The 72,089-nt window shown below is 44.7% G+C and overlaps 2 protein-coding genes and 1 long non-coding RNA gene across 4 annotated transcripts in view; 2 read left to right on the forward strand and 1 right to left on the reverse strand.

Annotated features, from left to right (window-relative positions):
• Positions 1-15,386: 15,386 nt before the first annotated feature.
• Positions 15,387-43,642, reverse strand: LOC134354329 (protein PFC0760c-like). The gene is made up of 6 exons (XM_063063261.1): positions 42,726-43,642; positions 26,058-26,128; positions 24,408-24,476; positions 18,431-18,485; positions 18,277-18,313; positions 15,387-16,593 (listed from the first exon to the last, which is right to left on the reverse strand). Exons 1-6 carry the CDS (start codon positions 43,417-43,419, stop codon positions 16,557-16,559), a joined length of 963 nt encoding a protein of 320 aa, XP_062919331.1. The 5' UTR covers positions 43,420-43,642; the 3' UTR covers positions 15,387-16,556.
• A 284-nt stretch (positions 43,643-43,926) lies between these two features.
• LOC134354330 (uncharacterized) lies at positions 43,927-48,070 on the forward strand. Of its 2 annotated transcripts, none has more exons than XR_010019772.1 (3): positions 43,927-44,087; positions 45,499-45,667; positions 46,026-48,070. It is a non-coding gene; the product is annotated as an uncharacterized LOC134354330 (long non-coding RNA). The 2 variants fall into 2 exon arrangements; XR_010019773.1 differs by having other exon boundaries at positions 45,551-45,667.
• Positions 48,071-64,723: 16,653 nt separating this feature from the next.
• LOC134353876 (transient receptor potential cation channel subfamily M member 4-like) overlaps positions 64,724-72,089 on the forward strand; it is a 137,404-nt gene continuing 130,038 nt past the window's right edge. The window contains exon 1 of the mRNA XM_063062376.1: positions 64,724-64,917. Coding sequence (XP_062918446.1) covers positions 64,882-64,917 — 36 coding nt within the window. The 5' untranslated portion in view covers positions 64,724-64,881. The remainder of the gene's footprint in view (positions 64,918-72,089) is intronic.

The following is a 72,089-nucleotide window of genomic DNA, read 5'->3' on the forward strand; positions in this document are numbered from 1 at the left end:
TGGGATGTATCTATTCTGCATCTCCTGAATTACTCTCACAAAGTCCAGTCATGCTGCTCTGCCATCATCCCTGCTAGTGTTCCCTTCCAATCAACTTTGGCCAGTTCCTCTATCATGTCTCTGTAATTCCCTTTACTGCACTGTAATGCTGATGTATCTGACCTTAACTTCTCCCTCTCAAATTGCAGGATGAATTCTATCATATTATAATCACTGTCTCCTGACACTTTCTTTATCTTAAGCTCCCAAATCAAATCCAGTCATTACACAACACCCAGAACAATTGATCCCCTAATGGGATCTAAAAAGCCATTTGTAGACATTCTACAAATTCCCCCTTTTGGGATCCAGCACCAACCTGATTTTCCTAATCAAACTGCATCTTGAAATCCCCCATTATTATCAAAACATTGCTCTTTTGACATACATTTTCTATCCCCCTTTGTTATTTATAGCCCACATCCTGGCTACTGTTTGGATGCCTCAACGATCACCTTCTGACGATAAACTGCATCCATGTACATTCTTCTCCAAGCAGCTATCCCCGGCAGAGAGAAACTACAACATCGGTAATCAGGAACTATTAGCAGTTAGGTTGGCATTGGAGGAATGGCGTCACTGGCTTGAGGAGGCCAAGAACCCTTCTACTGTTTGGACAGACCACAAAAACCCAGCTTATATTCAGAAGGCCAAGAGACTGAATTTGAGGCAGGCCAGGTGGTCTCTTTTCTTCAATCTCTTTAACTTTATCCTGACCTATCGACTGGGGTCAAAAAATTGAAAACCAGATGCCTTACCTTTTCAGAGGAGGGAAGCAACTTACTACCATTTTGCCCCGAGCGAATTTGATAGTGCCAATCTGTTGGAGAATCGATGAGCTTGTTCGCAAGGTCCAGGCACAAGGGGAGACTCCTAAGGATGGTCCTCTGGGTCAACTGTTTGTCCCAAGCTCTGTCAGGTCACAGGTACTCCAGTGGGGAATAACCACTCACTCAGTGATTGCCAGGACCCTTGAGTTCCTCAAGAGAATGTATTGGTGGACCGGAATGGTGAGAGAGGTTCAATAGTACATGCAGACATGCAGGGTGTGTTCATGGAACAAGGAGCCCCATACCCAACCTCAAGGGCTCCTCCATCCTCTGCCTATTCTGGACAGACATCTCCGTGGATTTTGTCACGGGTCTTCCACCTTCCTGGAACAAGTCGTCACAACGGTTGTCGATCAATTTTCAAAGACCTGCAGATCTGCCTTGGAGTCAGCCAAAATTGTCCTGGAGCAGGTCTTCAGAGTCCATGGTTTGCTGCTGGATATTGTCTCAGATTGTGGTCCACAATTCATGGCACACTTCTGTGGGGTGTTCTGAAAGCTGATCGGGGCAACAGCAAGCTTTTCCTCAGAGTTTCACCCACAGTCCAACGGCCAGATGGAGTGGACCGACCAAGATTTAGAACGTACCCTAAGATGTCTGGCCTCAGAAAGACCTGATGAGTGGTGCGACCATTTAATGTGGGCATGGGTCGCCCACAACACCTTACAGCATTCAGCTGTTTCAGTGCCAGTTTGGTTATCCTCCGGCATTCCTTCCAGAACAGGGAGCTGAGGTTGGGGTCCCTGTAGCCAAAGATTTCATCCAATGCTGCAAGCAAAAATGGGTTAGGGCAAGATAGATTTTGCTGGAGTTTACTCAGAAGCTGGAGATTAAAGCAAACTGAAGGAGAAGACAAGGACCCGTTTTACTGCCTCGGCACAGGTCTGGCTGTCCACTCATGATTTGCCTCTCTAGATGGAACCTAGAAAGTTGGCACCCAAATTCACTGAACTCTTCAAAGTCCTGCAGAAAGTAAACACAGTGGCTTGCAGCTTCCCAAGACCCTAAAGATAAAACCCACCTTCCACATCTCTAAATTCAAACCTGCCTGCACCAGCCCCTCAGCCTCACCGCCACTCAGGTATATCGATGGGGAACAGGACTTCACGGTGAGAAGACTTTCGTACTCAGGTATTGTTCGGGGTGTTTGGCAATACCTTGTGCACTGGGAAGGCTTCAGACCTGAGAGAGGAGCCTGAAAGAGACATCATGGATCTGGCTTTCATCCGTGACTACCATCACCACCTCTCCGAGCAGCCAGGGCTGTCAGGAGTCGGCCGTAGTGGAGGGGTCCTGTATCAAGATGCTCCCAACCATGCCAGCTTCCAGGTTTTAGACGGTCTAACCCTCTGGAATCTGGATAGCTGGTGAGGCCCCTTTAAGGGTTCAGGATTGTCCCGCTAATTGACAATCATGTTTTGGGTGCCAAGAATTGAGTACTTAAGGAGCACCTGAACTGAGGTTTGGTGTTCAGGGGTACAGGGGTTTTTTATAGGATATGATGGATAAACAGGAATAGGGTACTAGGATGGTCAAAGATGGGAGGGGTGTGGGTGTGGGTGTGTGTGTGGTCTAGTGCACATTCTGGAGCAGAGCAGAGGGTGGCGGTAATGCACCATTAAGCTGGATGCCGACCGCCGTAAAACAAGATACAGACAGACAGACAGGTTTTGTGTTCAATTGTAAGGCTAACGAGAGATTTCACCCAGTGTGCTGTTTTTGCTCTGTTCAGGATTTTTCGAGGATGTAACCAGGAAGATAGACGCAGGAGATCCAGTGGATGTGGTGTACCTTGACTTTCAGAAGGCATTCGATAAGGTACCACATAGGAGATTGGTGGGTAAAATCAGAGCTCATGGCATTGGGGGGAGGATATTGACATGGATGGAAAACTGGTTGGCAGATAGAAAGCAAAGGGTAGCAGTGAATGGGTGTTTCTCGGAATGGCAGGTGGTGACTAGTGGGTTGCCATAGGCCTCGGTATTGGGACCACAGCTGTTTACGATTTACGTCAATGATTTAGAGGAAGGCATTGTGAATAACATCAGCAAGTTTGCTGATGATACTAAGCTGGGTGGCAGTGTGACATGTGATGAGGATGTTAGGAGAATTCAAGGTGACTCGAATAGGCTGGGTGAGTGGGCAGAAAGTTGGCAGATGGCGTTTAATGTGAATAAGTGTGAGGTTATTCACTTTGGGAGCAAGAACAGGAAGGCAGATTATTATCTGAATGGTGTGGAGTTAGGTAAGGGAGAAATACAAAGAGATCTAGGAGTACTTGTTCATCAGTCTCTGGAGGTGAATGAGCAAGTGCAGCAGGCAGTGAAGAAGGCTAATGGAATGTTGGCCTTTATTATAAAGGGAATGGAGTACAAGAGCAAGGAAATCCTTTTGCATTTGTATGGGGCCCTGGTGAGACCACACCTGGAGTATTGTGTGCAGTTTTGGTCTCCAGGGTTAAGGAAGGACATCCTGGCTGTGGAAGAGGTGCAGTGTAGGTTCACTAGGTTAATTCCTGGGATGTCTGGACTGTCTTACGCAGAGAGGTTAGAGAGACTGGGCTTGTACACGCTGGAATTAAGGAGATTGAGGGGGCTGCTGATTGAGACATATAAGATTATTAAGGGATTGGACAAGATAGAGGCAGGAAATATGTTCCAGATGCTGGGAGAGTCCAGTACCAGAGGGCATGGTTTAAGAATAAGGGGTAGGTCATTTAGGACAGAGTTGAGGAGGAACTTCTTCTCCCAGAGAGTTGTGGAGGTGTGGAACGTGCTGCCTCAGAAGGCAGTGGAGGCCAATTCTCTGGATGCTTTCAAGAAGGAGCTAGATAGGTATCTTATGGATAGGGGAATCAAGGGTTATGGGGACAAGGCAGGAACCGGGTATTGATAGTAGATGATCAGCCATGATCTCAGAATGGCGGTGCAGGCTCGAAGGGCCGAATGGTCTACTTCTGCACCTATTGTCTATTGTTCTCATTCCAGGTGATACGGTGTCTTGATTCCAGCCTCAGGTACTCCAGCACTCAGGTCCAAACCATTCTGAAAGAGACATCAAGTTCTCTCGTCACAGGATGTCCCATTATAGGGAGGATGTGGAGGCTTGGGAGACGGTGCAGGAGAGAGTTCACTGGGATGCTGCCCTGATTGCAGGGCATGAGGAGTGCATATGAGCTATAATGGGCTGTTTTCTCTGGAGCATGGGAGACTGGGGGGGGGGGGGTCCTGATAGAATTTTATAAAATTATGAGAGGTATAGACAGGCTAGATAGAGAACATGGCAGCTAAAGAACATAGCTTTGAGGTGAGAGGAAGAAAATTTAAGGGAGATGCACTGGGCAAGTTTTTTTTAATGAAGGTTTATTTGTTATGTGCTGTGTCATATGACATAGGTGATCATGGTCTTTCCATGACCATGATTGTTCTTGGCAAATTCTTCTACAGAAGTGGTTTACCATTGCCTTCTTCTGGGCAGTGTCTTCACAAGAATGGGTGACCCCAGCATTATCAATACTCTTCAGAGATTGTCAGCCTGGTGTCAGTAGTCACATAACCAGGACTTGTGATATGCACAGGCTGCTCATACGACCATCCACCACCTGCTCCCATGGCTTCATGTGGCCCTGATCGGGGGGCTAAGCAGGTACTACACCTTGCCCAAGGGTGACCTGGAGGGAAGGAGTGCCTTACACCTCCTTTGATGGAGATGTATCTCCACCCCGTCACCGAACAGGCAGAAGGTACTAGTTTAATTTAGCTGTCGTCGTCGTGGCTATCCCTCGAGGTCAAGGATGATGGTCTTCATTCTGAAGAAGTGGCCCACAGAGTGAAGACACCTGTGCGTGTATTTGTTTAACGTGTACTTGATGTTGCACTCCAAGAAGCACACGATACTTCACAAATCAACCAACTGATTCCAATGGCATGGAAACCACGACAACTGGAGCTGATGGATTTGTTGTAGCCTCCATCCGCCTTCACAGCCGTTGAGTTCGAAGTAACTTTGTCTGCCTGTTCCACCGTTGAGATCTTGGTTGGGTTGTTCTTTGTCAGGGACCTCACCCTCGACCTTACCACCATGGGTGACCCTACCAGGAGCATAGCTCCAGACGGCATTGCTCTCAGGATCACAGGACCACACAAGCTTCTCCACCATGACAAGGTGACAATCCACGGAGAATTTAGCATAATGTTTGGCACAGACATCGTGGACAGAAGGGCCTGTACTGTTTTACGTTCTAAGGACTTTCAAAGGGAAATGGAAGAAAATTGTGTAGGTAAAGGGGTTCTTCCACAGCACAGGAAGGATGAGTTGAGTCAGGCAAACACTCACGGGTCCTCATTGAGTGGTCAGCAGTAGAAAGGGTGAGCTCCTGTGTGTCAACATCTCTGAGGATCGATCCTGGGCCAGCACATATGCAGTTCTGAAGCCAGTATCTCTACTTTCTTAGACGTTTGGGGAGATTCCACATATTATTGATATCTGTGACAAACTTCTACAGATTATAAATACGAGAAATTATCCAGATGCTAGAAGTCCAGAATAACACACACAAAATGCTGGAGGAACTCAGCAGGTCAGGCAGCATCTATGGAAATGATTAAAGAGTTGATGTTTCAGGCTGAAACCCTTTACCAGGACTGGAAAGTAAGGGGGAAAATGACAGGATAAGGTGAGGAGAGGGGAAGGAGGATAAGCTGGAAGATGATAGGTGAAGCCAGGTGGGTGGGGAGGGTCGATGAAGTACGAAGCTGGAAGGTGATAGGTGGAAAATATAGCGGGCTGGAGAAGACAGAATCTGATAGGAGAGGAGAGTGGACTATGGGAGAGAAGGAAGGAGGAGGGGCACCAGGAAGAGGTGATGGGAAGGTGAGGAGTTAAGAGGCCAGAGCGGGGAATGAAGAAGAGGGAAGGGGAGAGGAAAAATTATTGGAAGTTGTGAAATCAATGTTCGTCCCATCAGGTTGGAGGATACCTAGACAGAATACATGGTGTTGCTCCTCTAAACTGAGAGTGGCCTCATCATGGCAGAAGAAGAGGCCACGGACTGACATGTCAGAACGGGAATGGGGATAGGAATTAAAATGGTTGTCCACCAGGAGATTGCACTTTGAGCAGATGGAGTAGAGGTGTTCAACAAAGCAGTCCCCCAATCTATTTTGGGTCTTACCCATGTAGAAGAGCTTGCATCAGGTGCACTAGGTACAGTAGACTACCTCAGCATATTCACAGGTGAAGTGTTGTATCACTTGGAATGACCGATTGGGGCCCTGAATGGAGCTGAGAGAGGAGGTGAATAGGCAGGTGTGCTTTCAGGGAAAAGTGCCACAAGTGAGATTAGTGGGGTGGGAGAATGGTCAAGGGAATCATAGAGGTAGTGACCCCTGTAGAAAGTGGAGAGTGGGGGTGGGTGGGATGGCGAGGCAAAGGCGTGCTTGGTGGTAAGGTCCTGTTGAAGATGGCAGAAACCAAAGAGGATGGTGTGTTGGATGTGAAAGCTCATGGTGTGGTTGGTGAAGACAAGACAAACTCTATCCTTGTTGAGATAGCAGAAAGATGGAGTGAGTATGGATGACCGGGAACTGGAGGAGATGTGGGTGAGAGCAGCATTAATGTGGAGGAAGGGAGCCTTTGTACTTTGAAGAAGGAGGACATCTCTGATGTCCTGGAAGGGAAAACCTCATCCTGGGAACGGATGCAGCAGAGATGAAGGAACCGAGAAAAGGGAATGAAAAACCCTAATTGTACCCCATACTCTATTTCCTTTAACTTGTACTAATGTCATAATATCTAATTTTGTTTAATTTCTGTGTAAGTTATGTATGTATAATTTATGTTTGTCATGTTTGTAATGTGAGGAATTGCTGCTGCAAAAAAGCTAATTATAGTGGGATGTACACTCAATGGCTACTGTATTAGGTACTTCTTGTCCCTAACTAAGAGTATATGTTCATGGTCTCCTACTGCTGTAGTCCATCCACTTCAGGGTTCGAAGTGTATTGCATTCAGAGATGTTCCTCTGCACATCACTGTTGTAATGTGTGGTTATTTGAGTTACTATCGCCCTCCTGTCAGCTTGAACCAGTCTGGCCATTCTCCTCCGACCTCTCTCATTAACAAGGCATTTTCACCCACAGAACTGTCGCTAAGAGGATTTTTTAAAGTTTTTACAGCATTCTCTGTAAACTCAGGAGTCTGTTGTGTGTGAAAATCCCAGGAGATCAGCAGTTGCTGAGATACGCAAACCACCCTGTCTGGTACCAATAATCATTCCATGGTCAAAGTCGCTTAGATCACATTTCTTCTCCATTCTGATGTTTGGTCTGAAGGACAACAGAACCTGTTGACCATGTCTGCTCTCCCCTCCATTGAGTACATCTACACGGGGTGCTGTCACAAGAAAGCAGAATCAATTGTCAAGGTCCCCCACCATCCTGGCCATGCTCTCTTCGCGCTGCTGTGGATTTCCCAGTCCCATCTTGACATATTGGTCCATGGCCTTCCCTACTGCCACGATGGCTGGAGGCATAACACCTCACGTTCTGTCTGGATAGCCTCTAATCTTACTATTGATTTCTCCCACTTCTGGTAAATTTTCTCCCTTCCCCTTCTCTTTTCCGCAATTTCCTCATTCTGCCTCCCTTACCTCTTCTCTTCCCTTCATCTGCCAATGGTGCCTCTCCTCCTTCCCTTTCTCCTTTCCCATCAGCATCCCTCTGCTCCAGCCCTTTACGTTTTCCACCTATCACCTTCTAGTTTGTACTCCTTCCCCTCCCCCACCATCTTATGCTGGCTTTTTGCCCCTTCTCGGCTCGAAACATTGACTGTTTATTCATTTCCATGGATACTGCCAGATCTGCTAAGTTCCTCTGGCATTTTGTATGTGTTGTGTGGCTGATCAAAGGTTTGCATGTGTACAGGTTTACCTAATAAATTGGCCACTGTGTGTGTTGTAATATACTGTACTGCTGCTGCACAAAGCAAATCTCTGTGGTCACTATACCCTGGGTCTGTTTGCACACAGCAATATATTTGAACTTGAGAGAGGCCTCCTCACACTCTGTGCCATTTCATTAAAAAGCTACAAGCTCCTTCTCCACTTCAGAAAACTCCGTTCTGTCCTTCAGTATTTCTCACATTCCACAAGTATCCTTCGAGTTATTTCTTTATCCTTTTTTTGGGGATCTGAACAACACTGGAAATCAGCAAGCTGAAGTCCTGGGACTATGGGTTTGAGAGTGCACAGGGGAAGTCAGAGGCCTAACGTCTGCAAAGTGTTTGAGTCCATGGTAGCCTGGAGGCCTGGAGAACTGACCTGGAGTTGAAGGACGTCTGTGTGTGTGAGTGGGTGGCTGGGAGGGAGTGAGGAAAAGGGTTGTTTTGCTGTTGTAGCTTTTTGGCCTGTTGTGTTCTGTTTAGTTGTGTTATAGAACATAGAAAAGGCCACTCAACCCACAATGTTGTGCTGAACCAGCTAAAACGAAAATCAAAACCACCCAAAAACTAATCCCTCCTACCAACACACTGTCCTCGTATTCATGTGCCCATCTAAATGTCTCTTAAAAGCCTAAAATGTATTTGTTGCTACCACCGTACCAGGCAGGGCATTCCAGGCATCTTACTTGCCCCTCACATCCCCTTTGAACCTACCTCTTCTCACCTTCGACGCATGCCCTCTATACTAGACATGTCCACATTGGGAAACAGATATTCTCTTTCCATTCCATGCCTCTCATAACTTGATGAACCTTTTTCAGCTCTCCCCTCAGCCTCCGCCGGTCCAGAAAACAGCCCAAGTTCGCCCACTTCCGTGTTGCTCCGCTGAACATTGTGGACACGCTCTGTTGGTGCTGGGATGTGTGGAGACACTTGCCCCCAGCACATCCATCGGCCGTGTTGGTTGTTAACACAAACGACACATCTCACTGCGTGTTGTGATAAGTGAATGAACTGGAATAGGAGTTTAAACACTGGGATGGCAGGCATTTATTGTCCATCCCTAATTATCCCTGCGAAGGTGGGGGTGAGACACCTCTTGAAGGAATATGGTTCTTCTGGGGAAGATGCTCCCATGGTTCTGTTGGAGGAGGGAGTTCCAGGATTTAGACCCAGTGACGATGAAGGAACAGCAATATGTTTCCAAGCCTGGAAGGAGGAACCTGTGGGTGGTGGCGCTCCCCCGTGCCTGCTTCCTTTGTCGCCCTGGGTGGGAGAGGTGGTATGTCTGGGCAGTGGTGTCTAGTAGCCTGTGTGAGTCTCTGTGGTGTGTTTTGTAGATGGGACACACTGCAGCCACTGCGTGCCAGTGGTGGTGGTGGTGAATGTTTTGGGGGGGGTTGGGTGGATGTGGGGACCAATCAAGCGGGCTGTTTTATCCTGTGTGCTGTCAAACGTCTCGAGGGTTGTTGGGCTGCACTCATCCAGGAAAGTGGAGAACATCCATCATTCTGGTGCCATGTGGGAAATGGAATGGCCTTGGGGTGTCAGAAGGTGAGTTACTGATTACAAAATCCTCAGCCCCGGATCTGCCCTTGTGAACAGAGTTTGATAACTGACCAGTGGTGTTGGTGCTCAGAATGATGATGGTGGGAGAGTCTGGGCTGGTAAAGCTGTTGAATGATTGAGGTTCTCTGGTTCTCTCCCCCGTATTTGGACAATGCTTATTTGTCAGTCTTTGTTTATGTATAGTTTTTCATAAATTCTATGGTTCCTTTATTTTCCTGTAAATTCCTTCAAGAAGGTGAATCTCATGGCAGTATATGGTGACATATAAACACGTACTTTGCTAATAAATTTACTTTGTATTTGACGTATGAGTTAGCAAGTTAATTCGTCACAATGGAGCAATTGGGTAGCTCTGGCTTGTTGGGCTGGAGTAGTTTCTCTAAGTAAAGTAAATCAAATGTTTGGGACTGGTGGTCAGAGATGATTATTGGCTGTTTAAGATGCACCATGCAGCCAATGTTTATGGGGCTAGCTATGAAGGTGAAATCACAGGCAGAGATCTGGAGACACAAATTCACAAGTGGGGACTGAGTGATGGTACTGCTGTTGACTGTTAAGGGTCAAAGCAACACTCACAACACGCTGGAGGAACTCAGCAGGTCGGGCAGCATCCATGGAAAAGATCGGTCGACGTTTCGGGCCGGAACCCTTCGTCAGGACTGTAGAGGGAAGGGGCAGAGGCTCTATAAAGAAGGTGGGGGGAAGGTGGGAAGGAGAAGGCTGGTAGGTTCCAGGTGAAAAACCAGTAAGGGGAAAGATAAAGGGGTGGGGGAAGGGAGGCAGGGAGGTGATAGGCAGGAAAAGTGAAGAAAGAATAGGGGAAAACACAATGGGTAGTAGAAGGAAACAACAGGAATTCTGCAGATGCTGGAAATTCAAGCAACATACATCAAAGTTGCTGGTGAACGCAGCAGGCCAAGCAGCATCTATAGGAAGAGGCGCAGTCGACGTTTCAGGCCGAGACCCTTCGTCAGGTCCTGACAAAGGGTCTCGGCCTGAAACGTCGACTGCGCCTCTTCCTATAGATGCTGCTTGGCCTGCTGCGTTCACCAGCAACTTTGATGTGGGTAGTAGAAGGAGGCGGGACCATGAGGGAGGTGGTAGGCAGCTGGGGGAGGGGGCAGAGTGACATAGGGATAGAGGAAGGGAGGGGGAGGGAATTACCGGAAGTTGGAGAATTCAATGTTCATACCTAGGGGCTGGAGACTACCCAGACGGTATATGAGGTGTTGCTCCTCCAACCTGAGTTTAGCCTCATCATGGCAGTAGAGGAGGCCGTGTATGGACATATCCGAATGGGAATGTGAAGCAGAGTTGAAATGGGTGGCTACCGGGAGATCCTGTTTGTTGTGGCGGACGGAGCGGAGGTGCTGTTAGGGGTAGGTGGTTAGAGACGGGCACTGCCTGGCACTTCCAGGCACGAATCTTACCCACCACATCAGCCTGTACCTGAATGTCATCCAGGAGGTAATTGCTGACATATTTATTGGGAGCTGTGAATGCAACTGAACTCTGTTCAATCGTCAGAGAACATCTCTACATCTGACTCATGATGGAAGGCAGGTTGTGGATGAAACAAACAGTAAAAAGGACTTGCAGTTCTATAGAACCTTCCAGAACATCCCAAAAATCCATTTGCCAATGAAGACCTCACACCTCCTGCACGAGGCTAACTCCCTCTCTGGGGCCTGTGGCTGAGCATGGGTAAACACTGGTCTCAATCTTTCCAAATAGAACATAGAAGAGTACAGCATCAGAACAGGCCACTCGGCCCACACTGTGCTGAATTTGTCTGTTTGTTTTTGCTGGAAGTGTGTGACAATCCCAGCACAATCCTCACTGATTTGATTTGATGCAAAATTGACGTTATGTCACTGTATATTTTGATGTATGTGTGACAAATAAAGTCAGTCTTTATCTTTAAATTATCCTTAAGGATAATTTTTTATCTTTAAATTGGAATGAGCTGCCAGAGCACATGGCTGAGGCAGGTAAAATAACAACATTTAAAAGGTACTTGGACATATACGTAGACAGGAAAGTTTCAGAGAGAAACTGGCCAAATGCAGGCAAATCAGACAAGCATGGATAGGAATCTTGGTCAGCATGGAGTAGATGGGCTGAAGGGCCTGCAAGAGTAGTTTGGCCCCCACACCCATCTACGAATCAATAATGTTGTGGTTGTCCTGGCATCTCGTCAACGCTCTCTCACATAAATCCCATATTCCCTTCATAGCTCAACCTCTGTCTGGAATATCCCTGGCGTCCTGGAAGTGACTGGGAATTAGGGGTTGTTCCCTGAGAAGTAGAGGGAGCTCCGTCATGTCCATCTGAGGGGTTGGGGAGGGGGTATACCTTTCATGTACTCCCGCAGGAGGGAGTGGGTATCTGGGTGCCCTGCTAGTGCTGACTTTACGGGGAGGGAGATCTTGTACTCCAGGTGGCTGCGGGGGGTGGGGGGGGGGTGCGGACAAGACCAGAGCAGCCAGGGGCAGATTGTGAGAGAAGGAAGGAAGAAGTGGGGAAAGAATGTGAGAGGGGGAAGGAAGGAAGTCAGTGGATGGTAGAGAGGTGTACAGCTTGACAGATGGGTTTCTTTGCACTGTCAGCAGCTGAGGGGGAGGAGGGTGTCTGTTACTCCAACACTGCTGAGGTCTAAGTGTCTGTTATTAGATACTCAGACCTCTATTAATAGCTGGGGGTGGATTAGTTTGGTTTCGGGTGACTGTGCTGATCACAGGACCTGGCCGATGAGAAGCAGCCACCTGCACACAGGCCTAAAATAGTCCCAGCCTGCCACACTTGGGCAGCAACTGCCGAAATCTCCTGCCCGCGGCCCATTCCCCCACAGGGGGCCTGGGACTGAGTGAGGGCAAACCCTGGTCCCAATCTTTCCTCAGCACTCTCACATTCCCACACACATTCACACTTACACACACACTCTCACCCCCACAGGGGGCCTGGGACCGAGTGAGGGCAAACCCTGGTCCCAATCTTTCCTCAGCACTCTCACATTCCCACACACATTCACACTTACACACACACTCTCACCCCCACAGGGGGCCTGGGACCGAGTGAGGGCAAACCTTGGTCCCAATCTTTCCTCGGCTCTGTGTCTGTTTCTCACCCACTCTGACTCATACTCCTACACTCACACACACTCAGACACATTCACACACACTCAGACACATTCACACATATTCACACACACTCACACAGATACAGACACTCATACATATTCCCACACTCTCACACACATTCCCACACTCTCACACACATTCCCACACACTCATACACACACACTCACACTCATTCACATGCACTCACACACATTCACACACTCTCACACACACTCATACACATTCACACACTCTCACAATCACACACATTCACACACACTTACACACGTTCACACACACTCATACAAATTCACCTACACTCACACTCATTTACATGCACTTGCACACATTCACACAGTCTCACACACACTCACACATGCTCACACACCCATACACATTCACACACTCACACATACACACTCTTACACACAGTTACACACACACTCACACACACACATATACATTCACATTCACACCCACTCATACTCATTCACACGCACTCCTACAATCTCACACAGTCACACACACTCTCTCTCACACACACACACTCATACACACTCTCACACACATAAACACACACATACACACTCATACACATACTCACACAATGACACACACTCCCAATCTCACACAAACTATTACTCTCACACTCAAACACTTCCGCTCTCTCACACACTGTCACTCATACTCTCACACACAGATTCATTTACTTGCACAATTACACACAAAAGTATTCAGTCATAGACAAATTCACATGCATGTGCACTCACACTCACACATGCTCACACATACTCCCACACTCACCCTCACACACACGCACACACTCACACTCACACATTCCACACTCACATGCTCACACTCTCACACTTGCTCACACTTACACACACTTACACACACACTAGTCACACACTCAGTAAATGCTTTGCATTGAATCCTTATTTATTTGACTGGAACTTCCTAGTGACTCCTGCTTTAGCTGATGGTGAATTCAGACTGAACCCTTTGTCCTTTCCTGTGAGAGCCGTGGCCTTGACTTCTGAGCATTCCCGGCGTCTGTCTGGCTCAGACCCTCCGAGGAGCCGCCCTCCACTAGTGGTGGAGACTCTGGTGTGAACAGTCACGCTCAGCCCTTCTCTCCTCTGAATGGGAGAGTCAGGGATAGAGGTTTCATCCTGTACCTTCTATGCCAAAGGTTGAACAGGCAAATAGGAAAAAAGGAGGATGCATTTAGGTAGCACCCTCAAGGCCTGGAGCAGAACCAGAGGAGGTTCGAGGTATTCGAGGTGTCACCTTCCAGGAGTAACACCAAAACAGGGTCCCATCTGCTCTCTCGGATACACAGTTAAGACAACGTGCTGGTACTGTTGCACGACAGACCCTGTTTGATCTGGCCCTTGGATGCTGTCTGTGTGGATTTTACAGGACCTCCCTGTAACCACCTCAGTTTCCTGTGGGTACTCAAGCTCACTCCCATTTTCGCAAGGTAAATAGCCAGAGTAAATTGCCCCAGAGTGGATGGGTGGCATAGGAAACCAGGGTGTTAGGGAATGGCATAGGGAAACCAGGGTAGTGGGGAATGGTGTAGGGAAACCAGGCTATTAGGGAATGGTGTAGGGAAACCAGGGTAGTGGGGAATGGCATAGGGAAACCAGGGTATTAGGGAATGGTGTAGGGAAACCAGGGTGTTAGGGAATGGCATAGGGAAACCAGGGTATTAGGGAATGGTGTAGGGAAACCAGGGTATTAGGGAATGGTGTAGGGAAACCAGGGTGTTAGGGAATGGTGTAGGGAAACCAGGGTATTAGGGAATGGCATAGGGAAACCAGGGTATTAGGGAATGGTGTAGGGAAACCAGGGTGTTAGGGAATGGTGTAGGGAAACCAGGGTATTAGGGAATGGTGTAGGGAAACCAGGGTATTAGGGAATGGTGTAGGGAAACCAGGGTGTTAGGGAATGGCATAGGGAAACCAGGGTATTAGGGAATGGTGTAGGGAAACCAGGGTATTAGGGAATGGCATAGGGAAACCAGGGTAGTGGGGAATGGTGTAGGGAAACCAGGCTATTAGGGAATGGCATAGGGAAACTAGGGTATTAGGGAATGGTGTAGGGAAACCAGGGTATTAGGGTATGGTTTCAATTAAACCAGGGTATTAGGGAATGGTGTAGAGAAATCAGGATATTAGGGAATGTTAGTATGGAAAACCAGGGTATTAGGGAATGGTGTCAATTAAACCAGGGTATTAGGCCACAGAATAGGTTGTTGAAGAAAGAGCTTGATGCCATTGCTCTGTGAGTTGACATGGAATTGATGGGCTGAGTGGCCTCCAAGACAAATGAAAATGGCATTGTTTTGAGAAAGGATAGAGGAGTTCTCCCTGGGGTACAGGCCAGTATTTATTTCTGAGAGAACACAACAAAATACAAGTTTGCTTAATCATGCCTAGTGGGATCTTGCTGTGTAAAACAGCTTACCTCTTTTCTGGTATAGGAGAAAGATTAAAAGGGATCTGATGATAAAACTTCTTCACAGAGAGTTGTACATATACGAACAAGCTGCCAGAGGAAGTGGTTGAGGCAGCTTCAATAATCACATTTAAACGTCATTTGGACCGGTAGATGGATAAGAAAGATTTAGATTCTAAATAGGACTGTAAATCCTATGTAGCCTGTGAATAGGTCGGCTGAGATGGGTATCTGAGGTATTGACCAGCATGGGCCAGTTGGGCCGAATGGCCTGCTTCGTGCTACGACTCCCCCTATATTTACTTCATGTTGGAAAGCATGTTCCACTGGAAAAGCCTCGGGAAGTCTGGAAATCATGAAAGAGGTGAAGAAATTCCAAGCCTTTTTTTTCGGAAGTGGTGAAAGAAATGACTAAAGACGAGAGAACAGCGAGAAGGGAGCAGGCCCCCACTTTAATCACTTGTACTCGGAAGGGGAGCAGAGGCCAGGACGTGCACCCTCACAGAACGGGGACATAAGCACCTTTTAAATAAGTACCAGAGTGAGGACAGGAACAAACAATCAGCACTGAAGGTGAACTTAGCCAGATAGCTTCATCCTTAGAGCCTTAGTAAGGGGGCCCATTCCCTGTAATGCAGGAGAACTGAAAAGGAAGTAAAGGTGAAGGTTAGGAGGGGAAGATAGGATTGTTGTGGAGAATGCAAGGTGGCGGGGAGGGGGAATTCCTAAAGGCCAGGCCATTCTGGTCGCCTCAGAATTGGCCTTTCATCCTCCTTTTTAACAGATTATTAATTAATTCAAAGCAAAAGGTGTAAACTGACAGGAGGTTTGGTTTGCAAGGGGATTATTGTCCTCTTGTGAGGGAAGGTTGCCTCACAAGAGGCCCAGGTTGCTGTGGAACAGGTGGAGATGAGACAGAGTCTGGCTCTCAGACAGGGCTGGAGCCAAGGATTGAGTTCTCTCTTCACCATTCCTGTACATTTCCAAGACAGGTCATCAATAATTCGAGCCGTCCTGAATTCACATCCCAGGAAGGGCTGCAGATCCGGTGGTGAGGAGAAGTGAGATGAGTGAGCCAGGCCTTGCCCAGGACCACGTTCTACAGTGAGGCACACACCGGCTTGCCCTCCCCAAGGCCTTGACAGGACGGATGGGGTCTGGAGGAAGGGTCTGATCAGCAGGCCATTGGTTGCAGGGTAGTGCCCTGGACCTGCAGAGGGGAGCCGACCAATGAGCTACACTTTGACCCTCTCAATCCAACCAATCAGAGAGAAGTAGGAGGGAGGAGGTAGGACAAAGGTGCAGGAAGGGAGAGCAGTCAGTGAAGAGGGTAGGGAAATGGGAAAGGGAGGAGGAAATGAAGGCCAGAGACAAAGAGGTGTTCAGGGAACCAAGCCTTGACCTTGCAAGGAATCCCGGGAAGTAGTGAGGCTGAATTGCATCAATTCCTAAGGGCAGGGGACACAGGAGTTTATAAAATAGGAACAACAGACTATCAATGACACAAAGCTTCAAACACGCGGTTGTCAGTGAGGTGCCTTCCGTCTCCGGGTGTTGGGGACCAACTCTTCGACACGCTGACCACATGTCATCACATCTAATGCTCCGGTTGATCGAAGACATTTGCGATGGATCTGAAAGAGAGAACATCCTGAAACGAGAAACGGAACCCACAAAACGACACAAGGATACTCAAGCAAAGGAGGCCCAGGGACTAGTGAGTCTAAATCAGAGAGATTCCAGATAGGGTCCTTGAAGATTCTACTACTTCGTCATAACCTCTTCGCACACATTACTCCTCCCCCCACTCACCTCTGCGCATTTCTCGTCACCCCATTTCAGGAAGGATACGGAGGCTTTGGAGGGGCTGCTGAAGAGGACGAGCAGGATGCTGCCTGGATTAGAGGACGTGAGCTGTAAGGAGGGTTGGACAAATAGGTTGTTTTCCCTGCAGCGTCAGGGGCAGAGGGGAGACCTGATTAAAGATTATAACACTATGAGGGCATTGATAGGGTAGAGAGCCAGAAACTTTGTCCAAAGGTAGAACTACCAAATACTAGACAACATGCATTTGAGGCGAGGGGAAGAATATCAGACCATAAAACCAAAACACATAGGAGCAGACCAGGCCCTTCGGCCCATCAAGTCTGCCCTGCCATTCAATCATGGCTGATTTATTATTCCTCTCAATCCTGTATGTAGTCCTGGGTAGGTCTGTAGTCTAGTGTAGTTTTGTGTTGTTTTTTACATAGTTCAGTGTAGTTTTTGTATTGTTCATGTAGCACCATGGTCCTGAAAAAAGTTGTCTCGTTTTTACTGTGTATTGTACCAGCAGCTGTGGTCGAAATGACAATAAAAAGTGACGTGACTTGACTATTCTCCTACCATCTCCCCATACCCTTGACTAACCAGATATAGTGGGGCATGATTTTTGCACCGAGCGCAGTGAGTGCCAGGATTAGTGGTGCAAGCAGATACGATAACAGCTTTTTAAAAAAAAATTATTGAGATACAACATGGGAAAGGAACATGGGTCTTTCGAACCACACTGCCTAGCAATCCCCCAATTTAATCTTAGCCTAATCACAGGACAATTTACAATGACCAATTAACCTAACCACAGGTACGTCTTTAGACTGTTGGAGGAAACCCACGGGGTCACAGGGAGAACGTACAAACTCCTTGCAGACGGCGGGTGGGTAATGAACCCAGGTCACTGGTACCGTAAATTGTTGTACCAACCGCGACACCACTGTGCTGCCCCCTTTAAAGGGCGTGAATTTGAAGGGAATGGAGTGATATAGTTCATGTACAGACAGAAGAGGTTTTAGTTTAATTTGGCATCATGTTCAGCACAGATATCATGGGTCAAAGGTCATGTTCTCATGCTGTACTGTTCTACGTTCTATCCCCTTATGTGAATTGAACAGTAATCAGTGGCAATGAATGGTTAGTTCACGAGGGAGGGGCTCTTTGTTAATTTATTAAATGTGTTGAGTACTTACAGCATTTACAGGACAGAACCAGGAGCCGGTATCAGTCACAGGACCCTTCACCGGCCCACCGCTGAGGAGGACCGCTACAGATCTGATTTTGGCCTCAGCTTCACATTACAGTCGTAATGCTGTGGTCCAAAGTTAAAGCACTGGGGAAGTTTAGGAAAATGACAGCAAAGCTTTGAAGCAGGCAGCAGAATTAAGCACTGGGCTTGTAGTTAAGCCGAAAGGAGATGAATAGGGGACATTGAGTAAGCAATTGAAGCATTTTCCTCATTATTGTCTAAAAAAGTCACCTTTTAACAAGGAATTTTTACTCACTGATATATTGTTGATGAGAATTCATCTATGTAGCTCCCTGAGTGCAAAAGCAAGAGTGAGAATTAGTTGTTGAAATGGCAATCGGATGAAATGCCAAGCTGATGAATTAAACAGCTCTTAGATGGCTGCAGGACTACACATCGTTCCCCCTTACCTGGTTTGCAAACAGTTTCACATATTACAGGGCAGACGTAGCAGAACTGGCAGTACTGTGGGGAAGAAAAAGGAGAAGCAGACTCAAAGCGTTGACTTTTACTATTGGTGACAATCAATGTAAACAGGGGGGAAAGGAGAATTGTGTTTCCTGGTGTGGCACCTGGTGAAAGACCCACAAGTTAGCTGGCTGGCTGTAATTCCGCCAGCCGTAGGGATTGACCCACATGCTCCGCGGAGCCAGCAAACTTGACTGTGCTGACTGAGGTGAAGATGAACACAAGCGTTGATGGAGGCCACAGTCACAGTATATCCCAGGCACACAAACATAAGAAGCTGGATGGGCCACAAGAGGACGTGGGAACAACTTTTGACCATGCTAAGCTGAGAAAATCCTGGCATGAGAGGAGGGGGCAAGAGTTTCTGAGCAACAGCATTTAGGCTGAAGGAGAAACAACACTGGGGACAGGTGGAGGAAAATGGATGGATTGGGATCAGTGTTCTGGAAGCATCAGGAAAACAATTCTGTCTGTTGCTTTATCACAGATGAACTGAAAGTCCGGTCTGTGAGTCCCTTCCCATGATGGTTTAAGATGTACATTGAGGGGGACTTGTTGTAAGGTGAGACTTGACATAGATTGGAGGACCATTTCATGGAGTACTTTCGCTTTGCCCATCACAAAAGGAGAGGTTTCATGGTGGCCACCCATTGCGATTCAACTTCCCATTCCGCCACTGTCATGATGAGATTACACTCAGGGTGGAGAAGCAAACCCTCACTTTCCATCTGGGTAGCCTCCAACCTGATGGCATTGACACCAATTTCTCGAACGTACTGTAATACCCCTCTCTTCTTTCTTTACATTCCCCATTCCCTTCACCTGCCCATCACCTCTCTCTGGTCCCCCTTATCCTTGACTTTCTCCCATGGTCCATTCTCTTTTCTCTCCTATCAGATTCATTTTTCTTCAGCTTCTTATTTCATCTCCCCCTCTCCCAACTACCCACCTTCCCTCTCATCTGGACTCACCTGTCACCTGCCAGCTTGTATGCTTCCACCTCCCCCACCTTCTTATTCTACCTTCTGTCCCCTTCCTTTCCAGTCTTGATGAAGGGTCTCGGCCCAAAACATTGACTGTTTATTCATTTCCATAGATGCTGGCTGACCTGCTGAGCTCCCCCAGTGTTTTGTGTGTGTTGCTTTAGGGATAACAGCTTCAGCTGAAGTTATAGGGATAGACTGAAGCCTACTTCTGGAGTTAATATCTGCCATAATATTATCAAATACTTGTATTCTCTTTGGACAGGAACAGTTATTACCCCTCAATCATCAGGGTCCTGATCTAAAGGGGATAACTTCACTCAACTTCACTTGCCCCATCACTGAAATGTTCCCTCAATTTACGGACTCACTTTCAAGGACTCTTTATCTCATGTTCTCAACATTTGTTGCTTATTTATTTATTTATGTACTTATTATTTTTTTCTTTTTGTATTTGCACTGTTCATTGTCTTTTGCACTCCGGTTGAATGCCCAAGTTGGTGTGGTCTTTCACTGATTTTATTATGGATTTACTCTGTATCCCCACGAGACTTTGATAATAAAATTAGTTTGAGCTTTGAACTTTGGAGACAGTGGTGCTGTGCTGGAATGTGGAGCAGTAAACAATCAGATGGAGGAACCCACTGCCTCGAGCAACATCTGCTGTGGGGGAAGACGAGCCGCTGTTTCGAGTTTAAACCCTGGTTTAGGGCTGAGAGTGGAGGGGGAGATAACCAGTATAGAGAGACGAGAGGGAGTGGTGAGGCAGGGGCTGGTAGGTGATTTTATTTTATTTATTTATTGAGGTTGGTGGATCGAGGAAGGTCGAAGGGTGATGGGCAGGTGGAGGGGAATGGCCAAGGTGGAGACCGAAGGCATGATATTGGGAAAAGTATGAGATGGGGGAAAGGTCGTGATTGGGGAAGGAGTGGAGCAGTGAAGCGGAAAAGCAGGAACATACATTATTTATTTATTTATCCAGATACAGCGCAGAATAGGCCCTTTCGGCCTTTGAATCGTGCCTCCCAGCAACACCTGGATTTAATCCTGATCTAATCACAGAACAATTTACAATGACCAATTAATGTACCAATTGGTTACACTTGAACTACAGGGGGACCAATATCCTTTCAGGGAGGTTTGTTAGTGCTCTTGGGAGGCTTTAAACTAGATTTGCAGGGGGATGGGAACCAGAGTGCCAGAGCTGACAGTGTGGCTGGGGTGAAAATAAATGATGTTAAAAGTTCAAACAAATCTGCTAATAGAAAGGTTGTGAGTGGTGGTAAAAATCTTCTGAGGTGTATATATTTCAATGCTAGGAGTATTGCGGGGAAGGCGGATGAGTTGAGGGTGTGGATTGACACGTGGAATTATGACGTTATAGCAATTAGTGAAACTTGGCTACAGGAGGGGCAGGACTGGCAGCTTAATATTCCAGGGTTCCGATGTTTCAGATGTGATTGAGGCAGAGGAATGAAAGGTAGGGGAGTAGCATTGCTTGTTAGGGAAAATATTACAGCAGTGCTCAGGCAGGACAGATTAGAGGGCTTGTCTACTGAGTCCTTACGGGTGGAGTTGAGAAACAGGAAAGGTATGGCCACATTAGTGGGATTGTATTACAGACCACCCAATAGTCAACGAGACTTAGAAGAGCAAATCTACAGACAGATAGCAGGCAACTGCAGGAAACATAAAGTTGTGGTGGTAAGGGATTTTAATTTTCCATATATTGATTGGGACTCCCATACTGTTAGGGGTCTAGATGGTTTAGAGTTTGTAAAATGTGTTCAGGAAAGTTTTCTCAATCAATATATAGAGGGACCAACTAGAGGGGATGTAATATTGGATCTCCTGTTAGGAAACGAGTTAGGACATGTGACGGAAGTCTGTGTAGGGGAGTACTTTGGTTCCAGTGATCATAACACCATTGGTTTCAACTTGATCATGGACAAGGATAGATCTGGTCCTAGGGTTGAGGTTCTGAACTGGAAAAAGGCCAAATTTGAAGAAATGAGAAAGGATCTAAAAAGCGTGGATTGGGACAGGTTGTTCTCTGGCAAAGATGTGATTGGTAGGTGGGAAGCCTACAAAGGAGAAATTTTGAGATTGCAGAGTTTGTATGTTCCTGTCAGGATTAAAGGCAAAGTGAATAGGAATTAGGAACCTTGGTTCTCAAGGGATATTGCAACTCTGGTAAAGAAGAAGAGGGAGTTGTATGAAATGTATAGGAAACAGGGAGTAAATCAGGTGCTTGAGGAGTATAAGAAGTGCAAGAAAATACTTAAGAAAGAAATCAGGAGGGCTAAAAGAAGACATGAGGTTGCCTTGGCAGTCAAAGTGAAGGATAATCCAAAGAGCTTTTACAGGTATATTAAGAGCAAAAGGATTGTAAGGGATAGAATTGGTCCTCTTGAAGATCAGAGTGGTCAGCTATGTGCGGAACCAAAGGAAATGGGGGAGATCTTAAATAGGTTTTTTGCGTCTGTAAACTGGCATGAAGTCTATGGAATTAAGGGAATCAAGTAGTGAGATCATGGAAACTGTACAGATTGAAAAGGAGGAGGTGCTTGCTGTCTTGAGGAAAATTAAAGTGGATAAATTCCCGGGACCTGACAGGGTGTTCCCTTGGACCTTGAAGGAGACTAATGTTGAAAATGCAGGGGCCCTGGCAGAAATATTTAAAATGTCGCTGTCTACGGGTGAGATGCCGGAAGATTGGAGAGTGGCTCATGTTGTTCCGTTGTTTAAAAAAGGATCGAAAAGTAATCCAGGAAATTATAGGCCAGTAAGTTTAACGTCGGTAGTAGGTAAGTTATTGGAGGGAGTACTAAGAGACAGAATCTACAAGCATTTGGATAGATAGGGACTTATTAGGGAGAGTCAACATGGCTTTGTGTGTGGTAGGTCATGTTTGACCAATCTATTGGAGTTTTTCGAGGAGGTTACCAGGAAAGTGGATGAAGGGAACGCAGTGGATATTGTCTACATGGATTTCAGTAAGGCCTTTGACAAGGTCCCGCATGGGAGGTTAGTTAGGAAAATTCAGTCGCTAGGTATACATGGAGAGGTGGTAAATTGGGTTAAACATTGGTTCAATGGAAGAAGCCAAAGAGTGGTAGTAGAGAATTGCTTTTCTGAGTGGAGGCCTGTGACTAGTGGTGTGCCACAGGGATCAGTGCTGGGTCCATTCTTATTTGTCATCTATATCAATGATCTGGATGATAATGTGGTAAATTGGATCAGCAAATTTGCTGATGATACAAAGATTGGAGGTGTAGTGGACAGTGAGGAAGGTTTTCAGAGCCTGCAGAGGGACTTGGACCAGCTGGAAAAATGGGCTGAAAAATGGCAGATGGCGTTTAATACAGACAAGTGTGGGGTATTACATGTTGGAAGGACAAACCAAGGTAGAACATATAGGGTTAATGGTAAGGCACTGAGGAGTGCAGTAGAACAGAGGGATCTGGGAATACAGATACAAAATTCCCTAAAAGTGGTGTCACAGGTAGATAGGGTCGTAAAGAGAGCTTTTGATACGTTGGCCTTTATTAATCGAAGTATTGAGTATAAGAGCTGGAATGTTATGATGAGGTTGTATAAGGCATTGGTGAGGCCGAATCTGGAGTATTGTGTTCAGTTTTGGTCACCAGATTACAGGAAGGATATAAATAAGGTTGAAAGAGTGCAGAGAAGGTTTACAAGGATGTTGCCAGGACTTGAGAAACTCAGTTACAGAGAAAGGTTGAATAGGTTAGGACTTTATTCCCTGGAGCGTAGAAGAATGAGGGGAGATTTGATAGAGGTATGTAAAATTATGATGGGTATAGATAGACTGAATGCAAGCAGGCTTTTTCCACTGAGGCAAGGGGATAAAAAAACCAAAGGACATGGGTTAAGGGTGAGGGGGGAAAAGTTTAAAGGGAACATTGGGGGGGGGCTTCTTCACACAGAGAGTGGTGGGAGTATGGAATGACCTGCCAGACGAGGTGGTAAATGCGGGTTCTTTATTAACATTTAAGAATAAATTGGACAGATACATGGATAGGAGGTGTATGGAGGGATATGGTCCATGTGCATGTCAGTGGGATTAGGCAGAAAACAGTTCGGCACAGCCAAGAAGGGCCAAAAGGCCTGTTTCTGTGCTGTAGTTTCTATGGTTCTATGGTTCTATGATACGTCGTTGAGCTGTGAGCAGAAACTGGAGAAAGTACAAACTTCTTACAGGCAGCAGCAGGAATTGAACCCCGGTCACTGTTACTGTAAAGCGTTGTGCTAACCACTATGCTACCACACAAAATGCCCGAGGAAGCCTGACACAGCAGGTCAGGAGGGGAATAAATAGTCGACGTTTTGGGCTGAGACCCTTCATCAGTACTGAATAGGTCAATGTCAGAATAAGTGGGTGGAGGGAGGAGAAGGTGAAGGGAAAGGAGGGAGGAAGGAATGACAAACTAGAAGGTGATAGGTGAAGCCTAGTGGGTGGGAGTGGTGGTTGAAGTAAGAAGCTGGGAGATGATAGGTGGAAAATATAAAGGGCAGAGAAGAAGGAATCTGATAGGAGAGGAGAGTCACCATAGGAGAAAGGGAAGGAGGAGCTATGTTAAAAGGCTATCATGAGCACAATAGGTGTAATGGCTTGCTCCTTCACGTAAGATTTGAATGGTAGATTAGGGAGGGGGTGTAGAGGATTGGGAAGATGGGACAGGTACACATGAAGGGGTGGTAGGTCCGCAGGTAATGCTGGAATGGAGATGGAAGGTGGGACACTCTAAACGTTAGCACTGATCCAATCAGTCTCCTCCTGGTGTGATTGTGGCCCAAACACTATCCTGATTTTTCCATGTTGACGGGAATCCCGGAATGTGCAGGCACAGTTCTCACAGAGTACAACCCTGACGAGGTGGTGTAGTGGCAGGAGGCAGGTCACACTTCTTACCTTGCAGTCTTCGCAATGCTCACTCTTGTCTCCTTCTTCGCAGGGGCACTTGTCACATTCTCCACAATGCTGTGGGAAGAGGAGACAACAGTTACCCTGAGTGATGTAAGCGTCAGAAAAGGAGTCTCCCTGACCCCAGAAAACCCTGTGGACGGCGCGAGGATGGGGGATTCACATCACACAGTGCTGTAGTACAATGGAACTGTAGTTAAAATGTGGCCAATTAATGCGTAACCTGATTTCAACATGAATACTGTCAGACTCTGGGTGTGCAAGTTCACTATTGTGCCTGTTCTTAGTAATAGTGTGGTGACTCATTGCTTTTACTACATAGTGACAAAGGCAAGGTCACTGTGTACAGACGACAGTCACAGGGTGTAGATATGTGTGTGTGAGGAGGGGCTATGGGCTGTGCGCTGTATTACTGGTTGAGTAATCAGTGCCATTTCTCTATTTTTTTTAGGGATGGTAGGAGAATTAGGGGAGAATTCATAGAGGAATACAAAACTATATAGAGAGGGTAAATGAAAGTGGCTTTTATTACAGAGGTTGAGTGAGACTACAACTAGAGGTCATGGGTTAAGGGTGAAAGGTGATATGTTTAAGGGGAAAATGAGGGGGTATTTCTTCCCTCAGAGGGCAGTGAGAGTGTGGAATGAGCTGCCAGTGGAAGTGGTGGATGCAGTTTCAATTTCAACATTGAAGAGAAGTTTGGATAAGTACACGGATGGGAGGGGTATGGAAGGCTGTGGTCTGGGTACAGGCTGATGAGACTAGGCAGATTAATAGTTCATCAGACTAGATGAGCTGAAGTTTCAGTACTGTAAATCTCTATGCAACAGGAGAGGGAACTTCCAGGAATCCGAATAGGGATAAAAAAAATAGTGAACTAAAGAATGTGACCTGAAATTTCTGTAGACAGTTAAGACCAAAAGTCCATAAGACATTGGAGCAGAATTAAACCACTCAGTCCATTGAGTCTGGTCTGCAATTTGGCATTGCTGATCCATTTGTCTCTCAACCCCATTCTCCTGCCTCTCCCCGGAACCTTTCATGTCTCGACTTACCAAGAATCTATCAACCCCTGCTTTAAATACACCCAGTGACCTGGTGTCCATGGCAACCAATTCATAGATTGGTCAAGCTCTGGCTAAAGAAATTCCTTCTCATCTCCATTCTAAGGAGATGTCCCTCTATTCTGAGGTTGTGCCCTCTAGTCTTAGACTCCCTCACTATAGGAAACATTCACTCCACATCCACCCTATCTAGGCCTTTCAACATTTGATAGGTTTCAATGAATTGCCCCCCTTATTCTTCTAAATTCTAGCAAGTACAGGCCCAGAGCCAACAATGATCCTCATATGATAAGCCTTTCAATCCCGAAATCATTTTCGTGAGCCTCCTTTGAACCCTCTCCAATGCCAGAATGAGAAAATATAATGTCCACAATTCGCTCTTGAGGTTACAGGTTAAAGTTTCTGCACTGTGGGGTTTTACCACCGACATCAGAGCTCATTGTAAGTAAGAATGAGACAGTTTCTATAATGTCTGAACTGCAATGGTGCTTTCCTTCCAGGCTGAGGACCTCTTATCGGTGCATCAGAAATGCCATGGCAATGGTCTCCCAGTCAGCTGGCAGAAGTCTCTCACCTCACAGAAAGCACAGTAACTGCAGATACTGCCATCCTTGTATTCCTCTTCATCTTCTTCACCTTCCTTGCCTGCCAAGGAACAGAAAGAAAAGGATTGGAGCAATGCATAAAATGTAATGGTTTTCATATCATATCCAGATTTATCATGTCTTGGTATGGTAACTGCTTTGCTCAAGGTCTCTGGAAACTGCAGAGTTGTGGACACAGCTCAGCTCATCACAGAAACCACCAAGCTCTCCATGGATTCAGTCGACACATCTCATTGCCTCAGTAAAGCAGCCCACCCCTGACATTCTGTCTTCTCCTCTCTCCCATTGGACAGAAGATAGAAAAGTCTGAAATCACATACCACCAGGCTCAAGGAGGATAGGTTCTATGCTGCGATTATAGGTACTGAGTAGCCCCCAGTACGATATAGTGAACTGCTGACCTCCCACGCTACTTCATTATGGCCTTGCACCTTATTGTCTAGCTGTTCTGCACCTTCTCTCTAAATGGAACTCTACACTCAGCGAACACTCTATTAGGCACACCTGCTCGTTAATGCAAATATCTAATCAGCCAATCATGTGGCAGCAACTCAATGCATAAAAGCATGGTCAAGAGGTTCATTTGTTGTTCAGGCCAAACATCAGATTGGGGAAGAGGTGTGATCTAAGTGATTTTGATCGTGGAGAGATCATTGGTGCCAGACAGGGTGGCTTGAGTATCTCAGAAACTGCTGATCTCCTGGGGCTTTCATGCACAACAGTCTCTAAAGTGGGGGTTCCCTTGGTTAATGGTAGGGGTCCATGGTATAAAAAAGGTTGGGAACTCCTGCTCTCGAGCTTATAGGGAATGGTGCAGGGAAAACAACCCGGTGAGCGGCAGTTCCGTGAACCAAAACACCTTGTTAATGGTATATGGGCTACAGCAGTAGAAGACCATGAACATACACTCAGTGGCCACTTTATTGAATATGCACCTGATAAAGTTTCCACTGAGTGTACATTCTGCATGTGTTACCGCTTTTCCATTGTACCACCTCAGTGCATTGCTGTCCTGAAATGATCTGTATGGATGGGTTGTTAAACAAAGTTTTTCATTGTGACTCAGTACATACAATGATAGTAAAGAAATTTACCGACTGGATCTCAGAACTCTGTTCACAGCATTGCTGAAATTCCGTCAGCAGTCGGACTGCAGTGGCTTGGGAAGGCAGCTCTTCACAGTTTTCTCAGGGGCAATAGATGCTGGACCAGTCAACCAGGCTCTGATTAAAGTGAATAAAAGGAACTAGGACTAACAAGTAGCCACATGCATACCCAAAAACTCAATTCGTGAAGAACCAAGTCAAGAATTGTCTTACAGAGTTCTTATCAGTGAATTATTGACTGTGTTTATCACTAAATGGACATTTATTCCTAAATGGACATTGAACCCTTGGACACTCTCTCACTTTTTAAATATATATTATTTCTGTTTTTTTGCATGATTTTTAATCTATTCAATAATACGTATTCTGTAATTATTTATTTATTATTATTATTTTGTTTTTTTTCTTCTATATTATGTATTGCATTGAACTGCTGCTGCTAAGTTAACAAATTTCACGACACATGCCGGTGATAATAAACCTGATTCTGATTCTGATTCCCTGTTGAGTTCAGTGTCAAGGATTTTTCAACTCTTGTGAACCAGAGTTCATTTGACAAGAACAAGGTATTTGCAGATGCTGGAAATCCAAAGCGCTGGAGGAACTCAGCAGGTTGGGCAGCATCTATGGAGAGGAATGAACTGTCGACGTTTCAGGCTGAGACCCCTCATTGGGACTAATTTTCCAAACTCAGTATTGTGTGTGGGGTCAAAAAGTAATTTCTGCCATTGCTTTCAGGATTGTTGAAGTGTTATACACTCACTGGCCATTTTATTAGGAGCCACTGAGTGCATGGCTGTGGCCTTCTGCTGCTGTAGCCCACCCACTTCAAGATTCGAAGTGTTGTGCATTCAGAGATGCACACCGCTGTTGTAATGCCTGGTTATCTGAGTTACTGTCACCTTCCTGTCAGCTTGAACCAGTCTGCCCATTCCCTTCTGACTACTGTCATTAACAAGGTGTTTTCACCCACAGAACTGCTGCTCATTGGATTGTTTTTTTGTTTTTCACATCATTCTCTGTAAACTCTAGAGACTGTTGTGTGTGAATTTGAGCTACTCAAGCCACCCTGTCTGGCACCAACAATCATTCCATGGTCAAAGTCACTTAGATCACATTTCTTCCCCATTCTGATGTTTGGTCTGAACAGCAACTGAACCTCTTGACAATACCTGCGTGCTTTTATGCAGTAAGCTGTTACATGATTGGCTGATTAGATATTTGCATTAATGAGCTGGAGTACAGGTGTACCCTGTGTCGAAAGGGTTGCTGTGATGCACCTGATGTGGTAGTGTAGGGGGTAGTGCTTGTCGCTCTCACTTTCAGCTTCCACCGGCGGCTAGCAGTCTTGGGAAAAGGAGAGCTGAATGTGTAAGTCTCTCGCTGTCAGTACACAGCCTCTCCAACAGCAAGCCTCATGTATTGCCTCCTCACTGGAGACTCACGTAAACTGAACTCCTTTCAGGCTTAGGCTGAACTACCGAGGACGGGGAGGAGGTCTGGCCCATGCACATGTAGCACACAGGCCCACCGGTGTGTGGACATGCCCCGATGCTCATGAACCAGATCCCCAGCTATGGGTAAATAGCCCCACTGCCTTGTGGGCAGATGAGGCTACAGGACTAAACGGAGACAGCAGATCTGGAGTGAAGCCCCAAAGGCGGCTGGACGTTATCGAACATCCTTCCGTCAGCACCTGCAGTCAAACTGGAGCCAGATGTATTGCATCATAAGCTTTCCTTTGGACTACACCGGTAAGACTGAGAGGAGGATTGGACATTTCAGGATCTCCATATCTGCTGCCCAGGCTTGTGATGATGATTGTCCTTCGAGGCAGATTGGCGCCGGCCAACAGGTGAACAGCTGAACCCAATAAAGTGGCCACTGAGTGTGATCATCATGCCTTCTCCTGGTGAGCAAGTACGCTCCCTGTAAACTGGCTGGCAGCACGTTCAGCCACTGAATAAGCGATATCGAGCAGAAACAGTGTGTTAATAGCAGCTTCAAACAATACTAATCTATAAAGCTGCAATGCTACAACCCCCATCAATACTGATTGAGAAAATATTGGTCATCAAATGAACAAAGACTACATAATTGTATGTAAACTGAATAGTCTCACGGTGCCAACAGAGTTGCAGTGTTATACACCTGAGTCTGGGAATCCGAAGACAAGGACGGGAGGCCCGGATACAGCCTGTCCTGTCCTGTCTGGTCTGAGTGCGGGACTGGGTGGGTGGATGGAGAGATGGGAAAGGGGCTTGTTTGTTTTGTTTCTGTCTTTTTTGTTTTGTTGCTGTTGTTTCTGCTTATGTTGTTTACTGGACATTGTAGGCATGCTATGTTGGCGCCAAAATGTGTGGTGACACCTGCGAGCTGCCTACAGCATATCGTTGGGTGTGCTGATTATTAATGCAAGTGACACATTTCCCTGTATGTTTCAATGTACATGTGATTAATAAATGTGTATCTGAATACATTCAAAATAAAAACCTAAATAAAAATGTACCCATTTCCTCCTCCCAATAATATATATTCTAAAACTGGAGAACTGGAAAAGCGATTCTTCAGTGTGTTACCAATCCCAGAGTTCATTTTAAATACACAGACTCTGCTGAACATTGTCACATTCATTGTGTTGCCCTACAGCACACAAATTCTACCACTATCTGCTATAATACAAATGTTTACACTGCTCGTTATAAAATACCACATAATTTGCTGTAATATATAATAGCATGAATATTAACAATATATAATAATGATAATCTAAATATAATATTGCACCTTATCTGCTATAATATAATAGAAACAGGTTCTACTGTACACTATATCCTACACAGATTCTATTTCCACAATAATACACACAGGATTTAGTATCCACTGTCTCTCTCTCACACACCACACACACATACATACATACAGGTCTTGTAGTCTGCTATAATACACGCTTGCAAAAATGTACAGCAATTCCATGGTTTTCGTTAAATGCACAGATATTGATCCTATTGTCCATTGTAATACCTATGGATTCTTCAGACTGCCATAATAGACACAAGTTTTACTGCCTTGTTATAATATCATCAGCTGCTACTGACCACTGTGTGAAATTAACTTCGACTCTCTGACCTAATATGCTGTCTGTAACAATAAATATTAGTTTTAGTGCCTGCTGTGATAGACATAAATTCTACCATTCACTAGAATATGTACAGATTGCACTTTTACTTTCGAGAGACAAATTTTACTGTAATCTATAACTGGTTGGACAGTTTGCTGTCATGTACAGAGGCCCTGCCATTTGCTATAATATACACCGGTGACTGTCAGCTACAATATGTATACATCATCATCATTTACCGTATTGTATAACATTTATCTGTGTGGCGCGTGGCCAACTGGTTAAGTCGTTGGTCTAGTGATCTGAAGGTCGCTAGTTCGGGCCTCAGATGAGGCAGCGTGTTGTGTCCTTGAGCAAGGCACTTAACCACACATTGCTCTGCAACAACACCGGTGCCAAGCTGTATCGGCCCTAGTGCCCTTCCCTTGGACAACATTGGTGGCGTGAAGAGAGGAGACTTACAGCATGGGCAACTGCCAGTCTTCCATACCATCTTGCCCAGGCCTGCGCCATGGAAACCTTCCAAGTCGCAAATCCATGGTCTCACGAGACTAACGGATGCCCATAATAAAAAAAATCTGTGTGGGTGATCTGTTAGTTTTTTATGTGTGAGAGAGGGGTTGGGGGCTTTATGTTATCGTCGCTATTTTTTGAGCGGGAGGGATTTGTGGTTTTTGTTTTTCTAGCTGCCAATATCTGGGTGATCAATCTGTTAGTTTTTATGCAAAGAAGGGGGCTGGGGGTTCTAGCTACTGTCTTCTGGGTGGACGATCTGTTAGTTTTTTGTCTGAGGGAAGAGGTGGGGGTGTTTGGGGTTTACTAGTTTTGTTTCTTTTTGTTATCCTTTTTCTTTTTCATGCGGAGGGTGGGGTTGATGTATTTTCTTTCAACACCCCCAATGGTTTTTCTGTATTTAATGACTATCTGGAGAAGACGAATATTAGAGTTGCATATTAGAGTTGCATGCATATTTTGACAATAAAATGAACCTTTGAACCTTTGAAATGCATACATACAGATTCTAATAAAATATATCTTGTTGCTATACACAGTTCATAGATCTTCCTGAATCATCTGGTAAATAAACCCCGTATATTACAGCTGAATAGCTTTGACGTGCAACAATACACACTCTGTGGCCACTTTATTAGGTACAGGACGTGCTTAATAAAAGTAGCCACTGAGTGTATCAAGGATCTGCCACACAATATATAAACCCCCCCCAATATATAATATATAACCCCCCCAATATATAATATATAAACTCAATATTCGAGACCCCCCCCAATATTACAGTGCTGATGGAGTCACTCTCACATCGAACATCCTGGCTGATCACTCTTGACTTGGCACAAAGGAATTCTTAAGACAGCTCAATGAAGCCAACAGCTCCAGAAATATCCTAAAATGATCTGCAACATGCACTGATGTGCAAAAGAGTAAAGTCTATTATTTCCCATTTTTTCCAGTATCTTGATTGAGGAGGCAGTGACCTATTCCAGTTTATCAGTCGCTTACTGACAATCCTGCAGACTGCTCCTAGTATTGTAGACCAAAGCTCCCAGATCCAAAAGGAAGGTCAGGGAGATGTTAAGCCCCTTGGTCCCAAATTTCTGGCCAGTATTTTCTCTGCAATCATGAGCACAAGAGAATCTGCAGATGCTGGAAATACAAAGCAACACACACAAAATGATGGAGGAACTCAGCAGGTCAGGCAGCATCTATGGAGGGGAATAAACAGTCAACATTTTGGGCTGATACCCTTCATCAGGACTGGAAAGAAAGAGGACAGGTGCAAGAATAAGAAAGCAGCGGGGGGGGGGGGGGTGGTGGGGGGGAAGGAGTATGAGCTAGCAGGTGATGTGAAGCCAAGTGAGGTGAGGGTGGAAGGTGGGTGAATGAGAGGGGGGGTTGGAGTGAGAAGCTGGGAAGGGTTATGTGGAAAAGATAAAGGGTTGAAGAAGAAGGAACCTAATAGGAGAGGAGAGGGGTCATGGGAGAAAGGGAAGGAGGAGGTGAGGAGAAGAGAAGGGGTGAGAGGGAAGTCAGCAGGAGGATAAGATGATAAGCAACAGTACATTATAACATACATTTTGTCGTTCCAGCATACATAATTCTACCATAATTCTATACATCACATTCCAAAATTGCTATAATATAAGCAGATTGTATTTGTTATAATAGATACAGGTTATACTCTACACTACACAAATTCTATTTTTACAATAATATACACAGATTTTAATGCAGTCTGTCTCATACACAGACACGCACATAGGTCCTATAGTTCTGCCATAATACACACCATTACGTCCACTTGCAAAAATATATACAGATTTTAATGTTTACTTTAAAGATACAGATTTTACTGGACAGTAAATTACCCCCTTATCTCCATTCTGGCTCCCCTCTCACCATCTCTCGTCTCCTCACCTGCCTATCACATCCCCTTGGTGACCCTCCTCCTTCCCTTTCTCCCATGGTCCACTCTCCTCTCCTATCAGATTCCTTCTGGTTCAGCCCTTTACCTTTTCCACCTATCTCCTCCCAACTTCTCACTTCATTCCCCTCTCCCCACCCAATCACCTTTTCCCTCTCTCCAGGCTTCACCTACCTCCTTACAGCTTGCACTCTTTTCCCTCGTCTCACCTCCTTATTCTGGCTTCTCCCCACTTCCTTTCCAGTCCTGATGAATGGTCTCAGCCAGAAATATCCACTGTTTATTCTCCTCGATTGACGCTGTCTGATCTGTCGGGCCCTCCAGTATTTTGTATGGGAATTGCTTTTCTCTGCATTCACAGCCAGAATTTGTTTATTTTTTAGACTGGATTAGATTAGATTATGAGGACACTCAGTCCTCGTTTATTGTCATTTAGAAATGGATGCATGCATTAAGAAATGATACAATGTTCCTCCAGAGTGGTATCACAAAAAAAAACAAGACAAACCAAAGACTGACGCTGACAAGACCACATAATTATAACATATAGTCACAGCAGTGCAAAGCAATACCATAATTTGATAAAGAACAGACCATGGGAGCGGTAAAAAAAAGTCTCAAAGTTCTGATCGACTCCCGATAGCCCCCGATAGCAGGCGGCTGAAGGGAGAAACTCTCTCTGCCATAAACCTCCAGGCACCGACAACTGTCGATGCATTGGAAGCTCCCGACCACAGCCGACTCTGAGTCCTTCTGAAAACTTCGAGCCTCCGACCAGCCCTTCGACACCGAGCACCGAGCACCATCTCTGCCGAGCGCTTCGACCCCGCCCCGGCCGCTGAGCAACAAGCAAAGCCGAGGATTCGGGGTCTTCCCCTCCGGAGATTCTGGACCACACAGTAACAACGGCAGTGAAAAAGGCATTTCAGCAGTTTCTCCAGATGTTCCTCCGTTCTCTCACGTCTGTCTCCATCAAATCAGGATTGTGCACGGTTCCCTACTTGACAGATTACAGATATCATTCACCGGAGTGGCCACGCAAGCTGCATCGTGCCGCCATATTCTTCTTCAATATGTTATGACACAAGTGGAGGCCATTCATCCCATCTGAACAATCCCAGTATTCATTCCTTCTCTCCTGTTTCTCATCTCCTTATCTGACATCGCATTCCTTTTTTTACCCTCTACTCTGGGCTAATGTGTGATTTGGAGGGGAACATGCAGGTAGTGATGATAGTGGGTGCCATGGTAGTGTAGCTGTTAGCATAACGCTTTTACAGCTCAGTGCATCCAGCATTCGGAGCCAATTCCGACACTATCTGTAATGCATGGGTTTTCCCTGGGTACCCTGGTTTCCTCCCACAGTCCAAAGACCTATCAGGTAGGTTAACTGGTCATTGTGAATTGTCCTGTGATTAGGTTAGGGTAAATCAGGGTTATGGGGTCGCTGGGGAAGTCTGGCTCAAAGGGGCAGAAGGGCCTCCTCTGCACTGTATCACTAAATGAAATAAATATTCCAGCCCTGGCAATAGAGCTCATGGGTTTGAGGAGTTCTCAGCGTTGCCTTGGCAAGGAACTACAGGGCCAACGCAATGTTAGCAATCACTTCCAGAGGACTAGAATATAAAAGTGAGGATGTAATGCTGAGGTCAGACCGCACTTGGAATATTGTGAGCAGTTTTGAGCTTCATATCTAAGAAAAGATGTGCTGGCACTCGAGAAGGTCCAGAGGAGTTCACAAGAATGATTTCCGAAATTAAAGGTTAGTGTTTGATGGCTCTGGGCCTGTACTCACTGGAATTTAGAATGGGGACAGGGGAATCTCATTCAAAATTATTGAAAGGCCTAGAATGAATGGATGTGGAGTGGATGTTTTCTGTAGTGAGGGAGTGTAGAACCAGAGACCACAGCCTCAGAATTGAGGAGGAATTTCTTTAGCTAGCGGGTGCTGAATCAATGGAGTTCACTGCCACAGATGGCTATGGAGGCCAAGTCATGAGGTATATTTAAAGTGGAGGATATCAAAGATTATGGGGATAATTCTTCTATTTAATCTTTTAGGTTAAGGTTCCTATTTACTAAACAGCTTTGCCAAGGGAAATGAACCTCATCTGTTGTCCCAACCTCTTCCCTGTTGAGCATCCCCTCCGCTCCCCACTACTTTCTTCTGAACTCCAAACAATTCAAGGCCCAAATGATCTGGTAGGACAACTTTGTCATCTTGGTGCTTTTGTACTGTCTCCAGTGTTACTCCGTCATGTTTTTACAGCTCTCTGTATTCCAGGTGTGGCCTCACTAACACCCCCTCCAACTGCATCAACCAGGCACGTGTGTACAGCTAAATCAAAGATAGCTCTTCTGATGCCAAGGTGCAAAACAACAGTACATATAGTCAGACACAGCACATATACAAGTAAACTCTTCTCAGGCTTCCAATCGGGTAGAGGAATGGATTTTACTCAACGTTTCGATGACAAACTCTACCACTTTCATCAGGGATGATGGCAGAGTTTGTCACTGAAACATCGGTAATAACCAATATCCGTACCTGGCTGGAAGCCCGAGAAGAGTTTATTTGTCATATATGCTGGGAAAGCACTAAGATCTTTTTCACAGCACATACAGTTACAATCCAGCACAAAATAATACTGTATTAGTATAAGTCCCTGAGTGACAAGGCCTGAAGATTGACAGGTTGACATGAAGTGTGGGGTGCATCTTTCTGTAAGACAGTATAATGTTACTGGCACCATTATAATACAATAAGCGGTTGTACAAATATGGGAAACTTTAAAGCCTATCAGATATGTAGGCTTTAGCCTCAAATATGTGAAGTATTAAAGTCTCCTTAATTTTTTTATTCTCATTTTTTTTACACCTCAGTTAAATCTCCCTTCAGCCTCCTTTGTTGCAAAGAAGAGCCCTAGCCTGACAGCCGCTCTTCATAATGGGTCTCCAATCCTGGCAGCATTCACAGAAACACCCTTGCCATCCTCTCCAGTGCATCTCTTCTGAAATGAGCAGAACTGCACTCACTACTTCAGCTGTGACGTTGTGCAGCGTTCTAGCATAACCTCCCGGGTCTAACTTTCCATGTCTTTGTCAATAATATCCCACGTGGTTCCTAAATCAACTTATCTGTCTGTCTTGCTACTCTCAGGGATTTGTGAACTTCATTCCAAGTTCGCTCCCTTCATTCTGGATGAATGATTTTTATTGAACTTTAGTCGTCAGGTCTTAGCAAATTGGGTATCACACAACTTACAACACAGCAGCCATTCATTGTACCAACCTACTTAACTTAGTAACCAAGTGTTCAACTGAAGTAAAGATGTAAAGATCTAAAGATTAGCTTTATTTGTCACACGTACATTGAAACATACAGTGAAATGCATCGTTTGCATTAAATCAGATCAGCGAAGATTATGCTGGAGGAGCCTGCAAGGGCCATCGTGCACCGGGCACCAACATAGCTTGCCCAGAACTTATTAATCCTCACTCTAGCCCTAACCGTACATCTTCGGGATATAGGAGGAAACCAGAGCATTCAGAGGAAACCCACTCAGTTTTGCAGAGAATGTACAAACTCGTTACAGGTAGTGGTGGGAATCAAACCCTGATCAGTGATTGTTACACTACTGTGTCACTCTCTTCCAATCCATCCCGCCAGATAATGTCCATAACTTTCTATTTCCTGCACTTTTATGTGCCTGTACGAGTCTCTTGAACACCCCTGTCATATCTGGCTCCAGCACCACCGCAGACTGTGCATTCCAGGCATCCACCACTCTGTGTGTAAAGAACTTGCCCTGCACATCTCCCCTGAATTTACCCACCCCCACCTTAAATGCATGCCCTCGGGTATTAGACCTTTCACCCTGAGGAAAATATAATGTCTGTCTACACTCTCTATACCTCTTTCAGATCTCCCCTCAACTTCCACTGCTCTCGAGTTTCTTAAATGTCCCTAAGGTATCTGCATCCACCACCACCCCTGGCAGTGTGTTCCACTCACCCACTACACTCTGTGTAAGAGTACTTCCTCTGACATCCCCCTGTACTTTCCTCCCAACACCTGTAATTTATGACCCCTTGTATAGCATTTACATCCTGGGAAAAATCTCTGCTGTCCATTTGATCTGTGCCTCTTATCATCTTGTACACCTCTATCAAGTCTCCTCTCATCGCCCTTCGCTCCAAAGAGAAAAGCCATTGCTTGCTCAACCTGTCCTCATAAGACATGCTCTCGGATCCAGGGAGCATCCTAATAAAACTCCTCTGCACCCTCTCTAAAACTTCCACATCCTTTTTACAATGAGGAGGCCAGAACTGAACACAATAATGGATATAAAATCAGAAAATTCATCAATCTGAAAGAGTAGCTCCAGTTCCAGCCTAACCAGCTGAGTATTTCAAGCACTCATACTTTAACACATTTGTCTATAATAGCAGAGACACAAGCGTGTTAAAGTGTGAAACCTTCCCAATAACTGAGAATGTGTACTTTTGCAATCACTGTCTTGCCTTTGGTCATACCAAGGCTCATTAAGAACATGTTTTTTCCCTCTGCTCTTTATAAGAAATAACGACAGTTAATCAGGAAGGTCTCACCGACCACAATGGAATAATTAAGTCGGCAGTGTTGATGGAAAGTCATTGGGAATTCTATTTTTGTTTTCATGTGGATCTGCCCGAGAGGTCCTGGGATTAACTCATCTGAGCAGTGTAGGCCTCCCTCAGGATGACGCGAATTCTCGTCTGACCTACCAGGAGGCTATTCAACCCATTGTGTTCATGCCAACCAATTCAAGAAATTATAGAGCGTCCCTGGAGATATTGAAGGCTTTTATTCCGATATCTGCTGGCAAAGTTTTTCTTCCCACCACTGTGAGAGTGAATCATCGTGGTTAATATGAAATGTTATTTTGTTTCTGAATTCTGTAATCTATTTATCTATCTATCTACCTACCTACTTATCTATCTATTTATTTATTTATTTATTTATTTATTTACTTACTTACTTATTGAGATACGGCATCCATTAGGCCCTTCTGGCCCTTTGAGGCACAGCAAATCACCAATTTAATCCTTGCCTAATCAAGGGACAATTTACAGTGACCAATTAACCTCCAACCGGTATGTCTCTGGACCGTCGCAGGTCATGGGGAGAACATACAAACTCCTTACAGACAGTGACGGGAATTGAACCCAGGTCGCTGGTACTGTAAAGCACTGTGCTAACCGCTATGCAACCGTATAATAAATTATTAGTCTATGTGATGGGTTAAAATTTCAATTCAATTACTTGAACCGAGGTTGCATTCCCAATGCTGTTCCGATCATGTTGTGGAGAAGCTCAGGGTGATTCTCTGTGCACTTGTTCTAGTCACTGGAGTGGGTCTTGAACCCATAACCATCTGACTCAGACTGGTAACCACTGGATAATGCCAGTACCTCTGGAAGAGTTCCTCTGCACCTCAGCCAAAAGGGTACAAACTCTCATCCCAAAATGCTGGTGGAACGCAGCAGGCCAGGCAGCATCTATAGGAAGAGGTACAGTCGACGTTTCAGGCCGAGACCCTTCGTCAGGTCTGGGCCCAAAATGTCACCTGTACCTCTTCCTATAGATGCTGCCTGGCCTGCTGTGTTCCAACAGCATTTTGTGTGTGGTGCTTGAATTTCTAGCATCTGCAGATTTCCTCGTGTTTGCGTTTTTAAACTCTCATCCCATTCATTCAATGCCAAGCCAACTGAGGTCATACTCAAACCCTTCAGTGGTTTCGAACCTATGACCTGCTACTTCAGAGATCAAAGTACACCCACTGAGCCACTGGTCCAGGTTGTGAACCACCACCTAGAAATAACGATAAAGATTAGTTTTATTTGTCACATGTGTATCAAAACATGCAGTGAAATTCAAAGTCTTGCATCAAATCAAATCAGCAAGGATTATGCAAATGTCGCCACGTTTCTGGTGCCAACGTAGCGTGCCCACAACTCACTAACCCTAACACATGTCTCTGAGATGTGGGACCGAATCTGGAGGAAACCCACGTGGTCACAGAAATTCCTTACAGACAGGGGCAGGGATCGAACCCCAATCAGTGATCGTTGGTGCTGTAAAACGATTGCACTAAGCAATGTGTCACTCTATTCTGATCCCTCTGCCTACGCAATGTCCACTTCCTTCTATTCGTGTCCCTGTCCAAGAGACCCCGGAATGCCCCCCGTCACATTTGCCTCTGCCACCACTCCAGATAGCGCATTCCAGGCACCCACAACTCTCTGCGTAAAGTACGTGCCCTGCACGCTTCTCTGACCTTACCCACTCTCACCTTCATAAACTGAAGTAAATGAGTGGAGTTATTGATTCAGAGAGCAGTACCTTACAGAAACAAGTTCTGCACCACCATTTACACCAGTGCTACCAAGACCCATTTTATTCTCCCACCATTCTCAGCAACACCCAACCCCCATCCCCAGATTCTATCCAATTTACAGTGGCCAATTAACCCGGCAACCTACAAGTCTTTGGGATGTGGGAAGAAGTCAATGTACCTGAAAGGAAACCTGTAGGCCATGGGAAAATGTGCAAACTCCACCCTAGGTCAGATTCGAACCTGGAACTAGAATATAAAAGCAAGGATGTAACGTTGAGACTTTATAAAGCACTGGTGAGGCCTCACGTGGAGTATTGTGAGCAGTTTTGGGACCGTTATCTTAGAAAGGATATGCTGAAACTGGAGAGGGTTCAAAGAAGTTCATGAAAGTGGTTCCAGCATTGAACAGATTGTCATTTGAAGAACATTTGATGGCTCTGAGCCTGTATTCACTAAAATTCAGAAGAATGAGGGGTGACCTAATTGAAACCTATCAAATGTTGAAAGGCCTTAAAAGGATGGATGTAAAGAGGATGTTTCCTGTGGTAGGAGAGTCTGAGACCAGAGGACACAGCCCCAGAATAGAGGGGTGTCCTTTTAGAATGGAGATGAGGAGGAATTTCTTTAGCCAGAGAGTGGTGAATCTGTGGAATTCTTTGCCACAGGCAGCTGTGGAGGTCAAGTCTTTATGTATATTTAAGGCAGAGGTTGATAGATTCTTGATTAGTCAGGGCTTGAAGGGATACAGGGAGAAGGAGGGAGATTGGGGCTGAGAGGAAAATTGGATCAGCCATGAAGAAATGGCGGAGCAGACTTGACAGGCCAAGGCCTAATTTTGCTCCCATATCTTTTGCTTGAGTGGTCTATGGATCTCTGGACTTAAGGCACCAGCTCTACCAGCTGCACCATGGGTTCTTCCTTCAGAGCCATCATTTGGCTTGGAGTACACAAAAAAAACAAATGCTAAAAGCACAAACAATTAAAACCATAAGACCATAAGGATAGGAGCAGAATTAAGCCTCTTGTCCCATCGAGTGTTCTTCACTATTCGATCATATCTGATTTATCCCTCTCAACACTACTTTGCCTTCTGTCTGTAACGTTTGACTCCCTCACTGATCGAGAACCTATCAACCTCCACTTTAAATCTGCCCAATGTCTTGGCTTTCACAGCCATCTGTGGCAATGAATTCCACAGATTGCCATACTCTGGCTAATGAAATTCCTCCTCTTCTCTGTTCTAAAGGGAGGTCCTTCTGTTCTAAGGCTGTGTCCTCTGATCCCAGACTCCCACTATAGGAAACATCCTCTCCACGTCCACTCTATCTAAGCCCCTCAATATTCAATAGTTTACAATCCATTGTTTTCAATTCATTTTTCTAAATTCCAGCGAGTACAGGCCTAGAGTCGTCAAACGCTTCTTATCAGTTAATCCTTTCATTCCCAGAATCATTTTCATAATCCTCCTCTGGTCCCCTCCGATGCTACCAGTCCTTTCTTAGATATGAGTCTCGTAATTGCTCCAATACCTTATTAAGCCTCAGCATTACACCTGGCTTTTATATTCTAGTCCTCTTGAAATGAATGCTAACATTGCATTTACCTTCCTCACTACTGACTCAACCTGCAATTTAACCTTTGGGGAATCCTGCACAAAGACTCCCAAAGACCTCTTTTGCACTTCTGAAGTAAAAGTGAACTATTTGATAAGTGTTACTCACCTTCTTGTACACCTATTAATCCTCAAGCCCAGAATCAGAAATCCTGTACCAGATCAGGCCTGGTGTAGGAACTGGGCAGTGTTTCCCCAGTTCAATCCCAGCAGGACTGGAATCCACTGCCGGTTTTCACGTGGAGTCCAATGAACAAACCAACTGAAAAAGTTTAGCTGCCAGTGATTGCCAACTTCAGTTCAAGGTCAGGCATCAGAGGGGCACAGCATGCTGCCTCTTAGCTCCAGGAACCCGGGTTCAATTCTGACCTTGGGTGATGTCTCTGTGGAGTTTGCACATGCTTCCTAGGGTTCCCTGGGAGCTCCCACATCTCAAACACATGTGGGTTAGTGGTTAAATGGCTACTCTACTTTATCCTTAGTGCAGATACGTGGTGGAAGAATCAGAGGCGAGGTTATGAGATAGAATAATTAAAAGGAGACACATTTCGAAAGCATAGAGGCAATGTCAGAGGTGAGTTTTCTACACTGAGTGTGGTGGGTATGTGGGACATGCTGCCAGTGTTAGTGGTAGAGGCTGATACATTAGGGACATTTTGAGACTCCTGGATGAAAGAAAAATGGAAGGCAATGTGGAAGGGAAGTGTGAGATTGATCTTAGGGTAGGTTAAAAGGTTGGCACAATATTGTGGGCTGAAGGTTCTGCACTGTTTAATGTTCTATGCCCATAAATGGGGGAATGAGGTTGATGTGATTGCCCTGAAGGCTGTCATAGATTCAGCGGGCTGAAGGACCTCCTTCTCTCTCTGAAGGAAGGATGAGGAGTGAAAGAACAAAAAACAGGGAGGAATTAAATATAGTAAAGGTAGTGCTGTGCTGGGAAGATTTGGTAGTGTGTACATTCCAGTGTCTCACCCATATCACTGATTACCTCCCAATATCCAGCCACAGTCACAGCAGGTAAAGTTTCCAAACCCCAGGACTGCCGAGGGAGGTGGATGGTTGAAACTGAGAGTTAATATATTGAAACCCTTCCCCAGCACACTCAGTAAGCAGCATGTGTCAGATGCCACCCTCAAGCCAGCACAGGGCATTACATTGGGAGAGACATAGGGTACAGCAAATCTATCTTGTCTTTCTTAAAGGGGAAGACCAGCAGGAGGAGCAACCTTTGCCAGGGTACAGCACCCCTCCCTCCTTCCCTTTTCAAACCACTTCTATTGATTTAAGTTCAAAGCAAACTTGCTGCAAGATTTTTTTCTGACATCAGTTAAAAATATTGATAATAATTTTGATATAAGACAGAGAGATTTTCTATTCTTTATTCCATTCCCAACACATTAAAAATATCACTCTCCTTTCAATTTATCACCACACTTTTGATTTTGAACTATTTTTGTTTCTTTCACGTGTATAAAGAGAACCACACCAGCACTTTCAACTCCCTAACACAATCCAGCTCGCAGTACACCCTACTAACATGCAAGGAAATAAATTGGAGTGACCACTTGCATAAATTATAATTTGGTTTTATTGCAAGATGTTTGATTAAAAAAAAAGGTTTCAATGATTTTGCAATGATCAAGGAGCAGACAGACCAATTTTAGATGATTTCAATGTTTCAGTGTTCAAAAGCCCAATTAATTGAGCTGACTTTAAAAAAAATGACTTGCTGCCCCAGATTTCATCCAATTCAGAAGGTGGTACAATGTCACACAGTTCCACAAAGCTCCATGCATTAGACGTTAAAGTCACTCCATTATTTTCCATTGGTGTTGCTAGAGTAATGCTTCTATTCCTTACGGGAGAGGTTTAATAGAATGTCTGCCAGCTGAATGACGGCCTTTAAGGAAGTAACTTAGTAATGATCGCTAGTGCAGTATACAAGTGCTTTGTTTTCTTATTTATTTATTGTTACCTTCCTCATCTTCCTTCTTGCCATCATCATGATCATCATCGTCATCATCATCGTCATCATTGTCATCATCATGTCTATGCTCCTTATGATGGTGGTCATTATCATCATCATCATCATCATTGTCATCATCATGTTTATGCTCATGATGGTGGTCATTATCATCATCATCATCGTCATTGTCATCATCATGATCATCATCATCCTTTCTAACTATTTGATCGTCATCATTGTCATCATCATCGTCATCATCATCATCGTCATCATCATCATCGTCATCATCATCATTGTCATCGTCATCCTTGTCCTTGTCGTCTTCGTCGTCATCATCATCATCGTCATCATCATCATCATTGTCATCATCATCGTCATCATCATCTTCGTCATCATCATCATCGTCCTCATCATCATCCTCCTCATCATCATCCTTATCATCATCCCCATCATTGTCATCATCTTTATCCTCATCATCATCATCATCATCATTGTCATCATCATCATTGTCATCATCATCGTCGTTATCATCATCATCATCGTCCTTCCCTGCTCCTACATCTTTCAAATCTTTGTGACCTCCTTCATTGCTGTCATCATCATCTGCTGCAGCAGCTCCAGTGAAGCCAGTGATGACGTTGACGTGTATGGAACACACAAAAGTTAGCAGCAAGCAGAGAAGCCAAACTCTTTGGGAAGTCATGCTGGCATCAGATTGACTCAATTCAGCAAATAAGTCCACCAGGAACTCCCGTGAGAAAAGGGTGGCGTGCAGAACACGAAGGTAGGTCCAAAACAGCAGAAAGTATTGAGGAACAACGACCTCAGGACTGTAGTCCACAAAATGGTGTGTATGCTTGATTGATAACACCGGGTGGTATGTTGTCTTGCAACACTTCCTCTCCAGTAGCAGAAGCAAATGAATCTCTTGTTGAGTCATGGGGCTTCTAATATAGCAGCTGTGATAAGGCTCTGGCATCACATTGCCATATTTGAGCGTCCACACAAGCCATAGGTCATTCACAGAGGCTCCATCTCCTCGAATGGGAGTTGCGGTGCCTTGTCATTGGCTGATTATTTAAAGATCTTTTTATCTTACATTTACCAAGCTGGTCTGTGTGTCAATCACTAGAAAACACCTCCTTCACCATCAAACCTCACAGTCAGTTCTAACAATAGCTGGGTTTTTGTGTCAGAGAAAGTAGTTGGCCGTAAATCGCTTCTCAGCTTGGACCTACCACCCATAAATGATTTTAGGTCAGAGCTGAGAGTCAGGAAAGGGATGCATTACAGAACAATGCAAACTAAATCACCTTGTTATCGAAGAATGCTTTTGGTGTGCAACGATCCCTGTTTAATCCTCAACTTTCTGTAAGTTTTTATTGCTGTTGATGCAGACTTATTTGGTTTGTCACCAAGTAGCGATTATTATTTAAGAAGTCTGCACAGTAAGAAGTCTGAGTCAGGTGGGTGTTAGAGCTCAATTCAACCTGTTTTCAGCAAAGTTGTCTTTTATTGTCTTTGTCATTCAGTAACGAATTGTGGTAATGTGATGGCTGTCTCTTCTTGCAATTTGATAGCCCTGGAGGGAAGTAATTGTTCAGCTGTTTTGAAAAGTTGAAGAGATATGAGCCAGACATGGCCAAATGGAGCTACCTTTGATGGATACCTGCTGGAATTTAGAAGAATAAGTGAGAGGTCTCATTTAAAACTAACAAATATTGAAAGTCATAGAGTGGATGTTCAGAGAATGTTTCCAATAATGGAGAAATCCAGGACCAGAGGGCACAGCGACATTGAAAAACCAGGGCAGATGGGAATAACTCATTCAGCATGGATAAGTTGGCCCAAATGGTTTGTTCCCATGTTGTATGATTCGACGTCCATAGTGTGGGGATCTTTCTCTACTGGACACTGAGGGATACTGTGTGGCGGGAAGCCCCTCGAGCAATGGAGAGGGGTAATACCTCACAGGGGTACTCTGCAATGTGTAAAAAATGTGTTCTAAAACTATTGAGTGTAAGGATCAAACGAGACCAAGAGAGTAAAGAGTTTTGTACTCTTGTATTTACTGTATATTTTTATTATGAATAATGTTTATTTTTGAAAATTTCAGAACTGCTTCCATAGGGAGAAATTTCACACCAAGCCATTAGAACAGAAGGTAAATGGGGTCACGATAAATTGTGCAAGAAACCAGGACCAAAGGAGCAAGGGGATCTCGGAAGTTAATAATCTTGGACCATAAGAGAGGGGCAAGAATTTGGGGTGCTTGATGAGAAATAGAGGCACTAACTGCCCTTACTGAATCAATGTGCCCAGTGTAGGGAAGAGGACTCTTTATTTGCTCATACAAGAGGGCATAATTTTAGGGTTCCATCTGCAAATGCATTACTTCCTGGTGGCCAAATATTTTAATTCCGATTCCCATTCCCATTCCAACATGGCCTCCTCTTGTGCCAGGGTGGAGGAGCAACACTTGGTATTCCATCTGGGTAGCCTCCAACCTGATGGCATGAATGATGATTTCTCCTTCCGGTAAAAAAAATTCCCTCCCCCTCCCCTCTTCTTCTATTCCCTACTCTTGCCTCTTACCTCTTCTCACCTGCCTATCACCTCTCTTTCCTCTGGGCACTCTCCTCCTTTCCTTTCTTCTGTGGTCCACTCTCCTCTCCTATCAGATTCCTTCTTCCCAACCCACCTGACCACCTTTCACCTTCTAGCTATCTTCCTTCCCCTCACCCCACCTCTTTATTCTGTCATCTTCCCCCTTGTTTTTCAGTCCTGATGAAGGGCCTTGGCCTGAAATATCGACTGCTTATTCATCTCCACAGATGCTGCCTGACCTCTTGAGTTTCTCCAGCATTTTGTGAGTGTTGCTTTGGATTTGCAGAATTTCTCGTGTTTATCATTTTAAGGAGATCGGAGGAGGGTATCGGGGGATGTCAGAGGTATGTAATTTTTATACTGAGTGGTAAGTGCGTAGAGCGTGCTGCCGGGGTGGTGGCAGACACAGATACATTAGGCACACTTGACAGACTCTTAGACAGGCACATGAATGATGGAAAAATGGAGGGTTACTGGGAGAAAAGAGTTAGATTCATCTTGTAGAAGGACGGCACAGCATCATGGGCTGTAATGTTCTATGTTCAATGTCCTCACGTTGGCTTTCTTGACACATTGTGAAAATAACCACCCATTAATATCATAAATTAGCAACTAATAAATTCTAAACCTCACCCTTGCTGAGTTTTGACTTAAACAATGTGCTGATGCTGTGGTGCGATTTATATTCTTGTGTGTGTATAGATTTCCAAGCCGCCAGCTTCTTGCTGATGAGGAATTGCTGGGACTTAGAAACCTGATCCAGATGGTTCGTGGGCCAGGAAGATTCCAGATTCCAACTGGCTGACGCCAGCCTCCTGTGATTGGACAACATTGCAACTCTGATGATTCTTCATTCCCAGTTATTCCAGAGTGTCATTATCTGTTGAGCTCACAGGTTCTGCTCCTGATATAACATTTAATGGTTTGGGTGCAGTTCTTTGCCAATACTGAAGCTCAAAGAAAATCATGGAATCACTGAAGGTAGAAAAGGAAGCCATTCAGCCCATCTTAACTACTCTAACTCTTGACTTCAGGCGCTCTGTATTACAGTTTCTCAAGTGAATACAAGAGTCTGCAGATGCTGGAAAATGGAGGAACACACAAGCTGCTGGAGGAGCTCAGCTGGTTGGGCACCATCTATGAGACTGATACAGGTTCCAGCCCGTAACGTTGACCTGCTCCTTTCCTCCCACAGATGCACTGTAAGGAGTTTGTACGTTCTTTCTGTAACTTGCGTGGGTTTCCTCTGGGTGCTCCGGTCTCCTCCCATGGTCCAAAGACGTACTGATTGGTAGGTTAATTGGTCATTGTAAATTGTCCTGTGATTAAGCAAGGATTAAATCGGGGTTGCTGGGCAGTGTGGCTTGAAGGGCTTGAAGGGCCTCTTCCGCGCTGTTTTGTCAATAAAAGCAAGCAAACAAGTAAATAAATAGGCTGCTTGGCATGCTGAGCTCCTCCAGCAGATTCCCGTTGCATTGAGTTCGAGCGCTGAGTTCCAGACTCTGTATACAACTCATTTTTCTCAACCTTCCTCAAGTCTGCAAGATGAACATTCCACCCACTGCTCTGATCATTTACTACCGCCAACATGGACAGTGTCTACCAACTCTAGTTTGTTGTTACCTGCCGAGGCTGCTCAGAATCCGAAACAGGTTTATTATCACTGATATATGTCATAAAACGTGTTGCTTTTGCAGCAGCAATACAGTGACATATTGTATACATTACAGTACATAAAATATGCTCTAAGTTACAATAAGAGGCCTCCGTCGGCTAGGGTCAACCATGGATTCTGCGTCCTAGCTGTCTAGATATGCAAGCCAGGGCTGTATGATATGGAGAGCAAGCTGTTGCCCATGTAGCAAGCTCCCCCTCTCCACACATCTGATGAACCCAAAGGAACGGCAGAGACTGATGCAGTTTGGCACTAGCTATGTCGCAGGAGTTGCCAGTCAGCATTGAACTTAACATAGGACTGCCTTAGGGACCCCAGCTCCGGATTTTTCCCTCGGGGTTTACTCCCGAAGCCTTTCTCATGAGTGGGTATAGTTGCAAGGCAGCAGAGGTTTGAGATCAGAGTTTTCCTTCTCCTAGATCATAAAACCATAAGACATAGGAACAGAATTAGGCCATTCAGCCCACATTCAGCCCATTGAGTCTGCTCCACCATTCTATCATGGCTGGTCCCAGATCCCACTCAACCCCATACACCTGCCTTCTCACCATATCCTTTGATGCCCTGACCGATCAGGATATAATCAACTTCTGCCTTAAATATACGCACGGACTTGGCCTCCACTGCAGTTTGTGGCAGAGCATTCCACAGATTTACTACTCTCTGGTGAAAAAAAATTCCTCCTTACCTCTATTCAAAAGGGTCGCCCCTCAGTTTTGAGGCTGTGCCGTCGAGTTCTGGATACCCCCACCATAGGAAACATCCTCTCCACATCCATCCTATCTAGTCCTTTCAACATTCAGTAGGTTTCAGTGAGTTCCCCTCACTGCCAAATGCAGCTGGTGAGTCCCGTCTACCCAAAGCGACTGGATTTACGGTGCCAGTAATCCGCCTTTACCCCTTCTCCTGTCACTAGAAATGGATCTGCTGGGCTCAGAGATGTGAAGGCCAGTTGCCAGGCTCGGTTGTCAGAGGCTATTTGATGCGCATGCCATTGGGAGCATTTAAAAGGTAGTGGGAGCTTGTCCCCATTACCACCCCCGGCTATAAAAATTTTAAGGAACCAAATTACAATAAGAAATACCTAATAAAAATAAATAAGTGCAAAACGAGACTAAGAAGTGTTTGTGGGTTCATTGTCCGTTCTGAAATCTAGTGATGGAGGTGAAGAAGCCGTAACTAGAACGTTGAGTCTGCTTCTTCAGGCTCCCGTACCTCCTCTCTGACAGTGAGACGAGAGCATGTTCCAGGTGGTGGGGGTTCTCGAGGGTGGGGAAGCTTGAGGCAATGATGAAACTTGCTGAATTTACAACCCTCTTCAGCTTTTTCTGATCCCATGCATTGGCCCCTTTGTTGGTACACCAATTTTTACTATTTATTCTCATTTAGAGATTACAGCATGGTGACAGGGCCTTCCAGCCCTCAAACTCCTAATGAAATATAGCGACGGTCATGCCTTCTTTGTAATTGCGTCAGTATGTTGGGCCCAGGATAGATCTTCAGAGATGTTGACATGCAGGAATTTGAAGCTACAGACCTTTGAGGAAAACAGGTGCATGTTGTCCAAACTTCACCATCCTAAAGTCCACAATCTTACTGAGTGCAAGGTTCAAGTTCAAATTTAATTGTCATTCAGCCACACATGAAAACCCACGAATACAGCCAAATAAAACAGCACATATAAGATATCAGTAAACGACAGTCATACGAAACAATATATGGTCCAAGAAAACTGCAGCAATCTGCAGTCGAATGCAATACAGCTTGTCTTCTGCCAAGTGAACACTGGGGGGCAGCACCATCTGCAGCTTGGGCGCTGTGCCACACCACCTCTGGCGGAGCACACCGACGCCAACGCCTCTCTCCTGGGCAGCTAGGAACAGGTGGCACCACGGCTTGAGGGCAGGTCCTCACAATGACCGAGGCCACATGGCACCCCTGCTGTCCGCCAATAAATCAGTGAATCAGAGTTGCAGCATTCCACATTCGTAATGTCCAAAAGGGTTGTGATCAAAGGAAAGTGATTAAGGCAATCAATCACGGTTAGACTGCACACCGCCTTCACTCATTGACTCCGCCAACGCCTCTCTGACTCAGGATCCACACCAAGTTCAGCTCCTTCAGTTTCTCCACCAATAAGCAACTCGCTGATGAGGTAGGCCTATGGTACTTTAAGCTCTTAATGCCCAGCTGGGTTTTGCGATTGTAAATAATACATTTAAAAAAATACAGTAACAGCTTTGGGGTTGACAATGTAGAGGTCACTGCGATCAAACACCCCGCCATCTTACTGTAAGCTGATCTATCTCACTCCAACAAGCTGCTCTCAAATCTCTGAGGTCTAATACCCAGGCTGTCAGAAACAGGAAACACAACTTACCAAATCATTCACCATCCTGAAATATGTCACTGTCCCAGCAGCAACACTGGCTACGAATCCTGGAATTCCCCGCACAGCAGCACTGAGAGTGGACTTCACCACCAGGCCACACTGGTTCCAGTCAAGGTACAGTTCAGCATCATCCTGTTAAGGGCAATATAAAGGACTCCACTCCTTCCCAAGGTTCACACACCAAGTGCTGGAGGGCTGGGTCTTAAATGCCGAGAAACTGAACCTGTTGACCAACCGCCTATGTGGGACCTTATCAAATGCTTTGTTAAAGTCCATGCCTTGCCTTCATTATGAATTGTCCTTAACGTGATGATGCTTTCCTAGTCAGTTCCTCAAAAAGCTCTACAAGATTGGTTAGAGATGACCTACCACGCACGAAGCCATGCTGACTATTCCTAATCTGTCCATGTCTAACCAAGTATTCATATATCCGGTCTCTTAGAATACTTTCCAATAACTTTCCCACTACTAATGTCAGACCCACTGGCCTATAGTTTCCTAGTTTATGTTTAGAGCCTTTCTTAAACAGCAGAGCTATCCTCCAGTCCTCTGGTACCTTTCCTGTCACTAAGAGTGATTTAAATATCTCTGCTAGTGCCCTGGCAATTTCTCCAATTGCCTCCTGTGGGGTCCGAGGGACACATTGTCAGGCCCTGGGGATTTATCCAAACTGATTTGCCTCAGGACAGCGAACACCTGCTCCTCTGTAATCTGTATCGGGTCCTTGAAGTTGATGCCACTTTGCCTCACTCTGTGTCTTTCCCCTGAGTAAATACGGATACAAAAAAATTATTTAAGATCTCCCCCATCTATTTTGGCTCCACGCATGGATTACCATTCTGATCTTCCAGAGGACCAATTTTCTCCCTTGCAATCCTTTTGTTCTTTTTATATCTGTAGAATCCTTAGGATTCTCCTTCACCTTGTCTGCTAGAGCAAACTCATGCCTTCTTTTAGGCCCCCTGATTTTTTTAATAGGTGTTTTCTTTCATTTCTTACTCTCCTCAAGTTCCTCATTTGTTCCTACCTGTCAGTACCCACTCTGCACCTCTTCCTTTTAACCAGGGCCTCAACACCTCCTGAAAACCACAATTCCCTACACTCATTATCTTTACCTTTTATTCTGACAAGGGCATACAAACTGAGTATTCTCAAAATTTCATGTTACATACCCCGTAACTGGGTTGCCAAACCAGCAGAAATGGATCACTCAGTTGGAGTCTGGATTACTAGAACTAAGAAAGTTTTATTAAAGAAACAAGCAACACAGTAATTGAAAGGATAATAAATGCAACAGTTCAGCAATGATAAACACACATGTGCACAGAATTAAGATAACAGCATCAATCAAGCTCTATCGTTGTCTAGGGGTAAATGACCAATTTCAAAGTGACACAAAGTTCAGTCCAATTTAGTTCAGTTCGCAGTAATCGTTGCCATGGCGATGGACAACATGGGGGGAGGGAGAGAGAGAACGAGAACGACTGATCATTCAGAACGGCTTCCACTCACAGACCGGCGATATTGCTCACAAGCAGCTTTCGGGCGGGTCCTTTGTGATGTCACCTGAGGTCACCGACTGTGACCCCTCCTCCAGATGCAGTCGATCCTCTGCAGTGAACCCGGCACCCAAGCGAGGGTGGACACACACCGGGTTCCCGCTGATCGTACCTTTCCACCCTGTGCGTTTAAGGCTGATCCCCCGATCAGCCGTCCAAGAGCTTCCCACCGACTTGTGAGAGGCGCACCGCTTCCAGGGTCTCGTTACCTCGGGTGTCGTGTGTGTCCTGCCTTAGCGAACCTGTCCCTTTTTATCCCCCTGCTGGGGTATCGCCTGTCCATCACTTCAAACAGTTCAGGGTTCAAAGGGGGAGCCGCTCCATACAGCTCTCTCTCCCGTCCCTTCATTACACATCTCCAGATCGCCGGTCCATCACTTCAAACAGTTCAGGGTTCAAAGGGGAGCCGCTCTTGACAATACCCAGACTGATGGCTCCTTCATTAACATCTCCAAATGCTGCTTCATTGTTCCTTATCTCTCCTTCCCCTGAGGACAGGTGGCAGACCAACTGCTGATGCCACTGATGCTAGCCCAGGCCAGCAAACATCTTAATTTATGTGTATTCTCATCACATTCTCTTTTGGAGGCATCCCACTTACCAAGTGCATCTTTGCCAGAAAACAACCTGTCCCAATCCACACTTGCCAGATCCTTTCTGATACCATCAAAATTGGCCTCTCTCTGATTTAGAATCTCAACCCATGGACCAAACCTATCTCCTTGCATCACACATCAAAGTTGCTGGTGAACACAGCAGGCCAAGCAGCATCTGTAGGAAGAGGTGCAGTCGACGTTTCAGGCCGAGACCCTCCGTCAGGACTAGCCTGACAAAGGGTCTCGGCCTGAAACATCGACTGCACCTCTTCCTACAGATGCTGCCTGGCCTGCTGCGTTCACCAGCAACTTTGATGTGTGTTGCTTCAATTTCCAGCATCTGCAGAATTCCTGTTGTTCGCTATCTCCTTGCATATTTACTTTGAAACGAGTGGCATTGTGATCACTAGCTGCAAACTGTTCCCCTACACAAACTTCTGTCAGCTACCCTGTCTCATTCCTTAATAGCAGATCCAGTGTCATATGTTCTCTCATTGGGATTTCTACACACTGATGAAGGAAACTTTCCTCAACACATTTGACAAACACTATCCCATCTAGTCTTTTTACAGTATGGGAGTCACAGTCTATATTTGGAAAGTTAAAATCACCAACTATAATAACTTTATGTTTCTTGCAACAGTCTGTGACCTCTCCACAAAGTTGTTCCTCTAAGTCTCTTGGACTGTTGGGTGGTCTGTAATATTGCCCCATTAATGTGGTCATACCTTTCTTATTTCTCAGTTCCACCTATAACACCTCACTAATCGAGTTCTCCAGACTGTCCTGACTGAACACTGCAATGACATTTTCCCTGACTCATAGTGCCACCCTTCTCACTTCAATCCTTCCCTCTCTATCGCCTCTAAAACAATGGAACCCCAGAATACTGAGCTGCCAGTCCTGCCCCTCCTGCAACTAAGTCTCACTAATGTCTACCATATCATAATGCCAGTAGTTGATCATGCCCTGAGCTCATTTGGTTTTCCTACAGTACTTCTTGCATTGAAATATACGCAGCTCCGGACACTAGTCTCACTATATGCAATCATTTGATTCCTGACTTTGTCTCCACAGCCTCTCCACCAACTGTTCTGCACTTTGGTTCCCATCCCCCAGCATCTCTGGTTTAAAGCCCACCGTGTAGCACCAGTAAACCTTCCTACTAAGATGTTACTTCCCCTCCAGTTCAGGTGCAAACCATCCCTTCTGCATACCATAGAAACCATAGAAAAACTACAGCACAGAAACAGGCCTTTTGGCCCTTCTTGGCTGTGCTGAACCATTTTCTGCCTAGTCCCATGGACCTGCACACGGACCATATCCCTCCATACACCTCCCATCCATGTATCTGTCCAATTTATTCTTAAATGTTAAAAAAGAACCTGCATTTACCCACCTCGTCTGGCAGCTCATTCCATACTCCCACCACTCTCTGTGTGAAGAAACCCCCCTAATGTTCCCTTTAAACTTTTCCCCCCTCACCCTTAACCCACGTCCTCTGGTTTTTTTCTCCCCTTGCCTCAGTGGAAAAAGCCTGCTTGCATTCACTCTATCTATACCCATCATAATTTTGTATACCTCTATCAAATCTTCCCTCATTCTTCTACGCTCCAGGGAATAAAGTCCTAACCTATTCAACCTTTCTCTGTAACTGAGTTTCTCAAGTCCCAGCAACGTCCTTGTAAACCTTCTCTGCACTCTTTCAACCTTATTTATATCCTTCCTGTAATTTGGTGCCCAAAACTGAACACGATACTCCAGATTCGGCCTCACCAATGCCTTATACAACCTCATCATAACATTCCACCTCTTATACTCAATACTTTGATTAATAAAGTCCAATGTACCAAAAGCTCTCTTTACGACCCTATCTACCTGTGACGCCACTTTTAGGGAATTTTGTATCTGTATTCCCAGATCTCTCTGTTCTACTGCACTCCTCAGTGCCTTACCATTAACCCTGTATGTTCTACCTTGGTTTGTCCTTCCAACGTGCCCCACACTTCCCCACACTTGTCTGTGTTAAACTCCATCTGCCATTTTTCAGCCCATTTTTCCAGCTGGTCCAAGTCCCTCTGCAGGCTCTGAAAACCTTCCTCACTGTCTACTACACCTCCAGTGTTTGTATCATCAGCAACTTGCTGATCCAATTTACCACATTATCATCCAGATCATTGATATAGATGACAAATAACAATGGACCCAGCACTGATCCCTGTGGCACACCACTAGTCACAGGCCTCCACTCGGAGAAGCAATTCTCTACTACCACTCTTTGGCTTCTTCCATTGAGCCAATGTCTAATCCAATTTACCACCTCTCCATGTATACCTAGCGACTGAATTTTCCTAACTAACCTCCCATTCAGGACCTCGTCAAAGGCCTTACTGAAGTCCATGTAGACAACATCCACTGCCTTCCCTTCATCCACTTTCCTGGTAACCTCCTCGAAAAACTCCAATAGATTGGTCAAACATGACCTACCACGCACAAAGCCATGTTGACTCTCCCTAATAAGTCCCTGTCTATCCAAATGCTTGTAGATGCTGTCTCTTAGTACTCCCTCCAATAACTTACCTACTACCGACATTAAACTTACTGGCCTATAATTTCCTGGATTACGTTTCGATCCTTTTTTAGACAACGGAACAACATGAGCCACTCTCCAATCCTCCGGCACCTCACTTGTAGACAGCGACATTTTAAATATTTCTGCCAGGGCCCCTGCAATTTCAACACTAGTGTCCTTCAAGGTCCAAGGGAACACCCTGTCAGGTCCCAATGATTTATCCACTTTAATTTTCCTCAAGACAGCAAGCACCTCCTCCTTTTCAATCTGTACAGTTTCCATGATCTCACTACTTGTTTCCCTTAATTCCATAGACTTCATGCCAGTTTCCTTAGTAAATACAGACGCAAAAAATCTACTTAAGATCTCCCCCATTTCCTTTGGTTCCGCACATAGCCAACCACTCTGATCTTCAAGAAGACCAATTTTATCCCTTACAATCCTTTTGCTCTTAATATACCTGTAAAAGCTCTTTGGATTATCCTTCACTTTGACTGCCAAGGCAACCTCATGTCTTCTTTTAGCCCTCCTGATTTCTTTCTTAAGTATTTTCTTGCACTTCTTATACTCCTTAAGCACCTTATTTACTCCCTGTTTCCTATACATGTCATACAACTCCCTCTTCTTCTTTATTGGAGTTGCAATATCCCTTAAGAACCAAGGTTCCTTATTCCTATTCACTTTGCCTTTAATCCTGACAGGAACATACAAACTCTGCAATCTCAAAATTTCTCCTTTGTAGGCTTCCCACCTACCAATCACATCCTTGCCAGAGAACAACCTGTCTCAATCCACGCTTTTTAGATCCTTTCTCATTTCTTCAAATTTTGCCTTCTTCCAGTTAAGAACCTCAACCCTAGGACCAGATCTATCCTTGTCCATGATCAAGTTGAAACTAATGGTGTTATGATCACTGGAACCAAAGTGCTCCCCTACACAGACTTCCGTCACTTGTCCTAACTCGTTTCCTAACAGGAGATCCAATATTGCAGCCCCTCTAGTTGGTCCCTCTATATACTGATTTAGAAAACTTTTCTGAACACATTTTACAAACTCTAAACCATCTAGACCCCTAACTGTATGGGAGTCCCAATCAATATATGGAAAATTAAAATCCCTTACCACCACAACTTCATGTTTCCTGCAGTTGCCTGCTATCTGTCTGTAGATTTGCTCTTCCAATTCTCATTGACTATTGGGTGGTCTGTAATACAATCCCACTAATGTGGCCATACCTTTCCTGTTCCTCAGCTCCACCCGTAAGGACTCAGTAGACAAGCCCTCTAATCTGTCCTGCCTGAGCACTGCTGTAATATTTTCCCTAACAAGCAATGCTACTCCCCCACCTTTCATTCTTCTGCCTCGATCACATCTGAAACATCGGAACCCTGGAATATTAAGCTGCCAGTCCTGCCCCTCCTGTAGCCAAGTTTCACTAATTGCTATAACATCATAATTCCAAGTGTCAATCCACGCTCTCAACTCATCCGCCTTCCCCGCAATACTCCTAGCATTGAAATATATACACCTCAGAAGATTTTTACCACCACTCACAACCTTTCTATTAGCGGATTTGCTTGAACTTTTAACATCATTTATTTTCACCCCAGCCACACTGTCAGCTCTGGCACTCTGGTTCCCATACCCCTGCAAATCTAGTTTAAAGCCTCCCCAACAGCACTAACAAACCTCCCTGAAAGGATATTGGTCCCCCTGTGGTTCAAGTGTAACCCGTCTCTCTTGTACAGGTCCCACCTGCCCCAGAAGAGGTCCCAATGATCCTGAAATCTGAAACCCTGCCCCCTACACCAGTTCCTCAGCCACTTGTTCATCCTCCAGAGCATCCTATTCTTACCCTCACTGGCACGTAGCACAGGTAGCAATCCTGAGATTACCACCCTGGAAGAGAGCCCAATGAGCCAAACATCTTATTCCCTCCCTCCTACACTAACTCCTTAGCCATGTATTAAACTGTATAACCTTCCCATTTCTGGCTTCATCAGCACATGGCACGGGTAGCAATTCTAAGATCACAACCCTGGAGGTTCTGCCCTTTAACTTATCATCTAACTCCCTGAGCTCTTTTTGCAGAAGCTCGTCATCCTTCCTATCTACATCATTGGTACCTACGTGGACTATGATCTTTGGCTATTCACTCTCCCTCCCATTTAAGAATGCTGAGGACTTGATGTCCTGGACCCTGGCACCCGGGAGGGAACATACCATCTCCCAGAAACTCCGAGGAAAGCTCTCAGCCTGAAACATTGACTGCTTATTCCTCTTTGTAGATGCTGCCTGACCTGCTGAGTTCCTCCACCATTTTGTATGAAGAATTTCTAGAATACCACAAGATGGCATTTTAGAGCAGCTCATGGTTGAGCCCACTATGGGATCTGGATGGAATTGATTAGAGAGCTTAAGGTAAAGGAACCCTTATGGGCCAGTGATCATAATATGGTCAAATTCGCCCTGAATTTTGAGAAGGAGAAGCTAAAGTCAGATGTATCAGTATTACAGTGGGGTAAAAGGAACTACACAGCAATGAGAGAGGAGTTGGCCAGAATTGTTTGGAAAAGAACACTGGCAGGGATTTCCGCAGAGCAGCAATGGCTGGAATTTCTGGAAGTAATTCAGAAGGCAGAGGATATATACATCCCAAAGAGGAAGAAGTATTCTAAAGGCAAGACAACACAACCATGACTAACAAGGGAAGTCAAAGCCGACATAAAAGCCAAAGAGAGGGCATATAATAGAGCAAAAAAATAATGGGAAGTTACAGGAATGAGAAGCTTTTAAATACCAACAGATGGCAACTAAAAAAGTCATTATGAAGGAAATGATGAAATATGAAAGTAAGCTAGCCAATAATATTAAAGGGGATACCAAAAGTTTATCAGATACATAAAGAGGTGAGTGTATATTGGACCAATGGAAAATGATGCAGTATGCTTAAAGTTCCAAGTGTTGTGGTCACTGCATGTGTGAAGTTACCATTACTAAAGAGAAGGCTCTTGGGAAACTGGAAGGTCTGAAGGTAGATAAGAAACCTGGACCAGGTGGTGTTCACCCCAGGGTTCTGAAAGGGGTAGCTAAAGAGATCATGGAGGCATTAGTCATGACCTTTCAAGAATTACTAGATTCTGGAATGGTTCCGGAAGACTAGAAAAGTGCAAATGTCACTCCACTCTTCAAGAAGGGAGAGAGGAAGATGAAATGAAATTATAGGCCAGTTAGTCTGACTTCAATGGTTGGGAAGATGTTGGAGTCGATTACTAAGGATATGGTTTCAGGGTACTTGGAGGCACATGATAAAATAGGCCGTAATCAGCATGGTTTTCTCAAGGGAAAATCTTGCCTGAAAACAGTTAGAGGTCTTTGAAGAAAAAAGCAGGATAGATAAAGAAGAATTGGTCGACGTTGTGTTCTTGGATTTTCAGAAGGCCTTTGACAAGGTGCCACACATGAGGCTGCTTAACAAGCTATGATTCCATGGTTTCACAGGAAAGATTCTAGCATGGATAAAGCAGTGGCTGATTGGTGGGAGGCAACGAGTGGGAATAAAGGGAGCCTTTCCTGGTTGTCTGCCAGTGACTAGTGGTGTTCCACAGGTATTTGTGTTGGGACCAATTCTTTTTACATTATATGTCAATGATTTGGATGATGGAATTGATGGCTTTACCATAGAAACCATAGAAACTACAGCACAGAAACAGGCCTTTTGGCCCTTCTTGGCTGTGCCAAACCATTTTCTGCCTAGTCCCACTGACCTGCACACGGACCATATCCCTCCATACACCTCCCATCCATGTATCTGTCCAATTTATTCTTAAATGTTAAAACAGAACCCGCATTTACCACCTCATCTGGCAGCTCATTCCATACTCCCACCACTCTCTGTGTGAAGAAACCCCCCCTAATGTTCCCTTTAAACTTTTCCCCCCTCACCCTTAACCCATGTCCTCTGATTTTTTTCTCCCCTTGCCTCAGTGGAAAAAGCCTACTTGCATTCACTCTATCTATACCCATCATAATTTTGTATACCTCTATCAAATCTTCCCTCATTCTGCTACGCTCCAGGGAATAAAGTCCTAACCTATTCAACCTTTCTCTGTAACTGAGTTTCTCAAGTCCCGGCAACATCCTTGTAAACCTTCTCTGCACTCTTTCAACCTTATTTATATCCTTCCTGTAATTTGGTGACCAAAACTGAACACAATACTCCAGATTCGGCCTCAAACTTTGTTGCAAAGTTTGCAGTTAATATGAAGATGGGTGGAAGGGCAGGTAGCTTTGAGTAAGTAGGGAGGCTACAGAAAAACTTAGATAGATTAGGAGAATGGACAAAGAAGTGGCAAATGGAATACAGTGTTGGGAAGTGTATAGTCATTCACTCAAGAGGACTAGAATATAAAAATAAAGATGTAATGTTGAGACTTTATAAAGCACTGATGAGGCCTCACTAGGCATATTGTGAGCAGTTTTGGGCCCCTTACCTTAGAAAGGATGTGCTGAAACTGAAGTGGGTTCAAAGGAGGTTCACGAAAATGATTCGAGGTTTGAATAGCTTGACATATGAAGAGTGTTGATGGTTCTAGGCCTGTATTCACTGGAATTCAGAAGAATGAGGGGTGACTGAATTGAAGCCTATTGAATGGTGAAAGGCCTTGATAGAGTGGATGTGCTGGGACACAGACCGGGGGACACAGTCTCAGAATAGAGGGGTGTCCTTTTAAACCGGGGATGAGGAAAAATTTCTTTAGCCAGAGAGTGGTGAATCCGTGGAATTCGTTGCAACAGGCAAATGTGGAGGCCAAGTCTGTATGCATATTTAAGGCAGAGGTTGATAGATTATTGATGGGTCAGAGTATGAATGGATATGGGGGGAAGTTAGGAGATGGGGCTGACAAGAAAAATTGGATTAGCCATGATAAACTGGTGGAGCAGACTCAATGGGCCAAATAACCTAATTCTGCTTCTATGTCTTATGGCCTCGTGGTCTTAAATACTTTTCATACATTAACCCTTTCATTGGTATGATTATTCTTGTGAACTTCCTCTGGAACCTCTCCAATGCTTGCAAATCCTTTCTTAGATAAGGGGCCAAAAACTGCTCACAATATTCCGAGTGTAGTCTGACCAAAGTCTCACAAAGCCTCAGTATTACATCACTGGATGAGAAAAGGGAGGAGGAACAGGTTGAGAGAGGGGAGAGGTCTTGATGGTGGAGGAAGATTTGGGGGTGATAGAAATAATGGGGAGAGAATTCAGAGGTGGATAACAGATGGATGTGAAAAGGAGCCAGGGAATGTGAGTGAGAGAAGAAAGTGAGAGTGATTTCAAAATAAGAACACAATAAACAGGAGTTTCAATGGACCATTCTCCCATCAAGTCTGTCCTGCTCTTCCACAGTATAATGGTTAATATGATCTTGGCTTTGGCTTTTCCTGTCATCACCATCATCATCATCATCAGGTGCCATGCCCAGTTTGAGCTTTGACTGCCATGGCCAACACACTCCTGTTTTGGATCAAGTGGATCAATTCATTGGTATTCACTTCCAGTTCTCTGGTTGCTGTCTCTATCATCATTTGTCTTTGTCTTCCTCTTGCTTTCTTCCCTTCAATCTTTCCCATAATTACCGTGCACTCTAACTCCTCTCTTCTAATCACATGTCCAATGAAGTTACGTTGCCTCTTCATAATCTCATACATTATTTCTTTTTGTATTTGCTCTGTTCATGACATCCTCATTAGATATTCATTTCGTCCATGATATTTTCAGAATGGCAGACAGTGACTAGTGGGGTACCGCAAGGCTCGGTGCTGGGACCGCAGCTATTTACAATACACATTAATGATTTAGATGAAGGGATTAAAAGTAACATTAGCAAATCTGCAGATGACATAAAGCTGGGTGACAGTGTGAAATGTGAGGAGGATGTTATGAGAATGAAGGGTGACTTGGACAGGTTCGGTGAGTGGGCAGATGCATGGCAGATGCAGTTTAATGTGGATAAATGTGAGGTTATCCACTTTGGTGGCAAGAACAGGAAGACAGATTACTATCCGAATGGTGTCAAGTTAGGAAAAGGGGAAGTACAATGAGATCTGGGTGTCCTTGTTCATCAGTCACTGAAAGTAAGCATGTAGGTACAGCAGGCAGTGAAGAAAGCTAATGACATGTTGGCCTTCATAACAAGGGGAGTTGAGTATAGGAGCAAAGGGGTCCTTCTGCAGCTGTACAGGGCCCTGGTGAGACCACACCTGGAGTATTGTGTGCAGATTTGGTCTCCAAATTTGAGGAAGGACATTCTTGCTATTGAGGGAGTGCAGCGTAGGTTCACTGGGTTAATTCCAGGGATGGCGGGAATGTCATATGTTGAAAGATTGGAGCGACTGGGCTTGTATACATCGGAATTTAGAAGGATGAGCGGGGATCTGATTGAAACATATAAGATTATTAAGGGATTGGACACGCTAGAGGCAGGAAACATGTTCCCGATGTTGGGGGAGTCCAGAACCAGAGGCCACAGTTTGAGAATAAGGGGTAGGCCATTTAGAACGGAGTTGAGGAAAAACTTTTTCACCCAGAGAGTTGTGGATCTGCGGAATGCTCTGCCTCAGAAGGCAGTGGAGGCGAATTCTCTGGATTCTTTCAAGAAAGAGTTAGATAGAACTCTTAAAGATAGCGGAGTCAAGGGATATGGGGAGAAGACAGGAACAGGGTACTAATTGTGGATGATCAGCCATGATCACAGTGAATGGTGGTGCTGGCTCGAAGGGCCGAATGGCCTATTCCTGCACCTATTGTCTATTGTCTATTTTCTGCAGCTTCCTCAAAAACCACATCTCTGCAACTCTTCCCGTACCTTCTCCATAACCCTTGACTGCTCCCTGGACAAAACATCAGTCTAACGTTGCCGCAAAAACAGCTCATAGTCTGCTGGGTGGTTTGCAACCCAATGGCATAAACTTTCAACATAGGACGTTGAACAGGGCAGCACAAGATCAGGCCATTGGGCCCACAATACCTGTGCAAGGCATGATGACTAAGGAGGGAGGAGAGATGGCGGCGTGATGCAGCGCGCGCGGCCGTTCCGAATGAATATCGATTATGTGTAACTAGGGGCTGTGTACAATCCGGATTTATCGGAGACAGCCGTGAGAAGCGCAGAGGAACATCTGGAGTAACTTCTGAAATGCCTGCTTCGCTGCCGCTGCTACTGTGCAATCGAGAATCTCCGGAGACGAAGGCCCCAAATCCTCGGCTTTGCGTATCACCTGTTGCCCGGGGCCGGGGTCGAAGCGCTCGGCAGAGATGGTGCTCGGTGCTCGGTGTTGAAGGGGTGGTCGGAGGCTCGGAGTTTTCGGACGGACTCAGAGTTGGACTGCGGTCGGATGCTTCCAGGATGCTGCATCGGCAAGTTGGCGGCGCTGGAGGTTCACCGTCTGCGTGAGATGATGGGACTTTCAAGAGGCTTCGTGACATTTACTGTGCCATGGTCTGTCCTTATCAAATTACGGTATTGCTTTGCACTGTTGTAACTATATGTTATAATTATGTGGTTTTTGTTAGTTTTTAAGTCAGTTTGTCATGTGTTTTCGTGATATCATTCTGGAAAAACATTGTATCATTTCTTAATGCATGCATTACTAAATGATAATAAAAGGGGACTGCGTGTCCTCATATTCATAATAATAATAATTAAAATAATCCCTTCGTTTTGCACATTTCCCTCCACTCCCTGCATTTTCTCATTTCTATCCAAAGGCCTCTTGAATGTCACTATTGTATTTGCCTCCAGTGCATTCCAGACACCTACAGCACAAAGTAACATCTTGCCCCAAATATCCCCTTGGAACTTTTACCCTCTCACCATAAAGATACGCCCTTTAGTATTTGGGATTTCAATCCTGGAAAAAAAGACTGACTGGCTGTCTGTGCCTTTCATAATTTTATAAACCTCTATCAGGTCTCCCCTCAGCCTTTGACTCTCCAGAGAAAACAACCCAAGTCTGTCCAATCTCTCTTTATTTGCTCATACACTATTAGAGTTTTCCAGTTTTAGTAATCCCTCCCCTCCGGTGTATTTTCCACATTTTCCACCACCAATTCTCCTCCAGCCCTCTCGTTTCTGTCCAATTTCCAATTCCCCAGTCAAAACCCCATCACCTGATCTTTCAACCCGCTCCCTTTCCTTCACACATAGTTTGCCCACCCCTCCCACGTTTGGTACTGGTACCCTCTGCCATACACCTCTCCCCTAATGGCTCCCCTTCTCAGCTCCTTCACTTAGCACTTGTCCAGCACTTGTTGCCCTTTGTGTTGCTGCTTATCTCCCTCCAGCAGCTGTCTCCACCCTCACCGTCCTCTCCCCTAAAGGTTCCATCTGCCTTTCTTCTTTCTCTCTCTCTGTCTCCATCCATCAACCACTTCCTTCTTTCTCCCATTCCTCCCCTCCCTGGCTCCGTCTGCCCATCACATTTCACCCATCCTCAGTCCACCGGTCTTCCACTTTTATCTTCTTTATCTGTCTACATTTGTCTTCATTAATGGCTAAGGGATGTTTCCCCTTATTTTCGGGTGTTTAAGGGAAGTGGGCTGTTTGGGATAAGGAGCTCCCTGGTTAGGAAGGAGATGAGGAGCAACTTCTTCTCCCAATGTGAATTTATGAAAATCTTCTCCAAAGATCCATTAAATTAAAATTAAATGAATCAATTCCTTCAGCAGGGAAGTGAAAAACTAGGAGGCAATGAGGTAAGTAACTTTTCAGATATATGAAGAGTAAAAGAGAGGTGAGAGTGGATATCAGACTGTGGAAAATGACATTGGAGAGGTAGTAATGGCAGACAAGTATTTTGCCTCTGTTCTCACTGTGGAAGACAGCAGCAGTATGACAGATATTCAAAAGGGACAGGGAGCAGAAATGAGTGTAGTTGCTTTTACTGAGGAGAAGGTGTTTGGGAAGCTGCAGTGTCTGAAAGTAGATTCTATAAGGTACGTGGACTACACACCAGGGTTCTGAAAGAGGTAGATGAAGAGATTGCAGAGGCATTAGTAGTGATCTTTCAAGAATCACCAGATTCTGAAATGGTTTCAGACGACTGGAAAATTGTAAGTATCACTCCACTCTTTACAAACAAGAGAAAATCTGCAGATGCTGGAAATCCAAGTAACACACATAAAATGCTGGAGGAACTCAGCAGGTCAGCCAACATGTATGGAAAAAAGTACAGTTGACATTTTGGGCCGAAACCCTCCGGCCACTTTCCTCCATTCTTTAAGAAGGCAGGGAGGCAGAAGAAAGGAAATTATTGACCAGTTAGCCTGACTTTAGTGGTTGGGGAGTTGTCGGAGTCTATTCTTAAGATGAGGTTCCAGGGAACTTGGAGGCACATGACAAAATAGGTCAAAGTCAGCATGGTTTCCTTAAGGCAAAACCTTGCCTGACAAATCTGGAGAAATAACAGGAAGGATAGACAAAGGAGAGTCAGTGGATGTTGTTTACTTGTATTTTCAGAAGGTTTTTAACAAGGTACCACACAGTACCTTAGCAAGATAAAAGCCCATGATATTATAGGAAAGATACCAGCATAGACAGAAGATTGGCTGGCTGGCTAGAGGCAAAGAGTGGGAATATAGGGGGTGTTTTCTGGTTGGGTGCCAGTAACTAGTGGTATTCCACAGGGGTCTGTGATAGACTGCTTCTTTTCACGTTACAAATCAATGAAGGAATGAAGGATGAAGGAATTGATGGCTTTGCGGCCAAGTTTGCAGATGAGATGAAGATAGGTGTAGGGGCAGGTAGTGTTAAGGAAGCAGGGAGTCTGCAGAAGGACTTAGACAGAATGGGAGAATGGACAAAGAGTTGGCAGATGGAATGTAGGAATAAAATCACACACTTTTGTAGAAGAAATAAATACATAGACTGTTTTCTAAATGGGGAAAAAAATTCCACAATCGTAGGTTCAGAGAGACTTTGGAGTCTTTGTGCAGGATTCCAAAAAGGTTAACTTGCAGATTGAGTCCAGTAAGGAAGGCAATGCAATGTTAGCATTCATTTTGAGAGGACAAGGATATAATGCTAAGGGTTTATAACGCACTGGTGAGGCATCACTTGTAGTATTGTAAGTAGTTTTGGTCCCCCTATTTAAGAAAGGATGTGTTGACATTGGAGAGGGTGCGGAGAGGGTGCAGAGAAGGTTCATGAGAATGATTCCAGGAATGAAAGGGTTAACATGGGAGGAGTGTTTAATGGTTGGTGTTTAGAAGAATGAGAGGGGATCTCATTGAAACCTATTGAATGTTGAAGGACCTAGGTAGAGTGGATGTGGAGAGGATGTTTTCAACAGTGGGGGAGACTAGGACCAGAGAGCACAGCCTCAGAACAGAGGGGCATCCATTTATAACAGTGTGTGCCTGATTTCCCCTTGAGCGCCACCACTCAATGCACCCCCCCCCCACCATTGCTCTTTCAATCAGGTAATTCAGATCACTGTGTGAAGGGGCATTTTCCTTCAGTGCCTTGGACCTTTGACCTTTGAGCATTCATTTATTATGTTGTCCCTCTGCTAAGCTGAGCCTCCCGTCAGACAGGCACTTTGCCTTCTCGCAGTACGGCAGGTTGTAACTCAGCTTAGGCGAGGTCTGTGTCAATCTTGAGCACACGCCCCAGCTGCATTCCTATGTAACCAAGGGCTTTCTTCCTTCAAGAAACAGGAAGAGTGCAACCGGTCTACAGGACGAGTCTGTGTCAAGAAGCCCATGAAAACTATGGTCACTAATCTGCAGCGGGACCAGGTATGTTTCTTGAAGCTGGATTTATAAACCATGAAATATAAGCATTTGTTTCCACTTGTTGTGGCTTTGGATATCTGACCAGGAAGCAAACAACAAAATGACTAAAGTCTAACTAAGGACTTAATTTTGTTCTGATTTAATAGTCTTTCGCTGTTTTCCTCTCGTTTTTTTTTTATCTCCCTGAATGAAATTTTGTTCTCGATGTTTTGTTTGCGGTGTCGAGGAAATTAAAATGGATTTTAAACAACTTTATAAACATCACTTATCAGCTCCTAGCATCTAGAAAGCCTCCGCCAGACAGTCTGCCTGAGATCAGCTAATGGTGGCATTCGTATTTATTCATAGTCGTCTTCATGTAGTATCATCACCATCATTATAGGTCGTGTCGTATGACACAGGTGATCATGGTCCCACGGCTTCACCTGACCCGGATCGGGGGGCTGAGCAGATGCTACACCTTGCCCAAGGGTGACCTGCAGGCTGGCAGAGGGAAGGAGCACCTTACACCTCCTTTGTAGAGACGTATCTTCACCCCACCACCCAAAATGTATATAAGTAGTGCAAAACAAGAGCAAAAATCGTGAGGTAGTGTTCATGGGTTCATTGTCCATTCAGAAATCTGATGGCAGAGGGGAGAAGCTGTTCCTAAAACAAGGAGAATGTGCCTTCACTCTCCTGAACTTCTTTTCTGATTATAGTGATAGGAAGAGGGAATGACCTGGGCAGAGGGGGTCTTTCATGATGGATGCCACATTTTTGAGGCACCGACTTTTGAAGGTGTCCTCAGTGCTGGGGAGGCTAGTGCCCATGATGCAGTTGGCTGAGTCTGCAACAACTGAACCTCTAGTCCATGTCGACATGCTTTTATGTATTTAGTTGTTGCCACACGATTTACTGCTTAGATATTTTCGTTAATGAGCGGGTGTACAGGTGTACCTAATAAAGTGGCCACTGAGTGTATATTGAACAGAAGAAATTCTGCAGATGCTGGAAATGTAGAGCAGCATGCACAAAATGCTGAGGGAACTCAGCAGGTCAGGCAACATCTATGGAAAGAAGTGAACAGTCAATGTTTTCGGCTGAGACCTTATGAAGGGTCAGGGTCTCGGTCTGACATGTCGACTGTTCATCCTCCATCATAGACTCGTTCTGCCTCGCATTTTGTCCCTCTAGCATTTTGCGTGTGTTGCTGTAGTTATATGTTTCTTCACAGACCCTGGGAATGGCAGTGTGTTGGCCACCATGAGGGGTTCTTCCTCCTGTGTTGGTCAGAGATACGCAGGAGCCTGTGATCTTTCACATGTACCTTGAATTACTGATGAATTCACTTGAGGAGGATATTTACTTTTCATTTGTTAACACTTTGGCTTGGCTGTCACTGCTCTGAGTGTTGACACAGTGAACAGTTCTAAAGGTTTGTGCGTGCATTCAAGCTCCCTCTTTAAAGTGACTCCTCATAGGAAAGGCGTGGCAAATCTTTCTCCACAGTGACTCACACCTCTGGGGAACCACCTAATTCCTCCTCCGATCCCTTATCTCCTCTTCTGAGGCCTCCCGCTCGATCACTCTTCAGCCCCTCTCAAAACCCTTGCGAAGTCCTGTCATACCACTGGCTGACTGGATATGGTTTCTGGCATAGCCAGAGAGAGTTTGAACCTTCAACTGATCCCCCGACCCCACCTCATTTCAAAGTTCAAAGTTCAAAGTAAATTTATGTAAAGGTATGTATATGTTACCATATGCTACCCAGGAATTCATTTTCTTGCAGACAATCACAGTATAAGAAAGAAATACAACAGAATCAATGAAAAACTATACACAAACACAGACTAACATGCAAAAGAAGACAAACTAAAAATACAAGATTATAATAATAATAATTAATTTTTTTTCTCAGCTCAAGCTAGTAAAACCTGAGGTACAGGCATAGCCAAGTACTCTCACTTCTCAATTGCTAGGAACTCACACTCACACTCACTTCTCAATTGCTAGCAACTTTCAGACTACTGTAGTGGTGTTTATTACTATTATGTTCAAACAGTGTGACACACAATCAAGAAGCAAGCTGGATTAGGGAGGAGAAAGAACACACACACTGTGGGTAACACAATTGGGTGAAATGTACATAATTCACAACCATCAACATTAAGTTGGGATTTTGCTTTAAGAGGCTGGTCTGACGTGATGACATAATTATGTAAAAGGTTCTAAGCATACGTTTGTTGTGTAGGTTTAGGAGTTCAATAGAATGTGTTTCGGGTTTCATTAAACATAAAATGCCTCACTCCGTTTTATTTGAGGATACTTACAAAACAATAGAAAAGATGCAAATACCTAAAGTTACAATGGAAATGCTAAAAGTGGTTATAAAAATACCCACAACTGGAAAAATACCAGCGGCTATAATATTCATAATTACTGGTATGAAAGATTACTTGCCTTCATCCGTATCTATTAATATATATCAACAATTTTATTAAAAATCCTCAAAAAGTGCCTGAATTTTTGACAGAGAATAATGCATTGATTGGTGGCATCCATTAGTCTCGCGAGACCATGGATCTGTGTATGGAAGACCGGCAGTTGCCCATGCAGCAAGTCTCCCCTCTCCACGACACCGATGTTGTCTAAGCGAAGGGCAAGGGCTGATACAGCTTGGCACCAGTGTCACCACAGGAGTTGCCAGAACGAGGTTGAAGGACTGCCTTAGGGACTCCAGCTCCAGATTTGTCCTCAGGGTTTACTCCTGAAGCCTTTCCCATGAGTGGGTATGGCCGCAAGGCAGCGGAGGTTTGAAATCAGAGTTTTCCCTCTTTTAGATGGACTGCTTTCCCAGGCTGACAAGCTCCATCGACCCGAAGCACTGGTTTTAAGGCCCCAGGACCCACCTTCGCCCATTCTCCTGTCAGTAGAAACAGTTCCGCCGGGCTTAGAGGCTAAGCCACACGAGAAGGCCAGGAGTTGGACTTGGTTGTCAGAGGCTATTTGAGGCGCATGCTGTGAGGAGCAATTTTAGGTAGTGGGAGCTTGTCCCCACTACCACTCCTCGGCTTGACAACCTTGGAACATATCTCTTACCTAAAGGAGAAGTCACAAATGAACCATCAAAATATTGTCCTATTTCTTGTTTACAAACTATATATAAAATTGTAACATCATGTATCTCACAACTAATCACCACTCATTTAGATACCCACAATGTACTTCCAGAAGAGCAGAAAGGATGCCGTGAGGGTATGAAAGGATGTAAAGAACAACTAATAATAGATTCTGTAATTCTAAATCAAGCCCGGTGGAAAAACAGAAATCCTTCATGTTGTTATACTGACTACCAAAAAACATTTGTTTTTGTTCCACTCTCATGGTTAATGGAAATTCTTAATATATATAAAATACACCCAATACTTGTGAAACTCCTGCAACATCTGATGAAACAGAAAAGAACAACCAATGTTATTAAAATAAACCGAGGCATTTGCCAGTGCAACTCTCTAAGACCGCTATGGTTTTGTCTAGCTTTAAACCCACTCTCTAATTTACTGAATCAGACAGAAATTGGGTATCAAATCAGAAACAATGAAATGAACTATACTTTAACACACCTTTGAAATAATACACTCTTTCATCAGTGAAGCTGAAGAAATTAATTCAAACAATGAAACTATTTTTGAAGATATAAACATCAGCTCTGCACTAGTTAAGTGCAGAACATTAAACATAAATAAAGGTGCAAGAGAGCTAACAGAGCAGCAGGATACAATACAACCAATGAATATGAAATATACTGTATAAGTATCCGGAATACCAACAAGCAAAGAAAATAGATCATATTGTGATAAAGGGGGAAAACTTTCAACGGAATTAACTTCAAGATTTAAGAAAATCTGCCAAACAGAGCTCAATAGTAAAAATATAACTAAGGCAATAAACACTTTCACTATACCCAGATTAACACATTCTTTTGGCATAATATCTTGGTTCCGAAACCAATCTGGAAAAGTTACAAAGAAAAATAAGAACTGAAATGACACATTTTAGAAAATACTGTGTACATTCAAAAGCACTACCTAGGACAGAAGGAGGAAGAGGCCATAAAAAAATTTACACAGCTCTCAGATAAAACTTCTAAGGATATTCTTTCATCAACAAAAACAGGACTCCATGCGAGCATATGCAATTCTGATAAGAAATACACACCACTAGACCTAAATGAAAGCACAAGCCACAAAAATGAAGACATAATCACTACAGAAAAAAATTAACCAAAGGAAGAGCATGACCCTCCATGGAAGACTTCCCCAAGTTCTGAGCAGACTCGATGTCGACAAGGAAGCATTGGACGCCTGGCTCAGAGTTGGAGAACTCTTCCCAGAAGCAGAAGGGTTTCTTGTGGCAATACAGGGCCAGGTGGTTAAGACAAAAATGATCAAAAATGCATAATTCAGGATGATAAATGCAGAAGATGCCATGAGAAACCATAAGCAATACAACACATTACAGGATCCTGCAGCAATTTAACTCAATCTGATTACTTACCCAGGCACAATCAAGTGACAAACATCATTGATTAATTAATATATACTGAGAAGTTGTCGAGTTGTTGAAAGTGAGACAATACTTTATGGAATCAGTTCCCTGTTGAGCTGAGTTCTGTACAATAAACTCTGCTAACAGTTGAGAGACTCTTTACAACCCATGTTCTCAGTATTATTTCTTATTTGTACATTTTGTCTTCTTTTGCACACTGGTTGTTTGTCAGTCTTTGCTTATAGTTTTTCCTAGATTGTATCGTATTTCCTTATTTTATAAATGCCTGCAAAAAAATGAATCTCAAGGTAGACCTTGACTTTGATCCCAATGGTCCAGGATCTGTCACAGCCACAAACATTTAATCTCACTGAGGCTCTTTTACTACACTGTTTAAACACACTGAGGATCATTTCATGTGCATTCTTTAACCTCACACAATTCACTGAAAACATTATTGCATTGTGTAGTAAGTATCTGAAAAGAAGTGAATAAATGCTTATCGGGCTTACAGAGATTGATTACAACCAATGTTTTAATGACAATCTCTGCCATCTTCATCAGAGATGATGCCTGGGCATGTCTAGTCCAGTGGTATTTATACCCCAGCAGTCCATTCCTCCTGATTGGTTAGTCCTCATCCAAACAGGCTTTGCTCCCATACCTTGCTTGCAATCAAATTCCAGTTCTTATTTAGAGTGAGACCTTCATTAAGGAGAACAGGAGATGTAACACAAGGAGGAGGAGAAGATGGCGGCGCAACGCAATGCGCGCGGCCTCTCCGGTGATGAATATCTGTTATCTGTCAAGTAGGATGCTGTGCACAATTCTGATTTGATGGAAACAGATGTGAGAGCATGGAGGAACATCTGGTGAAACTTCTGAAATGCCTGTTTCGTTGCTGCCGCTACTGTGTGATCCGAAATCTCCGGAAGGGAAGGCTCTGAATCCTCGGCTTTGCTTGTTGCTCGGCGGCCGGGGTGGGATCAAAGCACTCGGCAGAGGTGGTACTCGGTGCTCAGTGTCAGAGGGCTGGTCGGAGGCTCAAAGTTTTTGGACGGACTCAGAGTCGGACTGTGGTTGGGTGCTTCCAGGATGCTGCATTGGCAAGTTTGCGGTGCTGGAGGCTCATGGCAGGGAGAATTTCTCCCTTCTACCATCTGCGTGAGATGTTGGGGCTATCAGGACTTTGAGACTCTTTTCAAATTACAGTATTGCTTTGCACTGTTGTAACTATATGTTTATAATTATGTGGTTTTTGCCAGTTTTAGTCTTGGTCTGTCTTGTGTTTCTGTGATATCATACTGGAGGAACATTGTATCATTTTTTAATGCATGAATTTCTAAATGACAATAAACGAGGACTGAGTGTCCTCATAATCTAATCTAATCTATTTTGGTTGTCCGGAGAAATCTGTGGTAGCAGAACACTGCATTTGGGATGGCCATAGGAATTGACTTTGATTTCACAAAACTACTGTGTCGTGAATTTTAGCAAACTCAAAAGCCTCGCTCTAAGAGCGAACTGGAATTCAATTGTAAACAAGGTGGGATAGTGGAAGCCTGATTGGATGCGGACTAACTAATCAGGAGGAATGGACTACTGGGGTATAAATACCACTAGACTAGAGATGCCCAGGCATCATCCCCGATGATAATGGCAGAGTTTGGCATTACTAGTTATAATCGATTGGCTGGAAGCCCAAGTATATTCATCATATATGCCAGGAAAGTGTTGTGTTCTTTATACGTACCGTGGGTTACTAAGATCAAACCATATTCTGGAAGTATAGAACTAGAACTTTTATTTACAACAGCAAACGGCAAGCACGTTTTCACCATACAAGTTTCTAATCAGTCTGTCATCTCTGCGCATGCTCTGAACTCTGTCCAATCATGTTCCTACACATGACACGTGATATCACCACATCTTCCTTTCCTTAAAAAGAAAAACAATTAGCAACATCGATCAGAACAAATACATAATTTAACTTGTCTCTATCAGTCTCTCTGGGGGTTTACAAACACGAGTAGACCTTCTAAGTGGTTCACACAGTTCTTGTGTTTCGTTAACACAAAATAATCTGCAGATGCTGGGGTCAAAGCAACACTCACAATACGCTGGAGGAACTCAGCAGGTTGGGCAGCATCCGTGGAAACGATCAGTCAACGTTTTGGGCCAGAACAAGGGTTCTGGTCCAAAATGTTGACTGATTGTTTCCACGGATGCTGCCCGACCTGCTGAGTTCCTCCAGCATGTTGTGAGTCTTGTGTTTTGTTGTTATTTTCATGCGTTGTCTGGTCTGCTTCAGTTAACTGAAACTCCGAAGTTTGCTCTTTCTTGAGGTTCTTGAGAAGAAATCGCAATTCATTCATTAACTGTGTAATCTCTTTTTCATGCTGAGACTACATCACTTCAATAAAACCTCTCAATTCCTTCACTTGTGCTTTCACTTCTTCAATTGGATCCTGATTCTTGTCACTCTTTGGCTTCAGATCAGTATTGTACTGTACCGGCAAGTTTGGTCTCTATATGACTTCATACTCTTTCATCAAGTCACTGTATTCTGACTCTGTGTCACTGTCCAGGACTAAGACTCTTTTCACCAAATTCAGTCTCTCATAGACAGATGAATTCAGTATTGA

This window comes from Mobula hypostoma, chromosome 11, assembly GCF_963921235.1.
Source record: "Mobula hypostoma chromosome 11, sMobHyp1.1, whole genome shotgun sequence".
In the NCBI taxonomy this organism is placed as follows: domain Eukaryota; kingdom Metazoa; phylum Chordata; class Chondrichthyes; order Myliobatiformes; family Myliobatidae; genus Mobula; species Mobula hypostoma.

What these genes read in the sequence shown, in the direction of transcription:
- LOC134354329 (XM_063063261.1), bottom strand. Translation starts at nt 43,419, where the DNA reads ATGACTTCCCAAAGAGTTTGGCTTCTCTGCTTGCTGCTAACTTTTGTG. An exon ending in CAAGAAGGAAGATGAGGAAG is followed by an intron (nt 26,129 to 42,725) that starts GTAACAATAAAT and finishes GTTCCTTGGCAG; the next exon opens with GCAAGGAAGGTGAAGAAGAT. An exon ending in AGCATTGCGAAGACTGCAAG is followed by an intron (nt 18,486 to 24,407) that starts GTAAGAAGTGTG and finishes TCTTCCCCACAG; the next exon opens with TACTGCCAGTTCTGCTACGT.